The 72,089-nt window shown below is 36.1% G+C and overlaps 3 protein-coding genes across 3 annotated transcripts in view; 1 reads left to right on the top strand and 2 right to left on the bottom strand.

The window, feature by feature from the left end:
- LOC149815924 (putative L-type lectin-domain containing receptor kinase S.5) overlaps positions 1-72 on the bottom strand; it is a 3,187-nt gene extending 3,115 nt beyond the window's left edge. The window contains exon 1 of the mRNA XM_089989789.1: positions 1-72. This exon is cut by the window's left edge and continues 1,287 nt beyond it. The gene's annotated coding sequence lies outside the window, so the exon portion shown is untranslated.
- Positions 73-24,921: 24,849 nt separating this feature from the next.
- Positions 24,922-65,246, top strand: LOC149815923 (uncharacterized). Its single transcript, XM_089990651.1, has 11 exons — positions 24,922-25,202; positions 25,322-25,367; positions 25,799-25,879; positions 33,695-33,811; positions 58,726-59,163; positions 59,901-60,289; positions 60,838-60,937; positions 61,079-61,138; positions 61,216-61,302; positions 64,318-64,446; positions 64,588-65,246. The coding sequence occupies exons 1-11, from the start codon at positions 25,144-25,146 to the stop codon at positions 64,891-64,893; spliced, it is 1,812 nt and encodes a 603-aa protein (XP_089846777.1). The 5' UTR covers positions 24,922-25,143; the 3' UTR covers positions 64,894-65,246.
- Positions 65,247-65,389: 143 nt separating this feature from the next.
- Positions 65,390-66,068, bottom strand: LOC149815922 (2-oxoglutarate-dependent dioxygenase DAO-like). The gene is made up of 2 exons (XM_089990650.1): positions 65,834-66,068; positions 65,390-65,628 (listed from the first exon to the last, which is right to left on the bottom strand). The coding sequence occupies exons 1-2, from the start codon at positions 66,066-66,068 to the stop codon at positions 65,390-65,392; spliced, it is 474 nt and encodes a 157-aa protein (XP_089846776.1).
- Between the last annotated feature and the right edge of the window lie 6,021 nt (positions 66,069-72,089).

Here is a 72,089-nt window from a genome sequence, read left to right as displayed (position 1 = left end):
ACGAGGGTCGCCCCCTTCCCTCCTTTCTCCTTTTATGGCTTTATATTAATTAACCACTTTTATTTTTGTTAATATATAATTAGTTTGATTATTCTTCTTTTCGTGGTTTAGTTGACAAAGTTGTCCCTTATTTAGTGTGGATGGACGTGGATGATGAGGTTGACTGTTGACTCGAAAATATGGAACGGAATTTTTATTTATTCCGCTTCTCCATCATCCAAGAAGCTTCATTTCAGGGATTTTTTCGTCATTTCCTGGTGATTTTTTTTGGGCACTTTGGTTTCTTTAGTCAGATAATCGGGTTACGGTCGAAGATGAGCAGATGCGTCTGGAACTATGAAATTACAAAATTGCCCATAGGCTTTGACGAGTACATTTTGGTTAGGGGAAAACGATTATTAGTGTCGTTATCCCTAATTACACCCAACAAGATTGATTAAATCCTCCCAGATAAATGATGTCAGCATGAGCAAAAACGCTCATTTTAAGCGTGACCTGATCTGCTTCCCATCCAAGAAGCTTCGTTTCAGGGATTTTTTCGTCATTTCCGGGTGATTCTTTTTAGCCGCCTGGGTTTCTTTAGTCAGATAATGGGGTTCCGGTCGAAGATGAGCAGCTGCGTCTGGAACTATGAAATTACAAAATTGCCCATAGGCTTTGACGAGTACATTTTGGTCAGGGGAGCAACGATTATTAGTTACCCAATAAGGTTGGTTAAATCCTCCAGATAAATGAGATATTCTGAGATATTAAATTGTGGACTGTAATGCAATATCCTGACTTCTTCCAAGCCAATTGGGTGCATCCATGTTCAAATGGTATTTTCTGCAAAATCTAGTTTTTATTAAGAAAATCTTGATAAATATCGGTACATATAAAAGTCCATACATATAAAATTAAGAAATATGTATAAATATAAAAGGTTAATATTGGGTGTTACTAAAGGCACCAAATTATTGAGTATAAATGGCTTTCTTTTCATTTTTTTTTTTTTGAAGATTGGACCATATCGATGTGATATACAAGGTTTGTTTAATAAAAAAATGAGTTTTAAATTATGTGATCACGATATAAGCAAATTTTTCAAGCACTTAAAAAATGAATGGCTCATAATGTCCTAAAATTTGATGACTAAAAAACATATCCTTGCAAACAAACTGTATTTTGAACACACATGTATGTGGTTAGACTGACTCCATAAAGCTTGAATCTAACTCAATAATTCAGTGTCTTCGATTTACAAGGAAATGCTTTTTGGAGTTCTAAAATGCTTTTTGGAGTTCAAAATTTAAATGATTTTCAATCACAGTGAGGAATATCAGCAATATTTTGAGAATAACATGTTTCTAAAAGTATGGAATATCCCAATAAAGTTACAATATTTTTGGAAGTACCATTTATCTTCAAGACATGTTTGTTTAGTATTTTTTTAAAACCTTTTTTCTTGAGAATTTGCTGAATACAACCAGAGACATTTCCCTTGACAAATTGAATCACAGCAAAATAGGATATAGGGCTATTTTCGTCATAGAACATGTGAACGGATCTCTCTCTCTCTTACCGCTATTTTCTGACTCCATGATAATGGCCTGTTTCCGTGGAAGTTCATTATATAACTTGAAGTAATTGGTTTTTTAATAGCGTGAGAAGCAAACAATTTGGTGCCTCTGTAATTTGTGGAAGCAGTCCCTTCCTCTTTGTCCTTTGGTAGCACGTAATCCGATGATGCTGTGGATAGACCTTCAATCTCACTCACTTCCCCGAAACGATGCCTTTGACTTCATATTTCTAAAGCAAATTCAGGAAAGAGAAGGAGAGATCTGATAGCTAAATAATGGCCAGCATAAGCTTAGTCAATGCTTGGGTTCAAGGATCGGTGGCGAGCTGCTTCTGGGCTCCTCTACTTGGTGGTGCCAGTTTGGACCAGACCATGAACCCGCCCAAACATGCCACGGTGCACGGCAAGATTCCGAATGATTTTTTTTAGGATGGTCAAAGACGTCTTTCTTGGTTGCAGAATTCAATTCCACGAACCATGGATTCAAATCTAGCATATAAGCAAACAGACTATCTCACTTCAAAATAAGATATAATAGTTCTAATACATCAATTTAAAATAAACATTTTCAAAGATTTAATAAAAATCTAAGTAGTCACTGAGATCTTAAAGAAAGTTTAGTTCTTGGCACGAGCATCACATCATGTCATAGCTTGCAACTACTTTTTGCCTGAATAATTTATATAATAACACTACAAGAAAATTGTTAATTAACGACAAAAAATTGTGACGAAAATAATCAGGCACAAATTTGTGATGAATTAACTAGAGAAAATGAGTTTGTCCCTAAAGTTGGAATTAAGAACAGACTTAGCAACGGAAAAATTCTTTCTCAAACTTCGTCTAATTAGCTTCGCGACGAATAAGCGACAAAATTTTTCTGTCGCGACTTAGTCGCTAACTAACGATGGATTTTAAGACAGAATTGTTTCGTCGCCAATTTCCTCCGTAAAATCCTAATGTGAGCCCCTGCCGTATATAAATGTGCATTGCAAGTACATAGTTGAGCTAATTGCACGATGCTTAGTTTTGAGCATCGCATATGGCTAAAAATGTAATGCAAAGGCAAAAGTAATGCAAATCGGGTAAATACATGTGGTGAGCAAGTGATGCAAGCACATCACATGTTATTTATTTTCTTGGATGCAACGCTTTCTTGTTCACACACTTTGTGGATATCTAGAATTGCTTTGCTGAAGTTCAAAAATCATGTTGAGCATGATTTGAATGTATGAAAATAGAAGTACTCTTATTTTTGTAGTTCGAAGTACATGCTAGTTATGGTAGTAGTTAGTGAGATATTGGAGTGCGTTTGCTGCAGGTACATGTTTGACATTATTGTGATATGAATAATTGAATGTATTGCAATGTTTGATGTGACTGTATTCATGCTTGCATGAAGTTATTTTTGAATTAATTATGCCCTCCGTGTGAAATTGTATTTTGAAAATATGCTTAAATCGAATCTATCGTGTTTATGAATGTGATTGCATCTTTCTAAATATCTTTGTGATATATATGTATGTATATATATATATCAAATCATTATATCCACCAACAATACATGATAAATTTGATATTTTTTTCATTGATGCATTATTATGATTCTTTTTTAACTGGTGAAGATCATATCCATAACATTATAGGATAAAATAGCTACAAACCGTGAATGAATGTACCGTAGGATAGTTGATAATGAGGTATCGCTTGAATATATGGATGGTGTTGACAGTTTTATTGAATTTGCAACGGCAAGTGTCAGTACAGTGGATCTCATCGGTCGGATCAGGTGTCCCTGCACGATGTGTAAGAACAATCAATTTGTAGAACCTCATAGTGTTAGGCATCACCTATACAGGAAGGGTTTTGTGAGTGGTTATCAGAATTAGACGCTTCATGGTAAAGAATTTTGGAACAATTTTGACGTACGGGTGGATGTGGTGCACGATAATCCATATATAGATTTGATATTTGATGTCGCAGGACCAGAACTGGGTTCTGCTATGGGTTTTAGTGATGTATCAACTGGGGTAGAGGAAGAAGCACCAAATGATGCAGTTAGTAGATTTTATGACTTAGAGATGCTGATGAGCCACTGTTGAATGGTTATGAGATTCACACTATCTTGTCTGCAGTTCTTCAACTACTAAATTTGAAGTTAGAGTATAATTTGAGTCAATCATGTTTTGACCATTTGTACTCTATTGTGAAGAGTATGTGCCCAAAGATGAAAAATTGTCATAAAATTTCTACCGTGTGAAAGTTATGGACAACGTTCTAGGTATGGGGTATCAAAAGATAGATGTTCATTCAAATCACTGCATATTGTATTTCAAAGATCAAGAAAATAGCAGATCGTGTCCATCATGTGAGCATCCTCTATTCAAGCCAAAGACAATGAGCAATGATAGCACGAGGTCAAAAGAAGTGTCATACAAGTCACTCTGCTACTTCTCTCTCACCCCTAGATTATAACGACTATATATGTCTTTAAGGACAGCTAAACACATGAGATGGCATGCAAATAAAGTTTAACATGATGAAGACAAGATCATGCATCCTATTGACGCGAAAGCTTGGAAGAACTTTGATTGTACTCATCAAACCTTCGCAATGAAAGTGAGAAATGTTAGGCTAGGTTTATGTACATATGAATTTAATCCATTTGGGGGTAGATCAACTTCATACTCATGTTGGCCAATATTTGTAACCACATACAACCTTCCTCCAAGCTTGTGTATGAAGCGTCAAATCTTTTCTTGTCTTTATTGATCCCTGGTTCGACCTCTTCGGGTCAAAATCTTGATGTATATTTAAGGTCATTGATTCATGAGCAGAAAATATTGTGGGATGACGGTGTTCTCACGTACGATGCCCACAAAAAATAAAACTTCAATATGAAGGTTGTTGTTCTATGGACAATTAGTGACTTCTCTGCGTATGATATTTTATCTAGTTGGAGCACATATGAGAGGTTGGCATGTTCGTATTGCATGAAGGATACAAAATCTTTTAGATTGACGCATGGAACGAAGCCGTAATGATTTGATTGTCATCATCGATTTTTATCCAACAACCATATCGTAGATAAAGATGATAACGAAGGTGACCAAATCAAGCCTAAATATTTGGTTTATCAAGTCCATGAAGATAGCAGGCGCATTAGTGAGTTTGAAAGGCATTACTATGAACTAATAATAGTCATACATTGTTCTGAAGGCAGTCTTTGGCATGTCTTCCTCCTTGATTCTAAGTTGATTATACCTAGATCTAAGCTTGATCTTGGATAACACTTTCACTTTTGGAGTTGATCGAATAGATTTTCGATCCTAAGTAATGGATTGTTATTTTTTATGGTTGTCTGGTTGAGCATCTTATACTCGATGCACAACCTTAACAATCCATCTTTCTTCTTTACGAATAGCACGAGTGCTCCTCACGATGATACACTGAGTCAGATGAATCCTTGCTCCATCAACTCTTCCAGTTGATCGTTCAACTTATAGAGCTTTGTCGACATCATTTGGTATGGTGCCTTAGAAATTGGTGTTGTTTCTGGTAAGGATTTGATCTTAAAGTCGACCTCACGTAGCGAAGAAAATCCTAGCAACTCTTTGGAGAATACATCGAGAAATTCTCACACTACCTTAAGGTTGTCAAGAGGAGTAGAAGTCATCTCCTTTGTCCAGAGATTTACCAAGAAGGCTATACAACTTTTCCTAAGGTACTTTTGTACTTTTAATGTTGATATTACTCATTTCTATAGAACATGTCTAGATAACATGTATTTCACCTTGGGTAACCTGGGTCGAGACATTATGACTCTACCCTCGTTGTATAAAATTTTAGCATGGTTCTAGGCTAACCAACTCATGCCCAAGATGACATTGTACTGCATCATGTCAAGTAGGGTAGTGATAGTAGGCAAATGCTACCATGCTATCTCTATATCTAGATTATTTACACATTTTATACATTTAGTGCGAGAACCCAATGGGTTATACACTTCGATCATTTTATCCACAGGTTCTACTGAGGTATGGAGTTGTTTCATGAAATCATCAAAGATAAAAGTGTGTGTGGCCCCACTATCAAACATGATGAAAGCAACAAGTCTATTAACAAGTATGGAACCATCAATAGGACACCAGTTGTGAGTTGTTTGGCTGATACAACATAAACATGACCCACCGCAAGTTTTTGCTCTATTTGGTGGTGGTGGCTACTAGAATGGAGGATGTTGTTGCGGTTGTTGGGAAGGTTCTATTGATCTTGTATTTCTCCATCATTCATCTGAGGCCTTCTTGTTACAATCCCTCACATAGTGGCTCAATTTTTTTGCAGTATAAACAACCACCCATATCGCGGGAACATGGTTTTCTGGGGTGATACAAGCTATATTTTTGGCAGCTAAAGTTGGATTGCTGAATGGGTTGGACAACTCCTTGTTTTTATGGTGGCCTCATGGTTGATAAGGTATTCTTTCCTTAGAACTTCCTCTTACGAAAAGGTGGTCGTGACTCCTGCCCACTAGGGAACGTCATGTTATTGTTCTCGTCACTTGTTATTGGTTTCTTTCTTGCGATCACTTTAGATCACTGTCACTTTATATTTATTTTTAAAGTTGCCGCTATAGAAGCGTGAAACATTTGCGGCATGCTTGTTATTACGTGAGACTGCAACCCTTCCTGTAACCCATGGATGTACTTGTCGGCTCTCTCCTAGTCGGTCTCGAATAACATGGAGCAATATCGCTCGAGGTTCTAGAACTTGATAGTATGTACTACCTTGTTCCAATTTTAGGAACTCCATCTTCTTTCAATTTTTAGAATGTACGAAGAAGCAATTATCTAAGAAGGCTCTTCAAAAATTACCCCAAGGGATGACCTCATTTTTTAGAAACTGAATTAAATTTGTGGTGTCCCACCACTTTCGTGTGTTATCTTTCAGTCGGTAGGTGTTAAAACTGGTTGTTCGTTCCTCCGACACTGCTAGCACTTGGAATGCACGTTCAGTTTCTTTGATCTAGCTTGGTGAGTTTTGTGTTAGCTTTGCCGACAAAAATCGACGGGTCTAACTTGAGGAATTTCTAGTAAGTAATTTCTTTGGTGTTCTCGTTATGAGGCGGGATAGGTTCCTGCCTTGACTCATGAATGATTGTGACCATATTATTGAGGATTTCTAAAAAGAACCATTGAGTGTGGGACTCCTCACTCGCCATGATTTTTCTCATCATAGGAGCCATCTATATATTCACACATAATTAACATGATTTAGTTCTTTTGATTGTATATAAGGAAGTAAAAAGAGTTTACTTTATATATATATATATATATATATATTGTAAATCAAGCAAACAGACAACCGTATTTATAAAGGTCATGCACCACTGGCGAAAGCCTCACACATGAGTCCACTAACTCAAAACATGACCAGTTTTAAGAACTGGGTTTCTTTTTTGAACTAAACAACCTTAGATAGGACTATTTATTCTCACTTTGCCATGGCTTGGGCATAAAAGGATGTGTCAGAGATGACATATTTGGAGTGTGCTCTGGCGATGTTTGTGTATACTCAGGGGAAGCTTTTTCATACTGAGGCATGATGAAATTTTTACCTGCACTAGACATCTATAATACTGTCCTAATGCTCTTTTTGACGACGATGTTGTTTCAATCAAGCAATCGCCACCCCCACAACGATAAGGAATCTTTGAATATTTATTTTTGAAATCCATGAATCTACATATGGACAATACATTAATATGCACAAGCAACAAAACACAAAGAAAAAGGGAAAAAAGCTTCCAAACCACAAAACCCATGTTAGGATTCAACATAGTACAATAAAGATAAGTCCTACGTGTTCTATGGACTGTGTATTATAGCATTAAAGCATTAAAACACGTTGTATGGACTGATCCATTCAGTGGATAACCACAGAACCCTTGGTACTATATGATAACAGGACTTGGGAACCAATTATAAGATCTAAACCGGGTCCACATCCATAACCAGGCTCACTCTACAAGAATATGATCCAATATTGAGTCAACCATGACCCAACACCATAACAAGGTCAGATTCCCCTTCCTCTCAGGTCCACATCCAATATTGAAGCATCTCTTACTCTCATACCAGCATTTGTTGTATAAGGAAAATTAAGAAAAATGGTTCTATAACAGTTGGGTTACATCAAAAATTAAAGATATGTACGAAGGAGTAGTAACCAATGTCCGCACTTGTGGAGGGGTGACAACCAATTTTCCTATAACGGTTGGGTTATATCAAGGATCTGCATTAAGCCCTTCCCTATTTGCTATAGTGATGGATGAGCTTACGAGATCAATTCAAGAAAATGTGTCATGGTGTATGTTGTTTGCTGATGATATTGTTTTTATTGATGAGACTAAACCTGGGGTTAATGCTAAGTTAGAATTATGGAGACAGACATTGAAAGCAAGAGGTTTTAAGTTGAGTAAGAGTACGACAAAATATATGAAATGTCGGTTTAGTAAGCAATGAAGTAGTGATGGGAGTGTAGTGAAGCTTGGTAAGCAAGAAATATCGGTGGATGATTGTTTCAAATATTTGGGATCTATCATTCAAAAGTATGGAGAAATTGATGGAGATGAAAATCATAGGATAAAGGTTGGGTGGATGAAATGGAAAAGTGCAACTGGAGTGTTGTGCGATCGTAGAATGCCATTGCGGTTGAAGGAAAAGTTTTATAGGACGACAATTAGGCCCGCTTTACTATATGGTACGGAATGTTGGGCTGCCAAGAGACATCATATTCAAAAAATGAGTGTAGCTGAGATGCGTATGCTTAGATCGATGTGTAAAAATACAATAAAAGATAAGATTCAGAATGAGGAGATACGTAAGAAGGTGGGCATTGCATCCATTGAAAATAAGATGAGAGAAAATCGTTTACGGTGGTTTGGACATATTCGGCGAAGGCCTAATGATGCTCCAGTTAGAAGGATGGAGAAATGGAAAAATATATTAGTTAAAAGAGGTCCGGGTAGGCCTAAGAAGACTTGGATGAAGATGATAGGAAAGGATATGAATGCTTTGAACCTGGTTGAGGACATGGCATTAGATAGGATTCATGTGGAAGACCCGGGAATGATTTTCTTTTTTGGTTCATATCGCATACCCCAATTGTTTTGGGACGAAGGAGTTGTTGTTGTTGGTTCCAACGTATCAAAAGCCAAAAACAATGCTAGGATTTCCTTATTTCTTTTGCTTGACATTAGTTGAGGGAATACCAAGTATGACAAGAATCACGTACATGGTGACGGGAATTGAATCTTTTTTTCTGGTCAATGTGTTGATGAGACAGCATTGTCAGTGACAAAACCGTACCTTAGAATGCGTAGTTGCAGATAATGAGGAAGAAGAGCTGCAAGAGAAGAAGATGACTGAAATTCAATCTTTTTTTTCTGGTGAATGTGTTGGTGAGAGAGCTTGGTCAGTGACAAAACTGTACATTAGAATGCATAGTTTCAGATGATGAGGAAGAAGAGCTGCAAGCGAAGAAGATGACTAAGAGGAGTCGACTATATACAGGGAGTAATACTACCAAAAATCAACCCTAATGTGCAATCAAAGACCAGAAAAAAATGAAGGCAAATTCATTGCAATGTCTACCACATCAACCATCACAACGATTGCTAACAGACAGAGAGAAGATAACATTTTAATCACCAAACAAACCGCAAAACATAAAAACTCTCTATTCAATACCCCAGACAGAGAATAAAAAAATGATAGTTGGTTTCAGTCCCAGCAATTAATGGCGCCAATGATGGTAAAACCCATCGCAATATGATTATCGCAACAACAATATGGAAATTCAATCAAAGGAACAAAGAAAGGGAAAATCACAGAATTTAGCTGTTATTGGAACAGCTAAAAAAAGGGAAAACACACCCAGCTAAAAAAGGGGAAAACACGCCCAAGAATCAAATCTGACAAGCCCAAAAAAAGGAAAACACGCTAAAAAAAGGGAAAACACACCCAAAAAAAAGAGAGTTTTCATGCTTTCTGTAGACATTCATGAATATCACCCAATGGAAACAGGAAAAAAAACTAAGATGGGTTTTTGATGATTCTAGCTCACCGAGCCGAACAGAACAGCATGACAGAGCAGGCATCAAAGATGGAGGTCGTCAGCAATGGTGGACGGAGCGCAACCCGACGAACGTGGTGAAGGGAGCAAGGAGGGTTTTGAGAAGGGAGAGGGAGAGGAGAGAGAGACGGGTTGAGTGAAAGGGGCAGTGTAACGCCTCGAGATTTTCAACTGAAAATTAAAAACTTGTTTTTATTAAAATTATCAGCTAAAACATTTTGAAATATGGTTAAGGTTAAGTTACACTAAAAAATAATTATACTGAATTCAAAAGGGATAACCTTAAACAACTAAAATAATTTTTATTATTTAAAATATTATAAAATTAATACATTATTATCTCATCGACATTACTGCAACATCCCATATTCGCTTCACATTTATATCGTATTTCTTTAGTGGCAATTATTTGCCCATAAAAAAGGGTCAGACTTATGACAGTCCAGTAAGTATATATCAATTCCAAGTAACTCGAGATATTAAAAATATATTCAACTACCATAATTTATATGTATCTATGCAACTCAGATGTCAGAATATATTAACAATTTCACATAAATTTATTCCACACAAAAGTACATACTTTACCATAATCACGCCTAAGTAAGTATAAAGTATCGTTCACCTAATAAATTCACATATTCATTTGTAGGCATGAAGTGTCATTTAATTAATGCAACAATCTATTTATTTTAATCATACTATGATTATAGCTCATCTAAATTTACCATATAGTAATGTTTAGGGGTGGCAATCGGGTCTGGTTGGCAGGTCGTGTCGACAGGTTGGCGGGTCAGCATACCTCAACACGAACATGATTCGTTTATTAAACGGATCGACTGTGGCAAACATGAACCCGACCCATTTATTAAACGGGTAACCCGACACGACACAGTTAACCCGTTTAAAAAACGGGTCGGGTAAACAGGTTGGCGGGTTAGCGGACGGGTTGGTGGGTCAGGTTCGGGTAAACGGGTTGACCCGCCCGCCTAACCCGTTTATTAAACGGGTTGGCGTACCCCTAACATGAACCTGACCCGTTTAATAAATGGGTTAGGCGGGTCGACCCGTTTACGACATGAACCCATTTAAGCCAAACCTGATCCCATCTAAGAAGCGGGTTGGCGGGTCGGGTTGGCTGGTCGTGTCAGAAATTGTCACCCCTAGTAATGCTACCACAATATACGAAAAGCCAAATTCATTGTTTCCTCAAATGAGTTATCACAACAATCTCATGTAATTCACACAATCTAGCAAAACCATTTTATTTAACTTGTTCATCCTTATATGGTTTTACCACATCTCGAAATAAGTTTCCCGTCAAGTTACCTGGTTTTGAACATGTACACCCTCACAGAGGCCGGACTAGCCACATCCCATGGTCGTGAACATATACATCCTCAAAGAGACCAGACTTATAGCATCACCTAATCTTGGACTTATCCTCACAGAGATCATCTTCTAGATAACTATTGTTCCTTGATGGGTCACCTGATCTTGAAAAATTTATCCAGTGAATTATGGTGACGTACATGCATAAACATAGTGAATCGCTCATAGGGTCAAAGATCACTATTTAAGCACAAGCATATACAAATTCAATTCACAAAAGATTATCGGCCACCTCTTTAGGCACTAACACATATCAATTCAGACGACCAATCACAAGGTCATAAGTTGGGGCTTGAATATTCAATTGATAATATATTTAAAATAATTATTGCATACTTTATTTCTATTGTGGTGTAATTTAATCATTTCATGTATGCATCAATCCATATGCATTACATCAGTTATCATTGCATTTCATATGTTTGTAAATTGAACCTCAAAGCATGTGTATATAAAATCAATAATTACATGCACGTGTATTCAATACATCAATTAAATCACACAATTCAAAACATACGTATTCCATAATATGAATCATCTAAACCTCGAGCATATGTAATTCTTATGCATTTTAAGTTATGCATGCGTAATTCATATATGTGTTATCAAAAAGCTTATAAATATACGTAAAAGCTCGTACATACTGGTAAAAACCTGTAGTACATGTCAAAAACTCATAATATATGTTAAAAGTTTGTAATATAGGATGAAAGCTCATAGTACAGGTTGAAAGGTGATAATACTAATTGAAAGCTCATAATATAGGTTGAAAGCTTGTCATACAATTTGAAAGCTCTAATACAGGTTAAAAACCGATAATATATGTTGAAAGCTCGTAATATATATTTAAAAACTTATAATATTAGTTGAAAGCCCATAATGCAGGTTGAAAGCTAGTAATACGTGTTTAAAAAACTCATAATATAGGTTAAAAGTGTATAATGCAAGTTTGAAAGCATATAATACAAGTCATAAACTTATAATGTGTTAAAAGCTTGTAATACAATTTAAAAACCCATAATACGGGTTAAAAGCATATAATACATGTTCAAAGTCTGTAATATAATTATAAAAGCTCATAATATAAGTTGAAAGCCTATAATACATGTTAAAAGCTCATAATACAGGTTTAAAAACTCATAATATAGGTTATAAGTCCATAATACAAGTTTAAAAGCTCATTATATAAGTAAGAAACTCATAATATATGTTGTAAGCTTGTAATACAGTTTAAAAACTCATAATAAAGTCCATAATATATGTTGAAAGCCCATAATACAAGTAAAAAAACTCATAATACAAGTTTGAAAGCTCATAATACAAGTCATGCAAATAAGCAATCATTTTATGCATTACAAAGTATATGCGATAATACACATAAACCAAGGTATGCGAATAACTTATTTATTTTATGCATAACGAAAGAACATAAGTGCATGCCCAATATATTTCTCCATAAATGAATGATAGCATATTTTCTTGAAAAATGAGAACATACGCGGTATTTTTTTAATGAAATCCATATATATGTTTTTATAAATATATATATACATGCATTTTTTTGATATATATTCCCATAAATATATATATATATATATGTTTTTATTTTTTATGTATTTTACATGCAAAAATATATATTATTTTATATTACATATTGAACACATACAAGGTTATCAAAATATAAACAAATCATATGTAAGTACAAGTGCAACAAGAATATAAATTTAAAACTATGAGCATTTGTTAGAAGAACCTACCCCGTAGAATGTATCGACAAGAGATGAAAAAATCTTAAAATATCTCGAAAGAATTTTCCTCCAAATGCACATTTTTGGTGATCCTTACATATGTGTAAGTGCGTTGATGGAGGTGAAGACGATTTATGTGAACCAAGGTAGAGCCAAATGGGTTAACTAGGGTGATGAATCTGGCTAAGCTAGAGGAAACCGAATCAAGTTAGGCTAGAGGGAGTGACCACCAAAATGGTGGTGTAGTTAGGAGAAAAATAAAAAAGGGAAGAAGACTTGAATGAGGTTAAGGAGGAGTGAAGGCCCTCTATTTATAGGAGAGGAGAGGAGCTTTGGCAACAACAGGCAAAGTATTAAATTGTTTTAACACCTGTTAATTCTTTGCATAAATATGGGTAGAAATCATACAAATGGAGAAGATTTAGATCTGGGTTTGGGGTGAGACCTAGGTCTGATCCAATATAGAGATCCAACCAAACTTAGTTTTGATTTGGTTGGATTCCAACTCTTAGTTGGGATCTAGTTTTTACAAACTCGGTCCTTATATTTTAGTTAATTTTTAATTAAATTCAAAACAATAAATTTATTTATAAAAATAATATTTTGTATAAGTCATAAATGTTTATATATATTTGACTAGGCTTGGTCAACCAAGGTATGGACAACTATGGCCCGCAGGTAGCTACGAACCCCTAAAACTAAAAAAATTACCAATATACTCTTAAACATGTCAGGCATGTTTTGAGCTCGTACGAACTCCGATTTTGATGAAATCACTTTTGATTTTTTACTTATTTCAGAGATCATACATATATATACATATATATATATATATACACACACTTCGATATTATCTTGAGTGTTGAAATGAGTGTAGCTGAGATGCAGATGCTTAGATGGATGTGTGGAAACACTATAAAAGATAAGATTCAGAACGAGGAGATACGTAAGAAGGTAGGTGTTGCACCCATTGAAAATAAGATGCGAGAGAATCGTTTACGGTGGTTTGGACATATTCAGCGAAGGCCTAATGATGCTCCCGTTAGAAGGTTGGAGAAATGGGAAAATATATTAGTTAAAAGAGGTCGGGGTAGGCCTAGGAAGACTTGGATGGAGATGATAGGAAAGGATATGAATGCTTTGAACCTCACCGAGGACATGGCATTGGATAGAAATGATTGGAGGAAAAGGATTCATGTGGAAGACCCAAAATGAATTTCTTTTTTGGTTCATATCGCTGACCCCAATTGTTTTGGGATGAAGGCGTAGTAGTTGTTGTTGTTGTTGTTAGAAAATATAATTTTCTTATGAACAGACTATTTCAACACTCAAGATAATATCGAAGCAAGTACACGAGATTGAGTTCCGAACAACAAAAACGGTGAATAAAATGGTGCAGATTCCAATCTATGCAGAGCAAGAAATCACGATTGAGATGCAGTGAATTCAGCTCCAAAAATTGGAACAGGGATCAAACAAAAGGTCTGATAGCCAGCGACGCACTGGACTGACGTGTTTGCACGTGCTGATGCTAAATCTGGTCCATCATTGGCTGTCCAGCACTCAATGTTCAAGGCTATTGGATGAGTCCAAATAACGCAAAAAAAAAAGGAGAGACAACAGTAATGCTATGTTGCAGTTGGATTTATGCACGCACTATGATGTTCAAACAGAAAATTACAGTGTAGGAACATAGAGCATTCACAACCACACACAATATCTATTCTTCACAAAAAAAATAATAAGCTGAAATACAACCACGGATAACAAACTCAACAGGTTAGTAAGTTTAATTTATGCTCATTTAGTAAAACTATAATCAGCTCTGATTTAATAACAAAAGTTCAACTAAATTTGTGTGACCAGCAACAATGTTCTCGACACATAAATCGGTAACAACTTGCACAATAAAAGACAAAGCGCCTAATGCAGTAATCACTCGAGAACATGTCAAGTATGAAGGATGCCATGCTAGATAAATCTAGGAACTGTTTGACGCCAAGCTTCACTCCAAAGCACATTTAAAATGCGAACAAAAGTCCTTTAACACCACTTCCCACAATAGAAATTGAAATTAAAGTACTATGACTAACCAACTTAAGTTTTTTACGGATTTTTAAAACATAAACAAGCAACCAATTGTTAATGTTTCAACAAACCAAGAAATGAATAAAATCACAACTAGTTTTTCTTACTTCAAACAGTCCTAAACTAAGCACAAAAAAAGGGGTATTAGATGGCTTAACTCCCACGCCCAGCAAAACAAAGGACTATTTAGAGTAGAGTAGTTATTTTGTTTTAGCTATGGACTATTTAGAGTAGAATAGTTATTTTTATTTTTGGGTATTTAGTCAACACATAACCAGATTTAGGGTTTTGAGTTGAAATAGATCCAAACTGGATCAGTTTGAATAAGCACATAAGTAGGATTGGGTGGGGCACACTAGGGCACCCAACCCCCTCATCCTCTCTTTCTGCCCCTATAGACGTTGACACCTTTTTCTCTTGGTTTAAGGAAAAAAAAACCTTTCTACCTCTTTCCCTTAGTCGAACCCCTATTCCCATTTTCTTGGGATTTGTGTCACCACCAACAACCTCTCTCTTTGCATTAGGATTGGCATTAATAACAGGGACGGATGCCAATGATAAGTTTTCATTCTTCATCTTTTTCTTTTTTATTGCTTTCTAGTGGTCAACCCCCTATACTCATTGTCTTGGGTTTGTGCACGATATCCTAGCCCAAATCATGCGGCCATGGGTGTTTCACACTCATCTACTTCTTCCCCTTCATCTTAGTGTGTTTCTTCTTCTATCTTCTTGTTTGCTCCATAGCCAACCTCCACCATTGAAGAGTCACCACATTGGAAAGTATGCAACAACAAGAAGGGAACGTTGGATAGCGTGTCAGTCACATCGAGGATGCCCAACAATGAGGAATTCTGCCAACCAGCCCAGCCCCCTTATCGATTGGGGTTTTTAGTCAGTTTTTGTAAAATTGCCTTATTCGATTTCCTCTTTGTGTTGATTTGTGCATGGGGGAGCCTTCTGACACCACCTCATGATGTGTGTTGTGTTGTAGCACTTTCCATCAATGAGAGAGCACCCCATCAAAACCATATTGGTTGCTTTCTTCTTGGTGTTATACGTGCACACCAAGTGTTTGATGAATTCTCAAAGAGGCAATCCATGAAGAGTTTTGCGAAACCCCTTTATTTTTCGGGTTTCACCTCACCTATTTATCGGATCTACAAGGGCAGAATCCCCAAATTGAACTTGTTAAATGCTTAATTAGGTCGTTTGGTCGCAATCTAGTGTGTTTTAGCATTATGTTAAATAATATGTGTAGCGTAGTATCATGTTTAGTGAATTAAGTTTTGAGATGCCTAATTAGATCATTATGCCTTGATTTAATTATTTAATGTATTGAGCATGTAATTAGCATGATTAAATTAGTTTATTTAATTCTGTAATACATGTTCATAATTCTAAAAATTCAGTTTATGTCTTGAAAATTATGTTGCACACTAAGTATTCAGTAAAATACCTAAGAAAGCACAATTTCTAAATTTTGAAGTAGTTGTAAATGAAATTGAAAACCAGTTTTTAAATATGAATCATGTGTACTTAAAACTTAGTTTTATAGAGGTTTTGTACATGGTTATAATTATGTGTGAAATGAATCATAAAAATGCATATGAGTGAGCGTGAATATGTGTAGTTAACTATGTGAACAAGTATATCGCAAATGTGGTTTTTGCATATGCTTATGCATTATTTATGTTTACAATTAAAAGTACATAGAGACACATGTCAATTCAGTTTAGATTTGTATGAATGCTTAAATATGCATACCTTGCAAATATATGAATTATCATACAATTATCACAAATAAAATGATACTTAATGCTAAGTATCGCAAAACGACCATTGAGACAATGCACATTAAAAAAGAAAACAAATGCAATTTTTATAAAAACCAGGTAAACTACCCTTGGTGCGTATATGTGATGCAAAATCAACATGCAAACCTTGAAATATAGTTCAGAGATCATGCAGAGCATGATTTAAATGTATAAGAATATAAGCATTTTTTTGTTGTGGTTCAGGAGATCATGTTTGACATGATTTTAAATAGCAGAATATGTAATGCTTTTGTAGGTACATGTGTGTATATGCCTTATCGAATTGAATGTTGCGTGATTGATATGAATGCATGACTGAATTGAATGTTTATGCAATATGTGCATGTGAAGCATGCCATATATGTAATGAATGTATCATGAATATGAATTTGAATTGAATGAATCAAGCAGATGAGCATGAATAGATCATGACATGTATTGTGCATCAAAGCATATTTGAATGTGTCATATATCATGCATGAGGGCATGAATTAGATATGACATGAATTAAACATAAGGGCATAAGAGGGTTATCATGTGAGAAAATGACACTTGAATGTGACCTATGACTTTAATAAAAAGATAACCCTAGGACAACGGGTTCAAATGAGGCATCAGTGAAACTGAGCTCTCGGAGATAGTTGAGTCCATCCCAAACTCAAAGAGATGGTTGAGTTCATCTTGATCTTATGTCTTTCTTGGAGAGGAAAAGACGATACAAAACCCGTGGGGTATTATGATGTTGAAGGACTACGTGTGCCTCATTCAGGCCCCATAGAGGTTATAAAGACAAGCCTACCCGGGGATTCACAGGATAGGGTCAAAAACTCTGCAGAGTAAGAGAAGATGTTATCTTTGTTTTTAGCTTGGGTGGCGTACGTGGGCATAGTCCAGTACAAGGACTCTGTGTTCATATCCCAATTGCTGCATTGCAAGATTTACCGCTTGGGATAGACCTAGTTAAGCCATAGGAAAGAAAAATAAAATATATAGCATAATAAATACTTTTATAGTTGTTTTTAGGCAATTATACCCTCTATTTTATCACATGAGCTTAAAATAATCAAGAAAAATACTGTATTAAATTCATAGAATCACTATTATCATGTGCATAAACTTATAGAAGTAGACATGTATGATTTCTAATGTTACATATGTTGTTGCATATGAGAGTACAAGTGAATGAAAAAGACATGTATAAGGTCATGTAATTGACCTAAAGATTCAAGCCATGGACTTGATGGAATGCATGTGAGGTGCATGTTTGTGTGAGACACACGAGAAAGGTCGAGAGAAAAGACCTAGTTCTCATATGAGATAAATGCAAAAGTACATATATGTTCTTAAGAACATATCAAATGATTACATAAATATAAGAATGTATATCATAGTCATGAGATGAACATGTATATGCTTGTTTGAGAAAAGAATGTGAATGTCTTCATTTTTCACTGACTTGTATGCCTCATTTACTTGAAAAATATGCACGTATAAAGTATGATGAAATGATCAAATAGAATTTTGATCTATTTGTCATATGTAACTTTGTAAATACATATGTGGTAATTGTAAGAGACACTATGTTCTTACTTGTTTGAAAAACATGTGTGTGTATTTCACACTAGACATGGTCAATGAAATTATATTTGAATTGTTTGACTATTATTCATTTATGCGAATGTATGTCATGGATGTGAGTAAATAAATGAATGTCATGAATATGAATGAATAAATGAATGTTATGAATGCAAATAAATGAATGAATGCAATGTAAATAAATGTTGATGTGGATTTTCTTGAATCTCATTTTATAAATAATGGGAATCACACTTTGGTTGTACCATTACAAAATTGATTTATATTCTTCAAGTTTAGTTTTGGGTTTCTTATGAGCACATTGTTAATGCCCTGCCACATTCCATATATTATCCTTAAAGATTATAGTGGACATGTTACTATACACTCAGAGAGACTTTCTTACTCATTACGATCCATAGGGATCCAAACTTTATTTCTTTTCAGACTTGTAAACATTAACTTTTGTTTTGGATCATTACTATTTCAATGACTTGTAAATATTTTGGGAATCAAATTTTCTTGTGGATGTTGTCCTTTCTTTTATGTAAAAATTAAATTGTGACTGCAAATCACAACTTTTACGTAACTCCTCAAATATCTTAACTCTTAAATCAATTTCATCTTTTATATTTTAATATATAATTTTTTTAGAGTATTAAACTCAATCGGGTTGTGTGTATAGATGATTTCATATTGCATCTGATACTGAGAGACTAATATATGTATGCGCTTGTACTTAGGCAGGTCGTTTAGTATTTGAAACTGACCCTAGATATACTCGTTGACACATTACTGTTGGAAGTCATATAAAACATTATAATAAACAAAAAAATTTAAATTTTCTCAAAATTTTGAGTTTTGGAAAAAGTTTTAAACGATTGAATTTTTTAGGGACGTTACATGCTAAAAGGGCTCTCTATGTTTTCCTATTTTCTTTGTGAGCTTTTCTTCCTCTCCTTCTCCTCTCCCTCATAGTAAAGTTATTCAGGCTAGCTTTGCCATGGAGGCTAACCTAGCCGGTGCAAAGGATGGTTAGTATAGCACGAGAAGGTGCGAGCTTGGTTGTATTCCAAAAACAAAGTTGTGCACAACCCTACTGCACTCGGGTTTATTCTGGATGAGGGTAATTGTCACTTTTAAGAAAGCATCTTGCACGTCCAAGCATTGTTCCTACTAATAACAGTTTCCATCCAGTAGAAGAATGTGGAAACTTTCAACAATTTGGAATCTCATTTGCATAACTAACCAAGCATGTGATTTGAAATCTCATGCAAACAAGAGAATGAATCTCATTTGCACAAATAACCAAACATGTGATTTGAAATCTTGAGCAAATAAGAAATTGAATGTGATTTGAAATCATGACTTTTAACTCGAACACATTTGATTTCATCTCATTAACCAAACATGCCCTTCTTATCAGCCACTGGGGTTTCTTGGAGGGTGATGTTGAACTTGTGCCTTTTTGAGGGTGGCACTTACTATAAGCATCCCAGGTCATAATAGACTTGGTGGCTACGGCAATTTGCTCCGATGAAGGGAGACATCCCGCTAGCTCTGGATGCCTTGGTTTTGAGCGCCTGATTGTCATAGTATTTTCTCGGATTCACTCTGGGCTTTCTACAATAACATTTATTTGATTGCATACACTGTTAAAGATCAAGAGTTTATTTTTAGGCAAACTATGATTGGAGTAAAGAAAACTGAGTGAGGTACTGATGATGTCCACTAACTCTGCCCTACTTAGAAAAGCAAAAATTAGACAGAGTTTTGAGTTGGTTTACTCCAATAAATACTAAACGTATTCTTTGCACAAACATGGTGGGGCCAAAATATTGCTGTTCTTTGGGGACATGATTTCAGGCTTTGTCTACTAGTCATGATTACTGGTGGAACCGAGACCCCATGTCTCGCACGTCTTTATTGACAGACATCTCCACCAAGTCCATGATCAGCTGGAGGGTACATTATGCAAAGCCGACTCGTTCCGGTCCATGAAATTTTGAACATTAATTATATTACTGACCCCTACAGTACAGAGCCTTAACCAGGTCTGGCCAGTCTGACTGCACCCTATATATCACTAGTCTTTGGTGTCACCTCAAAGTCAGGTTCATGGATGAAACGATTATACTCGCAGTGAAAAATTTGACAAATGCACACTGAAACAGTAAGCCAAGTGAAAATTGCTTCTCTCTCGTCTCTAATGTGCACCTGGAACCAACACAGTAACATGAAAAATGCTGATGTATTGAACCTTATCAAAGACGAAGAAGACAGCCATGAACATGATTAATATACTGTTGAAAGGGAAGAGATTGACAAGAGGATAAGTTGGCAATGGAGACAATAAACAAAGTGGAAAAAAAAAAGTAGTGTTTCCATTTCAGATGGACCCGTGAACTCTGACGAGCAGCTAGGCTTTGTGGCCACTGAGATTTTCTGACACCAACATCGTTCTTTTTTCTTCCTCTTTCGGATCGTCTTCGTCTTCGAGATGGCGTTTTCTTTCTTTCTTTATTCACACACACAGAGAGAGAGAGAGAGAGAGAGAGAGAGAGAGAGTAAATAATTTAGTGAAGGAGAGAGAGAGAGAGTAAATAATTTAGTGAAGGATCCTTGTCGTCATTACGATGGGGGTTGGTGCTCTCTACCACTTGCATTATTTCCTTGCTTTTATCAAATGTGGCAGGTAAAGAAATGCAACAGTATCCGGGCTTGGTCTTTCGGGTATTTGCCGATATGCCCTTTCATTTAATTGGGTTTTCACTTTGTGGTATGAATTTTGCTTTGGACTTTAGAGAGAGTGGTTTTTTTTTTTTTTCTTTTTTTGAAAGAACTTCAGAGAGAGTGGTTATATATAGATTGCCACAGAGATTTTTACATAGCTTAAGGCCGAAAATGGGGGGTGTACACAGGGTGCAGGCCCACCATTTTGTGTTTTCCGGGATATGGTACGTCACATGGACACTACAAAATGGAAACAAGGAGCACGATTCTTGTATAATTTTACATTAAGTGTATAGTATATAAAGGGACACGACACCGACAGCAGAGTGTTCTTATTAAACAGGCTGATAATTGCTTGCCTGTTCCGACTCGCATGTAGAGAAGCAACGACTCAGATACAACAAATTTTATCAAAACTTATATATATATATATATATATATATGATTAACTTAACATATATAAACTAATTATATTTAATATTAGATGGATTCAATCTTATGAAAATAACTAAAATATCTTTAAAAGAATGATATTTTTTAAAATACATAGTTTTTTTTTAGCATTATGTCTTTTGAACTTGCGATAAGTCCAAAAATATAATTTTTAAAGGTATTTTAGTTATTTTAATAAGATTAAATTCATATAATGTTAAATACAACTAGTTTGATGCTATATACACACGCATATAAATAAAAGGGTCAGGCAACCCAATGGGGTAAGTCAACCCGGCCCACCATGCACCCAGGATGGTTCAAGATTTTAAGCTCTGGCTTGTAAGCTACGTACGGGGTCAAGACCTGGCCTATGATATAAATATACCAAGCTCAAATCAGGCCATGGGCTGCTGGGCCGACCTGATGAGCCTGAGGCCCTGAGCTACCTAATTAAAATCATTAAAATCCTTAGTAATGTGAAAAGGAAACTATGCTGCATTTTTCATGGGAGGGATAAGATTTGGAGATCATGCTTATATTATTTTGGACAATTAATGTGGACTTATTAATTTAAATGTTATGTCATGAACAAAATATTTTGCTATGAGTTTTTTATTAGAATACTTTGAACATTCTCTAATATGGAATTAATTTCATGATTTTTTTTTATCTTATAGGAACTTTTTTGTTAACTTAATTCTAAAATAACTTACAAACAAGTTTAGGCCAGGTCGAACTGACCCGCCGAACATAGGTCACATTTAACCAATGAGCCTGGTCATGGGTTGCTTTTCGGTCCCAAGTTCATTAAGAACAATGCCAAACACCCAGCCCGTTAATAAAAGAGCTTGGTCGTTTCTAGATCGGGTCACACCCCAAACCCGATGAGCCAAGCTCCAAACCCAACCCATGAAATATTCAATGGTTGGACAAGAAGAATCGTCTAATCTTCACACCAGTGTTGTGAGAGGCGTACGCCTCAGTACCTGAAGCGTACGCCTAAGAGGCGAGGCGCACACTCAAGGTACTGAGGCATTGCTGTGATGCGCCCCTCATCAACCTCCGACCAGTTGTGACCACCGACCACCGGAGTTGCTGCAGCTGCTGCTCAGTCTTCTCCGACCACCGGACGACCGGCATATCCCTCGCTTCTGTACCAGCTGGGCGCGTGGTCTTTCTCTTACTGCCTCCCCTCCCACCGCTTCACTTCCATACCAGTTGTGAGAGGCGTACGCCTCAGTACCTAAGGCGTACGCCTCATAGGCGAAGCGCAGGCTCAACGCCTCGCTTCGCCTCATCGCATTTAACAACCTTGCTTCACACACACACACAGAGAGATGGTTGGGTAACATGGTATGCTACTATGCTATAGGTGCTAGCAACGTGTCCGTGTCATTTTTGTATGCGACTAAGGATGCTCATGTGGCTTAACCAAGACTTGCCATCTGGTTAGACAACCACCATAATTTAGGGGTTTCACAATTTCATGATCCACATGACCCACTTGCCATACGGAAATTATGATCGTCCATGCATGCCAAAAGGATCCTCCAAAGAAAAATTGTGCCCGTATATAGTTACTTTTATGGTAATTCACGATAAGCTGTCTAACTTACCAGTTATTTATAAAAATGGACTAAAGTTCTTAGATATTACATCTAGCGCCTGCTTTTATAATTTATTTTACAAAGATTGGTGCTAAAATCATTTAGCTGAGCTTTATCTAGTAGAACACAGATGTTTAAAATGCCTTTCATTATTGATTCTTTAGATATTAGAAGATACTGTGAGTTGTTTTATTAAACAATGACAAAAATATCATTTTATTTCAGCAGGTGCTGCAAATGCATTCATATAAAGCAGGTGGTTTAATGTAAACATTAAGCTGCTTATCGTGAATAACTGAAATGTTAGGTGGGATTTTTATAAATTACTTGAACAAAAATTTGTTTGGGAAGTTTCTTTTTTGAAGAAATTAGAAGCACTGTAGCGTGAACGATCAATAGTTACACCATGATTGTGACTAAGGGTGTCAACGGGTCGGACCTTCATTCAGATCTTTGTGGGTCCAGACTTGGATTTCACTGTAACGTGTTCGTACCAGGTCTAAACCCAGTCCAAGTGGTTCGACCATAAGAAAAACCATACCCGTGTTCATAAGGATTACATAAACCTGATCCGGTTCACACCGGATAAAATAATATCTTTTTATATTTTCTACATTGAAAAATTGCATATCTTAATTGGGATTCTAACAGGACGCAAGTTTTTGTATAAGATTGCATAAGCCGTACCCGTTGGGTATGCTAATCAGACTTCATGAGTCTGCACGATTAATGGGGCCCCTTCTTTGTTATTAAACTTTGATCCTATCAGATCCGATACAGGTTGAAATCGGATCATAACCAACCCGTCGACCTCCCAAATTTGGTGAAGAAGAGACATGACATAGATTTTTCCATATTTAAAAAAACGTGTGGGTTTCATCATAGATGCATATATCATTGGTTGGTAAGGTTGGTCAAGATGATACCTAAAATCTAAATGCCTGCCAATGATGAGGAGATTTACTTAACTTACATTTAAGAAATGCCAAACACATTTTTTTCCTTTTCTTCTTCTTCTTTTTTTGTTTCTTTAAGAATGCAGATGTCATGGTTGCCCAAAAATTTCCACCTTTAGGGGTGTGGATCAGTAACCTATGTCCATCCTAAAGATAAACACATATCCAAGTCCAATAAAGATTTGAAACTCATCAATTTATTCAAAATGTCAAGTTTAGGTCAACTATTGTAGGGGTATTGGTAATTCAATCATACTGAGGCTTGGGGTATATTTCAAAACCAATCCAGTTCAGAGGAAGAAACTCCAGTAAAATTTTGAGCAACACAATGAGAAGAATGGATCAGACCTGGACAACACTAGGCAACTTCAATGTGGTGAGAAGTGCAGAGGATCCAACAAGACCACTTTTTAGCACAAAAGGAACTATAATTTTAGTAGTTTTAATATATATATAATAGTTGGTGTCGAACACTCATAGGGTGTCCAGAATACCCCAGTGTCATGTCCCCTTTATTTACAATTCTTAATGGAGACATAACACAAAAAACAGTGTGTCCCGCATCCCTCTCTTTAAGAAATTGCACCAAACCTGCATGTCCACTATCCTTTTAGCTGCCACAAAGGACGCTCCAATTTATTGCGGTGTGGTGTCCTCTTCCTGATGCTACTTTTTAAATAAGAAATTACCACAATTCCAGCATGCTCATTGCCCTTTTGGCCGTGTCCCTGTGACAGAGATCATAACTTTTGGATTTTGGAAGATCGATCGATAGGATCAGAAGAAAGAGGGAAGTGGGAAACTGGCAAATGGCAATTTCAAATTAAGAGAAGAATGAAAATGAGAGTAATGTAATGGTAATATGCAGTCAGATGACGTGCCCCTCCCGCTCCAGACACAGGACATATTCAATCTGGTCGTCCTAACCAAATGGCCCGCCACATTTAGTAGTTACCTCTCTCTCTCTCTCTCTCTCTCTCCACCTGCTCCATTTTCCTCACCGACTACTCTCATATTGCGCACTCTTCACAGAGCGCACTCGCAGCAAGCGTTGGTATTTCAGCCGCACCCTCTCTTCTCCAGAGCACCCGCCGAGAGCCGATGCAGGAGTCTTCCTTCAGCACGAGCAGCCCTCTGGTCGGACACAGGCGTTGCCGGAGGTAACGCTTTTTCCTCCTTCCTGTTGCGAACTTTGGACACTTTTTCTCCTCCCCATCTCTTGCAGCCCCTCATTTAATTGTGTGTAGTTGTTAATTTTGTTCTTCATCTCGTTTTTCAGTGCTCCCGACGACGATCTGCGCCGGAGATCCCCGCGATCGATGCTCGTAAGATACTCCTCAATCCCCTGTTTCTGTTCCTGTTGCTGGAGTTTTTTTATCCTGTGTGATTCCTTTGATTAATGATCGGGATGGTGGTTCTTCTTTTAGGTGTTTCTTTTTATCTGGAAGGGGTGCGTTCGTATGCATTTTTGGTCTAGTCTGGTGTTGGTCATGTCATTTTCCTGACTTAGAGTTGTTTGGTTGTGTGATTTGACATTTATGGGAAGCGACAATGTATATTCTGTAGTTTCGCTAGAACCATCTTCTCTTCTTGGGGATTTCTTAATTCTTGTAATTTTGCATTTTTCCTAGTTGGGGAAAATGATTGATTTGTTCTTTTGTGCTTGTTGGGTTTCTTCTTCTCCCCTTCTATTTTTCTAAGTTTACTCATTGTTGCAAGTATTTCTTAATTCTTATTAGCCCAATATGACTTGCAGAGTTGGGAACTTGACGAAGATAGAATGGGTACCGATGAAAAACAACTCAGCAATAAAGCGAGAAATTCGTTAAACCAAGAGGTGATTCATATTTTTTCCTTCCCCCCCCCTCCTTATTTTGCTTCGTTAGTTACGCTTAGTCTAGCTCTTCTTCGTTCATATGGTTGAGGGAAAAGACATATGAAAGCTGGCTCATTTAGTGATCTTTTTTACTCGGCGGTGTGATCAAAGAAGAAGTTATCTCATGATATGGCAAAATACTTACTTTTTCACATGGCTGGTATCCGTGCATCAATATGCATTATCAAGCTAAGACTATGTTATCATTCACTTGTTGCAAGCGTCTCTTAGCTCTCAATGGATTAAATATTCACGTTGTTGGCCTACGATACATGCTTACGTTACCAGGAAGAGACGGGGCCAAATAGTAGTGGGGGTGTCTTTGTTTGGACCTCTAAATGTGTTTAGATAAAAAACACATAATTTGCTACGTTTTGCAAATTGAATCTGTTTGGTCATACGTGTGTGAGTTAGCGTGTTTTCTTTGAATATGAAGTGTAGGTGAGGTAAAATTAGGTTTTATGTAATTCTATACAAATTTGCCCTTTATCCACAACCTGTTTATCCCAAATTGTGCATCCAAACTCCTTAAAGCATTTCATGACAGAACTTGATTCTTCAGCACAATCTGAACATCCATATGATGTTGTTTGAACTCTTCTGCAAATGATCAAGCCTCAAGTCCTTTCTTGCTTCCTTCAACTTTGCAATTGACCTCAAACTAACTTGTGTGCAACTGAAGTAGCGTCTTACAAGAATGAGAATGAATGAAACATCTAGAGGAGGAGAGAGCAACCTATGTGAATGTATCTATTCAAAGTGTTGGTGTGATTTTTCTTCATAAATGAGTCTAGTGCAATGCTGCATTTCTTTCCATTTTCTCAATGTTCTTCCTTTTGCTGTTTGAAATTTCCCTTGAGAGAAGCAATTATTTGTAGATGTTCCTAGAAAATTGCCATGCTAATCTTTAAATGTCAAGATATTTCTGATTACAATTTCCCATATACTGATATTGGTGGCTGCAGGTTCAACTACCGATACAAGGCAAAAGAAACAAAATAAAAAAGAAACCCTTGTATAAAGAAAAAAGGACAATTTTTTTGCTTGAGCATAGACCTAACATACCATCCAACAGACAGCGCGTGGCCGTCAGGTCACGTGAGATCCAACGTTCGTGCACTAAAAATTTGCTAAAACACTCTTTAGTGCTGTTCATGACAGCTGCTGAAGGCCTTAGGGTCCGGCAGTCATGACTGCTGCTAAAGAGTCCTTTTATGGATGTGTAGGGCGCATTTGGGCATCCATATTTTTTTTGCCCGTTTTTGTGTATGCAGCTGCATATACATACCAGACATCAGACACTAACTGCTTTCACAAGTTAGGTAGGCACACAGCCTTGTTCCAAAATATTGAAATATGTGAGCTATATTGATCTTATGGTTGTTAAAGGGTAAAGGGCACCATATTGTTCTTGCTCTGTATGACTATTATGTATGTTTCATGACCCTATGGCAGTGTTCAAAGGAAAATCATGATTTCATGGGACAGAATTATCCTTTTGGAATTGTAATCCTTAAAAGGGATGGACAAAAAGCCTTTCACTTCAAGGAAGTAGAATTAGTAGCAAAGCGATGCACACCCACACCCACACCCACACCCACACCCACACATGTATGCATTCATATGTATATATGTTTGCGTTTGTTTAAATGGAAGCAGTTTCATTCAAGATCTTCACACCAAAACATCTCATCACTATGTTGACCATATGATTGTTGTCTAGGATGATTCATCTGCATTTTGTAGTGTTAAGTTTCTTATGTATAATATGAATGTCCTAGACCATGTTGAAGTACTTCGTGGGCTTGATTACAGTATATTCTCCAGTTAAATCAAGCTGGTTTTCTTCTTGTTTTATGGTCAAAAAAGACTAGGGATGTAAACAGTTTGGATTCGGGCCAGATCTAGGCATTACCAAGTCTGACTTATTCGGGTTCGGAGTTGAATTCGGATTCAGATTCGGATTCGGATGGAAAAGATAAAACCAAACCCAGATCCGACTAGTTTAAAACCCAGTATTTACACTTAATTGGATCGGGTTTTTAGTCGGATTTGGGTTTTAGTCGGATTCGGGTTCGGATTTGAATGCAAAACTTAATACCAAATCCGGATCTGATTATTAATCGGATCCAAATTTTGCTACCAAACCGCTTAATGGACCTTGATTCGAGTTGGGTATCGGGTTGCACCCGAACCATTTGTTAAAACATATGTAATAATACCATAATACCCGATAGGGGTATTATGGTCATTTCACAAAGTACCCCATAGGGGTACTTATTTTGTTTCTCGTATTTCACTATTTTTTATTTTTCTTTTTAATTTTATTTTTGTATTTTTTGGATACCGAAAAGGGGCCCCACAATGGAGTCGTTGGGGCCCCCAACGGTCACATATGTGACCGTTGGGGGCTCCCAACGACTCTATTGGGAGCCCCTTTGGTCTCCTCTTCTTATAAATAGGGGGAACCCCCCATGTATGTGGTATTGCTCTTGAGAGCTCCTCTTCAATAATAGTGATATTATTTTTCATGTGTGTAGCCTTTTTATAAGGCCCTTTGTATATCCCTTAGTGGATTTTCTCTCTTGTGCTTGTTGCACTTGTCCGTGTGGGACATAGTGAATGCTTTAGCATTCTTGGTTACTTCCGCTTATTTCATTACATGGTATCAGAGCCATAAGATCTTCTAAAGGTAAAATCTTGTCTCTCTCTACTTCCTTTCTTTCTCACATCTTCCTTGTGTAGCAATGGAAGTCAAGATCGATCTATCATTCAAACTCAATGGAAAAAATTACATGATGTGGGCATCCGCAATGGAGAATAATCTCAAAGGCAAGAAGCTTTGGGGTTATGTAATGGGAACCGTTCCGGAACCCCAACTTAAGCTCACAAAGATGGAAGGAGATCAAGAGAAAGCACTTGAAGGCGATGCTCGTCTCAAGGCCATTGAAGATTATAATCATCAAATGGAAGATTGGGAGAGCAACCATGCAAAAATCCTAGCATGGTTTATGAATAATGTCGAACTTAAGGTATGTGCAAATATTGCAAAATTCCGCCGGGCAAATGAAGCTTGGTTTTTTATGAAGGGTATGTTTACCCAAAAGGATCTTGCAAGAGCTTATTTCTTGCAAGAAAAAGTAAGAACCACAAAACAAGGTGATATGAGCATACAAGATTACTATAGTGCTCTAAATCCTTTGTGGGATGAATTGACTCTTTTAGAGCCTAAATGGGTATCTATGGAGGATGTGGTTCTAAGACAAAAACAAATGGAACAAGATAGATTGTTTCAATTTTTATTTGGGCTTCGTCCCGAATTTGAACAAGTGAGATCCTCACTTCTCCATAGATCCACGTTTCCTCCCTTAGAAGAAGCTATTGCCGAGATTACTCAAGAAGAGACTAGGCATAGCATGGGAAAAAGCATAGAGGAAGTGCTTGCTGTATCTAAACCCGGCAATCATGTTAAAACATACAAACCACCTCATTTTGGTAAGCAAGGGAGTGGTGGAAGAAAAATGATTATATGTCACCATTGTTATGAGCCGGGACATATTAAACCCGTTTGCCCAAAGCTAAATGGGGCATTCAAGCCAAAGGTGGCTTCCGTTGAAGAATCCACCACCAAAGAAGATGACGGCAAGAACGGGGATCTCAAAGACACTCTTGGACAAATCTCCTTGGCTCTTCAACAAATTTTAAAGGTCACTTCTTCCACCTCCGGTGCCGCCATTGCCTCATCATCACCTCCCGGTACGTACTCTTGGATTTTAGATTCCGGAGCTTCTTTTCACATGACCCCTCATGAAAATGCATTAACCAATGTGCACACCAATTCAAAAATGTCTTGTGTCTCTACGGCCGATGGAACTTTTCTCAAAATAAATGGTGTTGGAACTCTTGATTCTAAAAATGTTCAAAATTTCCTTGTTCCAAAAGTTAGAATAGTTCCAAAATTAAATCTTAACCTCTTTTCCGTTTCTCAAATAGCCGACCATGGATGTGAAATATCTTTCTCATCCCAAGGGTGCTTTGTGCAGGATCTCCGGTCCGGGAAGCGGATTGGGCAAGGCCATAGGAAGGGAGACCTTTATTTTATGGATAATTTAATACTTCCAAATACCTCATTTTGTACTTATGTCCAAGACAAAAATATTGAAACTTGGCATAAAAGGCTTGGACATCCAAGTTACTCTAAAATGTATCTTTTTCCTTTTGGACACAAGTTTTGTAAAGAAAAAGATATCAATTGCAAAGATTGCATTTTTGGCAAAATGAAGTTTACTCCTTTTCCTATTAGATCCTTTGTGACAACAAGACCTTTTGAATTGGTGCATTCCGATGTTTGGGGGCCATCTCCGGTTCTATCTAAAGGTGGTTATTCATATTATGTTACTTTTATTGATGATTATACTAGATATGTATGGATTTATTTTCTTAACTTTAAATCGGAAGTTTTTAACTTCTTTAAAGAATTCCATGCAAAAATTCAAAATCAATTTCAAAGTCAAATATCCATTCTTAGATCCGATTCGGGTGGAGAGTACTTATCAAATGATTTTCAAGCATATCTAAAACAACATGGCATTTGTCATCAAAAATCTTGCCCAAGAACTCCTCAACAAAACGGTCTAGCGGAAAGAAAACATAGGCATATTTTGGAAACCACTAGATCCTTACTCATTTCTAAAAATATTCCTAAAATTTTTTGGGCCGAAGCCGTGTTAACCTCCACCTATTTAATCAATAGGATGCCATCTTCAAAATTGAATAATATCTCTCCTTATGAAAAACTTTTTAATATGACACCCGACTACAATCGTCTTCGGATTTTTGGGTGTAAATGCTTTGTTCTTTTACATAAAAGAGATAAATTGTCACCTAAAGCAATAGAATGTGTATTTTTAGGATATGGTGAAAATCAAAAAGGCTATAGATGCTTTGATCATAAAAACAATAAGTTATTTGTCTCCAAAGATGTAACCTTTTTAGAAGATGAAAATGGATTTGACATATTGGAAAAATCAAATGAAATTGATTATATGTTTATCAATGATCTTTTAGAAGATTCAAATGATGACTCTTTGAGTCATCCGGAAATTTTAGAAAATACTCATGATTCTCATGATGATGATGTATCACCAACTAATGGTGATAATCTCCAAGTATACACTCGGCGTGAGGAAGCCCAACCTATTAGTGCTTTAGAAAAATTCTTGCGGCTTAATGAACCCCTAGAAGAAATCTCCCTTAGGCGTTCTTCTAGAGAATCAATTCCACCTAATAGGTTTGTCTCATATGAAACTCTTTCACCTAAATATAGAGCTTGTCTAATAGCCTTGCATTCTTACTATGAACCCTCCCATTATAATCAAGCAAAAAGTATACCTCATTGGGTTGAAGCAATGAAAGTTGAACTAGATGCTTTAAATAAAGCTAAAACTTGGGAAATAGTTCACCTTCCTCCAAATAAGAAAGCTATAGGATGTCGATGGGTTTACAAAGTCAAAACAAAAAGTGATGGTTCCCTAGAGCGCTATAAAGCTAGATTAGTTGCTAAGGGATACTCACAAGAATATGGCATCGATTATGAGGAGACTTTTGCTCCCGTGGCTCGCATGACAAGCGTTAGAACTTTAATTGCGGTAGCATCATCCAAGAAATGGCCTATATTCCAATTAGATGTTAAAAATGCCTTTCTTAATGGTCAGTTGAATGAAGAAGTATATATGGACCCTCCGCCGGGAATCAGTGTTAACCAAGGTCAAACCCTTCGGTTATTAAAAGCCTTATATGGTCTTAAACAAGCCCCTAAGGCTTGGTATGATAGATTTAGTGCTATCATGTTACAATTGGGATTTCGCTCATGTTATACTGACACTGCTCTTTTTGTTAAAAATGCAGGTAATAGTATCATCATTCTTCTGCTTTATGTTGATGATATGATCATCACTGGCAATGATGAAAGCGGTATTCTTAAAGTTAAAAATATGTTAAAACATAATTTTGATATGTCTGATCTGGGTTTTCTCAGGTACTTTCTTGGTATAGAAGTTGCATACTCTCTTCGAGGGTATATACTGTCACAGATGAAGCTTGCTGCCGACATATGTTCCAAATCTGGGATTTCAGATGATAAAAAGGTGGAGACTCCCGAGGTTATCAATGCTAAACTACGACTGGAGGATGGAGTTCTGCTGGACGATCCTACGCCCTACAGGCAACTCATAGGCTCCCTCACCTATCTGACTATCACCAGGCCCGATATTGCTCATGGTGTGCACTCTGCAAGCCAATTTCAGCATGCTCCTACATCTGTGCATATGAGTGCTGTGCTCCGGATCATTCGATATATTAAAAATACTTTGACTAAAGGGCTATTCCTATCCTCAATCTCTTCCTTAGATTTACTAGCTTATACTGATGCTGACTGGGGGAGGAAACCCAAATGATCGAATCTCAACTACTGGCTTTTGTGTGTTCCTAGGAGATTCGCTAATTGCTTGGAGGTGCAAGAAACAGCAGAAAGTCTCATTGTCTTCTACTGAAGCAGAATACAGGGCTATGGCAACCAGTACAATGGAGCTGGTGTGGCTTCGAAGTCTTCTTCAAGATATGGGAGTCGAAATTACCGGGGCTTCGAAGCTTTGTTGCGACAACAAAAGTGCTATCTACATTGCCAGTAACCACACTTTCCATGAGAGGACGAAACATATTGAAATGGACTGTCATTATGTACGTGATGAATATCTTCGTGGGACAGTAACACTGCCATATGTCACTTCAGAATATCAACTTGCCGACTTCTTCACCAAAGCCTTGCCTGCTCCTCGCTTCTTGTTCCTCCTTGGCAAACTTTCGGTCATTCCCCCGTAAAGTTTGAGGGGGGGTGTTAAAACATATGTAATAATACCATAATACCCGATAGGGGTATTATGGTCATTTCACAAAGTACCCCATAGGGGTACTTATTTTGTTTCTCGTATTTCACTATTTTTTATTTTTCTTTTTAATTTTATTTTTGTATTTTTTGGATACCGAAAAGGGGCCCCACAATGGAGTCGTTGGGGCCCCCAACGGTCACATATGTGACCGTTGGGGGCTCCCAACGACTCTATTGGGAGCCCCTTTGGTCTCCTCTTCTTATAAATAGGGGGAACCCCCCATGTATGTGGTATTGCTCTTGAGAGCTCCTCTTCAATAATAGTGATATTATTTTTCATGTGTGTAGCCTTTTTATAAGGCCCTTTGTATATCCCTTAGTGGATTTTCTCTCTTGTGCTTGTTGCACTTGTCCGTGTGGGACATAGTGAATGCTTTAGCATTCTTGGTTACTTCCGCTTATTTCATTACACCATTTACATCCCTAGAAAAGACTGGAGGACATGCATTAATGGTTCCACCAAGGACATGATGAGTTGGAAATGCCTTTTCTGTTTCTTATTTGTGATATGATGTTCCTCACATTGTTGACATCATTTCATTCGGAAAATAAGAAAAAAAGTACTTATCATATAAACGCTGCTAAAAGATTAATGCAATGGATGCTCCTCTTTTATCCATGCTACTGTTGTATTTCTTCCTTCCAATTACTCTTGTCTGCAGTTTGAGAATTATTTTTGGTTACACAGGTAATTCACACCTGATATTTTTTGTGCCATCAGTACTTTCATTCTATTATTTGCTAATGTAACAAAGAGATCACATTCTTTATTGTCCTCTATTATTTATTCCATTTTTTTCTCTTTGCTTTCCCTTTTGTATTTTATGCAGATTATAATGTTAGAGAGAAGACTGCAGGATCAGTTCTACCTGCGTGGGACCCTGGAAAATGCACTTGGTTATAGATATACCCCCTTCTCTGCTAAAGACATTTCTCCAATACCAAAGGTCATCTTTTTATTTATAGTTTCAATGTCACTAGAGGCTTATAATTGATAATAAAAGATGTGTGAAGGTGGCATCTGTTAGAGAGTGAGGTTTGAGGTGGTTGGATATGGATCTTGATCCAGATCCATATCACTCACATCACTGTTCGCGACATTACTTTTTACGTCTCCTAGTTCCCTATTGTATTTTATAATATATTGTGTTCCTAAAATACCCTTTATTAGTCTTGTATTTTGTGTTAATAAAGGTGTTTTAGTAATGATGTATTTTAGTGTAAAGTGAATATAAATAGTCACAATGAGACCCGATTTTCCCATATTGGGAATCGTGAGAGTTTAGCCCAAACCTTTCTCTTGTCTTCTTTCTTTCTTTAGGAACCTTAGAAATCCTAAATCTAACATGGTATCAGAGCCATGATCCGGAGTAGAGCTAGAAAATCTTGGTGACCTTCAAGATTCGATCTTTCTTTTTCCATGTAATAGTTGAGTCTTCTATTTTTTTCTCTATTCCTCCATTTTCTCTCAAATCTGCGTTTCTTTTCTTGGTTAATAAGAGTATTTTAGTAAAGATGTATTTTAGTGTAAAGTGAATGTAAATAGTCACAATGAGACACGATTTTCCCATATTGGGAATCACGAGAGTTCAGCCCAACCTTTCTTTGGTCTTCTTTCTCTCTGCAGGAACCTCAGAAAACCTAAATCTAACATAGTATCAAAGCCATGATCTGGAGTGGGGCTAGAAAATCTTGGTGTCCTTCAAGATTCGATTTTCTTTCTTCAGGTAATAGCTGAGTCTTCTATTATTTTCTCTCTTCCTCTCTTTTCTTTCTTTTTCTCTCAAATTTGTGTCTCTTCTCTTGTTTCTTAATTCTTAAATCATATCTGCGTATTTCTTGATTCCCTAATCTCTCTTTATCTTCGTTTTCTCGTTATTTCTTCTCCTTTAAATCAGATTTGCATATTTTTTGACACTTTCTTTTCTCCCTAAGATCTTGGAATTGAAATCTCATTTATAAATTTTGGCTCGTTTGTGTTTTAGGTCGCATGTTTTTGGCTGAACCAGATTTATCAGATCTGAAAAATATATCAAAACTGAAAAAACAGATTAACGTCACCTAAGGCTAGCAATTCGTGTTTTGCATCATTCAACAAAAAAAGGGATTCTAAGTTGACCTTGACGCGTGATTTCATTAAGATATTGTATTTGCAGCGACATATCTGATTTACTGTTCACGTTCCTTTCTGAAAAAAAAGGGACATGACTGGTATTGCTGTTACTGGCGCTAATTTTCTGCATCTTGGTTATGAATTATCTCATTTTCTTCAATTATTTTCTGCCTTATTTTATTCCTTTTGCATTGATTCTTTATTCACCTGTCATGGATTCCCGTTCCTCTTCTAGATCCATCTCTGCTAACTTTCTTGGCTAATAAATTTCTGAAAAAACTGAATAACTCCAACTACTTTACCTGGAAAAGGCATTATTCTTTTTATTAGGAGTCAGGATCTTGCTGGTCACTTCGATGGATCAGTTGTTGCTCCATCTAAGTTTCTTATGCAGGAAGATAAAGATGACAAAGGGGCTGTAACTGCAATGATGATCGTTAGGAATCCAAATTTTATCAATTGGATGAAGAAGGATCAAGCCTTATTGGACCCTATCTTAGGAGGTATTGGTGGGAATTCTAGATAATTGCATTACGATAACATTATGGAATACATTATTGTAAGAAGATGAGTTCTTTAATCATTACCGAACAAAGCTTCAAATAGTTTCAATCAAAATACCAAAGATCAACACTCACAAGAACCACAAGTGTTCATACAACAATACCCGAAAAAGGGTATGCAAAAAAGAAGGAAAAAATATATGTATTAAGAGGGTAAAACACCCTTGAAATCCCTTACATTACGAGGAGGCTTTGCCCCATATTTATAATACAATGAAATAAAGAGGAGAAGGAGTCGTTGGGCTCCCAACAACTCTAAACAGAGTCGTTGGGAGTCCAACGATACTCTTGCCTTTTTGACTAGTCAATATTTTGACTTAGTCAAAAGGCCAAAAACAGTCCAAAAAATAAAGAAAAAGTAAAAAGAAAATAGAAAACTAACTAGACTAATTCTAAGTTTCTAACTAGGCTAATCCTATCCTAACTAGATTTTACATATAATTTAACACTCCCCTTCAAACTTACAGTTGGATAACCGAAAGTTTGTCCAAGAGAACGTGAAACCGAGGAGCAGCGAGAGGTTTGGTAAAGAAATCTGCCAGATGATATTATGAAGAAACATAGGGAAGATTAATGGTGCTGTGTAGAAATTCCTCTCGTACGTAGTGACAATCCATCTCGATATGCTTGGTTCGTTCATGGAATGTCCGGTTGCTGATAATGTAGATTGAACTTTTGTTGTCACAGCATAGTCGTGACGCTCCTGTACTCTCAACACCCATGTCATAAAGCAGTCGCCTTAGCTAGACTACTTCCATAGTGGTTGTTGCCATGGCTCTGTACTTAGCTTCAGTTGATGACAGTGAGACCTTTTGTTGTTTTTTGCATCTCCACAAAATTAATGATTCACCTAAAAATACATAGAAATCAGTGGTTGAGTGTCTATCATTGGGGTCACTTCCCTAATCTGCATTAGTATAAACAGTTAAATCTAAAAAAACAGATAAAAAAAGTTCTTAAAAAATAAAAGTTTTAATATATCTAATAATGCGTAAAACAACTCCCATATGGACAGTGGTAGGAGCATGCTAAAATTGACTTGCTATGTGAACGGTATGCGCGATGTCAGGTCTTGTAATGGAGAGATAAGACAGTGCCCCAACAAGTTGTCTATAAGGTATTAGATTTTCAAGCGGTTCTCCATCATTAATCTTCATTTTGACATTTACTACTTTGAGAGTGTCAACCTATCGTTCATATGAGATATCAGACCTATGAACAATATCTAAAGCAAATTTAGATTGAGTTGATAAATAGCCTTTAGGGGAATAATCAACTTCTATTCCAAGATTTTTTTTTTAGAAAACCCAAGTCACTCATTTCAAAGTGTGTTTTGAGAAACTTTTTAATATTGTCAACTCCCTGTTTATCACTTTCAGTGATGATCATGTCGTCTACATAGAGGAGAAGAATAATGATACTTGCATCAGAATTCTTAACAAACAAAGCAGTGTCAGTAAGACAAGATTGAAAACCAAAATTAAGCATAACTTGACTAAACTTATCATACCAAGCCTTTGGAGCTTGCTTAAGTCCATACAAAGCCTTATTTAAGCGAAAGTTTTTTCCTTAAGGAATGTTGATGCCAGGTGATGGGTCCATGTATACTTTTTTTGGCTAAGCTTCCATTTAGAAATGCATTTTTGACATCCATTTCGTATATATGCCATTTTTTTACAGAGGTAAGGGCTATTAAGATCTTTACTGTAGTCATTCTAGCAACTGGGGCAAAAGTTTCTTCATAGTCTATTCCATATTCTTGAGAATAGCCTTTGGCAACTAATCGAGCTTTAAACCGCTCAAGAGTGCCATCACTCTTGATTTTAACTTTGTATACTCATCGACACCCTATAGGCTTTTTGCCTGGTGAAATATCTTGAATGATCCAGGTATTTGCTTTTTCTAAGGCTTTTAGTTCTGTTGTCATAGCTTTGGCCCATTTAGGCTGATCTTTTGCTTCTGCATAGTTGGAGGGCTCTTTGTAGGAGTGAATTAAGGCAATGTAGGCTTGATATTTTGGTGTAAAAGACTCATATGACAAATTTTTTTGAGAACTTTTGACACTCTAAATGATTTTCTAGTTGATATCTGTTCCTGTTCTTTAGTATATTTTTCTAAGGCACATGGTTTCTCTAAACTTCCTTGCCTCGAATATTTAATACAACTTTGATCATTACTCAATGATTTTGTACTTATCATATCATTTTGCTCCCCTTGACTTTCATCAATATCACCTTCACCAATCTTTGGGACTAAGTCCAACAAAAAGGAATACTCATCTATTTTCGTAGTTTTTTTTTTTAAAAAAGCTTGCTTTTTCTAGGAAAAACACATTTCTTGATACATATAATTTTTCAGATTTAAGGTCAAAACATCTATAGTCTTTTTGGCGACTTGCATATCCTAAAAAGGCACAAAGAATTATACGAGGAGAGAATTTATCATTTTTATCTATAAAAATAAAACATTTACACCAAAAAACCCTCAATCTAGAGTAATCTAGCTTTTGTTTAAAAAGTTTTTCCACAAGAGAGATGTTGTTTAGCGAAGAAGATGACATTCTGTTAACGAGATAAACCACTCTTAAAGTGGCTTCGCCCCAAAAAGTTTTTGGTACTTGATGTGTAATAAGTAAAGTTCTTGTTGTTTCTATAATATGTCTATATTTTCTTTCGGCTAAACCATTTTGTTGATGAGTATAGGGACATGATCTTTGGTGTATAATACCGTGTATGTTCAAATAATCTTCAAATTCTTTTGATAAAAACTCTCTCCCTGAATCAATGTGAAAATTGAGATATCATTTTTAAATTGGGTTTTGACCATATTATGAAATATTTGAAAATGTGAAAAAACTTCAGATTTATGTTTAAGAAAATAAATCCAAGTATGTCTCGTAAAATCATCTACGAAGATTACATAATATATAAAACCTCCTTTTGATATAACAAGTGTGGGTCCCCATACATCCGAATATATTAACTCAAATGGTCGTGAAGAGACAAAAGTTCTTTCTTGAAAAGTTATTCTTTTCATTTTTCCAAGAATACATTTTTCACATGTAAAGGTTTCAAAATTACAAAAAAAATTTATCTTTGGAAAAAAAAATAGAGCTTGGATATACTAGGGTGTTCAAGTATCTTGTGCCGTAGATCTAAGTCAACCTTTTGAACATTACAACACAGTGTCTTCTTGGGTATTTCCAGAAAACCCATGTAGTACAAGCCTCCTTCTCTATGGCCTTCCCCAATCAGCTTCCCTGACTGGTGATCCTGCACTTGACATCCACGAGAGTATAAGGAAACATTACATCCATGGTCAAATAATTGTGAGAGATAAAAGATTTAGGTTGAACTTAGGGATATATCTAACTGTTAAAATGTATCATTCAACATTTGTTATATTATATATATTTTACATATATAAAGGATAATACATATTCATATATCGTATATATGCATATGTATTATCCTAATTATATATATAAAATATATATTTCTCTATTTATAGGCATAGGGGTAGTTTAGACATTTCACAGTTTGTAATTTAATTTAATTTTTTATTTTTCTCCTTTTTTTGGGTTTGCGCCACCTAGGGAGGCTCCCCAAAGAGTCGTTGGGGAGCCCCCAACGGTCACAAATGTGACCGTTGGGGGCTCCCAACGACTCCTTTGGGAGCCCCCTTTGTGGCTCCTCTCTTGTGTTATAAATAGGGGTCTCCCCCTTGTATTTGATTACTCCTTGTAGGAGCTTATGCTCTATTGTATAGGGTTTTTACTCTCTTTCTTCAATAATATTCAACTTATGACTTTATGTCATATTTGCCCCTTTTATGGGTTTATGTATTAGCACATGATGTGCTTGTGTTGTTCCCTTGAGTGGGTATATCCACACTTAATGTGCATGTGTATGTGTTCATTATCGAACCTAAAGTATTCAGTCACTTTCTAACATGGTATCAGAGCGTGGTCACGATGAGGTTGTCCTTTGATGCAACGAAAAGCGTGTTGATCAAGAAATGGTGAAGTATTCATTGTCCTTCTCTTTTTTCTTAAGTTTTCGGTATGTATCTCTTTTCTTAACATATTATGCATTATGAAATTATTTTTTGCATATGAAGTGTTTATAATAGTTGAATCACCTCTTTTCATATTTTGCATGTTCAAATTTTTTTAAAAATATCTCCTTTTAAATTTAGTAAACTTGTTTTGCTATTCAAATATATAAATTCTTGTTTATATGTTTATCGATTACTCATCACATATAAATAGTAATTTATATTCTTTCTTAAAATTCTCTTCAATTATGTGGGATTTATGATGATTACATAAGTATTTCATAAATTAACTTTTAAAGATTATATAAGATCTCTTGATTAATGATCTTTGTTTAAAAAATCTTTTCTCTCGTATAAAGTCTAATTGGTTTTGAGTTTTTCTCTTGTTTATGGATTTTAGTGCATTTTTTTGAAAAATCTTGATATAATTCTTGTATAAGAATCTTTCACATCTAAATCTTTGTTATGAATCCTAAGTAGTTCTTGTCAATGATGTTTCAATGGTTTTGGTTTAGTTAAAGGATTTTGAAAAATTATTTGTGATAAATATGTTGTATGAACCATTGTGTTCATTAGGAAAGATCTTTTAAAATCTTCTCACTATATAGAATGCATAGTGTATCTATTGAATCCTTTGGTATAAAAGACTTCATTAATTTTTGAGTTTTCTTCTAATGATACAACTTTATAAACATGTTTGTTTGTATTTTTCATATAAAGTTTCAAAACCTCTTGATTGTATCTCTAAGGATGCCTACGTTGGCCATAATATGGTCTTCTTTGTCTTAAATTGCATTTATCAAGCATATAATTATATAATTAAAGCTTATGAGTCTCAAGCATTTGCTTTTATTTATGAAATACATGCATTATTGCATGTTTATTATTTATACACTTTTCGCGTATTTTGTTCAAATGTTGTGAGAGTGCTTTCGTGCACTTCTTTTATAAAGTATTTGTGCTTGTATGCGTATTGTCTCTTCGTAGACATTTTCACATGATACTCTCTTTTCAATAAAGAGATGTTTTTATTGCCTCCTTTAGGGCTTGTGTTTACTTTTTATGAACTTGTATGATTGTTTCTTTTATCATTATGAATGCTTCCGTAATATCTTGGTACATGTTGTCCTAAATTTATACATTTAAGATTATTGCCATTTTACATCTTGGTATACATATAATTGCAAATTATAAAGGCTTGATTTGTTTCTTGGATGATTCCAATTCCTTTCTCACACATGACATAGCTTAAGTATTTCATGTTGTGTTTATTGAGTCTTTTGATAATGATCATGATGTTGCTTAATATTTCATAAATTGTGTTAGTTGCATAATAAGTTTTTTTTGTATAAATGACTTCTTTTGAAGATTAAGCATAATTCGGATTTATGCAAAATTGTTGTTATAAAGCATATTATTGTGATTAATTATATTGGACCTTTGATTCAATTTTTAATCGGTCCTCTTTTCTTTGAAAAATGATTCCTAAAGTGTTTATTGCCTTTTTGTGGCATTTATATTTGCCCATCACATGTTATTTAATGCATCATTTGTTTGGCCTTATTATTGTTTTATTAGAGATGTTTGTTGAGGTGAGTTATGGGCACCTCGTGTTATATCATTCTAGATTGTCCACTTACCATATTATAGATGGTGGTTGAGGTGAGTTATGGGCACCTTGGGACTCTAGAATGATTTGGTATATGAGTGTGTCACTTGTTTAATGTTGGCCATTGATCTTATGGATGCTCTTATTTATATATAAATGTGATGGATATATGATGTTTAGAACCTTAAATGTTTTAAGGTATATTAAAATCAAGGTTTTGGGGTTATTGCCCAACCTTTTATGAATCATATGAGTGCATTTGCACATTTATGTTTTGTGCTTTTGTGCACAAGTGTTCTTGGTGTGTGTATATTCACACATTCTATTTCAAAATGATATTGTTATGGGTATTCTTTTTTGAAGAATATTGTTTCAAGGTTTTATTTATATGTTAGTCATTACAAGTTTTATTGCCTCAAAAGTCTTCTCCTTTTATGCCCCTTATCTAAGTGTCATCATATGTATACAAGAATTTTATTACACCTTCGTGTGTTGGTAGCCCTTTGTTGGCTTTTGCTCTCTTGGTCTAGTAGCTGAACACACTTGTCTTGAGTGTTATTTTATGTAGACAAGGCACGTTGATTCACACCATGGTGTGTGATTTTAGTCCATGTTGGCGTTTGTGTCCTTGTTCTAGTCGCTGAGATGTATGCCCATGGTTGGCTTATTTCACTCATTTCAAGTGCCATTTTATGTAGACAAGAGATGTATTGTGTTTTAGCCCATGATTGGCTTGTTACTCTTGTTCGAGTAGCTGAACATACTTGGTTTTAAGTGTATTTTTACGTAGACAAGAGATGATTTTGGTCCATGTTGGCATGTATTCTCTTATTCTTGTCGTAGATACACTCATTTCAAGTATTATTATATGTAGACAAGAGGTTCTTTTGCACACCTTTGTGTGTGTCTTTGACCTCTAATGACATTATATTTATATTCTTGATCTAGTAGCTTATACACTTGATTTATGGGTTTTGGAGGACTAATGAGGTAGTGGTTTGTAATGGATGAACTATTGTTGAAATTTGCAAAATTTCATTTATGACTTGTGTTTTAAGATATTCAAGTGAATCATATTTTTGATATGCATATTTGAAAATCAAGTTGATTTTTTGGCATTTAATCTATATATTAAGTGCTTATGGTTCTTTGGCCACTTTTTGTATGCAAAATGTGTTTTTTGCCAATTGAGTGAGATTTTCCTAAATGGGTAAGATTCTCTATTCAAATAACACTATTCGTTTTGCCTCGTAAATGGATTTAAAACCTTGTGAAATCTTGTGTTTATTTTGACTAAAGTATGCTTGGAGACTTCGTTTCTCTTGTTTGACACTTCATTACATGTTTGAAGCATGATTCATTAATGATTCCGTTAAGTATTAATTCATTTCATGATAATATATGCATATGCTCTTTATGGCCTTTTAGGATCTCATTCAATAAAGCATATGTAACTTATGCCTCTTCGTAGGCTTACTGTGGTGTCCCTTAGGGGACCATTGTGTTTTTCCTCATTATGGGGTTATGTTTGTCCAATGTTGGACCTTATGAATGCATTATGCATTCTTGCAATTCATTTCCGCATAATTTGCTTCCGCTCACTCTTTAACATAATATTTGATTTTTGAAACTTTGGTCTTCTAAATTTTCTTTTCATGCTAAAGTAATTATCCTATTATGCATAATTTTTGCACTTTGTTAGGAATGTTCAATTTTGAGTAAAGTACAAAGATATTTTTTACTTGTTCTTTGTTGTTCCTCAGGATCTTGAAGATAAGAGGAAAAGAAGTACCTTGGATAGATCATGGAAGGTGCTCATCGTTAAAGACATTGGAGGAAGACACTTGCAATGGCATTCGTACTGATGGCTCTTGAAGCCTTGAGATTCTTCCTCTTGCTTTCTTCAATCTTTTCGTTCCCCCACGCAAAGCTTGAGGGGGGGTGTTAAAATGTATCATTCAACATTTGTTATATTATATATATTTTACATATATAAAGGATAATACATATTCATATATGGTATATATGCATATGTATTATCCTAATTATATACATAAAATATATATTTCTCTATTTATAGGCATAGGGGTAGTTTAGACATTTCACAGTTTTACGCATATTCCATTCGGAATATGTTTGCAATTTAATTTTATTTTTTATTTTTTATTTTTCTCCTTTTTTTGGGTTTGCGCCACCTAGGGAGGCTCCCCAAAGAGTCGTTCGGGAGCCCCCAACGGTCACAAATGTGACCGTTGGGGGCTCCCAACGACTCCTTTGGGAGCCCCCTTTGTGGCTCCTCTCTTGTGTTATAAATAGGGGTCTCTCCCTTGTATTTGATTACTCCTTGGAGGAGCTTATGCTCCATTGTATAGGGTTTTTACCCTCTTTCTTCAATAATATTCAACTTATGACTTTATGTCATATTTACCCCTTTTATGGGTTTATGTATTAGCACATGATGTGCTTGTGTTGTTCCCTTGAGTGGGTATATTCACACTTAATGTGCATGTGTATGGGTTAATTATCGAACCTAAAGTATTCAAAGTCACTTTCTAACACTAACTTGTGAAATACAAAATCTTTTTGAGTTTTGAAGACCTTTTTCAATTTTTTCTACTCCTTTGATTTCAAGGGATGTAGCATCACCAGTAAAAAAAACATTTGATCCATTTGAGCTATAACATTCAGATAACATATCAATGTTTGGTGTTATGTGAAATAAAGCACCTGAATTAAGGAGCCAAAGAGATTTGCCAGGATCGAAGATGCCTATGTAAGATACGGCGACTCCAGTGGATGAAGATGCTCCTTTGAGGAGAGGTTGCAGTGCTTCCACCAATTGTGTTAAAGACATGCTTCCGATGAATGGTTCATTTGATTCTTGAGAAGGTCCAACAGAGGTAACCTTCTTTTCATGTGGTTTATTCAATTTCGAACAATAGGTTTTTACATGTTCAGGTTCTCGACAATAATAACAAATCACTTTCTTTTTTTCAAACTCATTTTCATTTCTCTCATCATTTGTCCTCCCATAATTTGGAGGTTTGTATGTGCGAACATGGTTTCTCGGTCTAGATACGGCTAAAACCGAGTCATCATCACTATTGATGATTCTATTCTTGAGCCTATTCTCCTTCATGATCAACTCCTCTATTGTATCTTCTATTGAGAGAACCTCCCCTCGATGAAGAAGAATGGACTTGGTAGATTCAAATTCCGATCTTAGTACATTAATAAATTGAAAAAAGTGCTCTACATTAATTTGATTTTGGCAGAGTTCAATGTCTTGTGAACAATGCCACTTTGGTTTAAGAAGAGCTAACTCTTCCCATAATTCAGACAAACTATTGTAGTATTCTCTAATAGTTTTGTCCCCTTGAACCATATTCCGAACTTGGTTTTGTAAATTGCATATATGGGCAATATCTTTAAGAGAATACATTCTCTTAAGATAGTCCCAAGGATCATTGGTATGTTCAAATTTTGCAAGGCTTGAACATTTATTGATGTCAACGCTACTTATGAGCCAAGACATAATATTGACGTGACCTATTCTCCATTCTTTTCACTTTTTCTCATAAGTGGTAATGGCTTTGGTTTTTTCAACCTCCGTAAGAGGTATCTCCTTCAACCTTTGTGAGAATTAGCTTAGGTTTCAAGTCGGTCCCATCCACTAATTCCCACAACCCCTTTCCCCATATAAGGTGCTTCATAATTGAAGCCCATGTAACATAGTTTGAATCGTTAAGTTTAATGAGTTCAATGGTGATATTATCATTGTCATCCATTTTACAAGGTTTGAAATAGCAAAGAAAGAAGAGAAGAAGAGTAGAGGAAGAGAGGAGAAAGAATGTACTCCACCACGAATAGTGAGTACGAGTGCTCCTCCAAGCACAACTTCATATATACTTGAAAAGAAAGACACTTTTCTTCTCAACCTTGAATGACACGATTCCCGATGCACCGATAAGAGTTGCTAGAGCACAACCGAGCTTTGATACCATGTAAGAAGACGAGTTCTTTAATTATCACCGGACGAAGCTTCAAATAGCTTCAACCAAAATACTAAAGATCAACACTCACAAGAACCACAAGGGTTCATACAACAATACCCGAAAAAGGGTACGTAAAAGAGAAGGAAAAAATATATGTATTAAGAGGGTAAAACACCCTTGAAATCCCTTACATTATGGGGGGGGGGGGGGCCTTTGCCCCATATTTATAATACAATGAAATGAAGAGGAGAGGGAGTTAGAGTCGTTGGGAGCCCAACGACTCTCTTGCCTATTTGACTAGTCAATGTGTTGACTTAGTCAAAAGGCCAAAAACAGTAAAAAAAATAAAGTAAAAAGAAAAAAGAAAATAGAAAATAGAAAATAGAAAATAGAAAATAGAAAACTAACTAGACTAATTCTAACTAAGCTAATCCTATCCTAACTAGATTTTACATATAATTTAACAATTACAACAAACCTACTCACATAATTGAGAGGCCAAGATCATTTATTTGAAAAGAGAATTTTATATGTTGAAGGAAGCATCCATGTCTATTATGAAATATTTCAACAAGATCAAGTCCATTGTAGAACAAATAGCGTTAATTGGATGTCAAGTGTTAGAGAAGGACAAAATTCAATAAGCTCTAGTTGGCTTGAGACTCGAATTCCATGTGTTGTCCATTACTTTACAGTATACTAGGACTGTTTCTACTTTTGATGACCTGAAAGCCAAACTCCTCAGTTATTAGATGGCATTGAAGGGGATGTCAGATACAGAAAATACTAAAGCAAATTTCATGATGTGTTGTTTACGGGATTCTTTTTAGGTCGTGGATGTAGAGGAGGATGTGGTAGAGGCAAAGGTTACAATTAGGGAGGCCGAAGAATTCTTCCTACTCCCAGCATCCCTCCAGGAGGAAGAGGTGCATTCAATAATAACATTCCTAGTTTCAAGCAAAATTGTTGGCTACCCTTTCTAGACTTAGTTTCAAGCAAAATGATCAGAGTGTTTGGTACATGATTTAAGAGCTGTCAGTCATGTCACAAGTGACAGGTAAAATTTTCAAACTGATTCCTTATTCTGGTAAAAATAACATTATTACTGGAGATGGTAGATGCCACCCCATTACACACTCCAGAGATATTGTCCTTCCTTTGTCTAAATCACATTTTGTCCAGTTGTTTGATGTATTGTGTTCATCTAATATAAAAAAAGAATATAGTCTCTGTTTCTAAGCTTGTTGATGATACCAATTCGTATCTTGAATTTACTCCATTTTCTGATTTTGTCAAGGATCTTTAAAGAAGAAAGACGTTCGCTGAGGCAGAAAGACGTGACAACATGTACGTCTTCGAAGAAGATTCCTTGACTGCTTGAGCTACATTGGATAGTCATTCGAAGCCTGAGTCCTCTGCGTGTGTTTTCAATATTTCAAAGTTTGTGATGGAATTTTTATTGAAAGACTAGTTTCAAATAAATTGTTACCCAAATCTGTTTTGGGTGAAGAGTCTTGTGATAGTCTATGTCCTAGTTATCAAGTTTGTAAGAGTCATGTTTTACCATTTAATTCATATAGTAAGAGAGCTTCGAGACCTTTTGATATTATTCAATTTGATGTTTGGGAACCATCTCCACTTCCTCTTTTGGTGGCAAATATTATGTATCATTTATTGATGACTATTCTTGTTACTCTTGGATTTTTTTTTAAAGCATAAGTTTGATGTTTTTTGTGTGTTTAAAACCTTTTGGGCCTATGTTCATACTCAATTTTCATCAAATATTCTAAATCTTCACTATGATGGTGGTGGTGAATACTTGTCAAAGGAATTTGTTGAATTTTTACAGAATAATGGAATTGATTGAAGAGTTTGATGCCCGCGAACACCTCAACAAAATGATGTTGCTGAAAGAAAGCATCACCGTATTATAGCGAGTGTGATGTCCATGATCATGAGAGTAAAGTTCCCATAAAATTATGGATTGAAGCATTTTATACGGCTGTATATGTCATAAACAAATTGCCCATGAAACTTTTGCAAAACAATTCTCTCTATTTTATGCTACACGGGAATTATAATGAGTTAAGGGCATTTGGACGTGTGTGTTATGTTCATGTGGACAACTAGCTGAGAAATAAAATTCAGGATAAAGCTCATGTTTGTCGTTTTGTTGGATATGCTAATGATTATAAAGGTTACAGATGCTATGTTTCTAAGTCAGGTAGAATTAGGGCATTGTTAGAGATGGCTTGCTCTATAGAAATAGGGCACCACATGAAGATGTGCTAATGATCACGACTTATTCAGATGCCGATTGGGCAGAAGATCCTAATGAGAGAAGATCCGTTTCTAAATACTGTGTTTTCCTTGGAAGAAATTTGGTCTCATAGAGTAGTAAGAAACAAAAGGTTGTTGCGTGGTCCGGTACAGAGGCTCAATATTCTTTCATTGCTGCAGTTACAACTTAGATGACATGGATTAGATACATGCTGTATGATTTAGGAGAACGTATTCCCAAGTCACTATTGTTGTATGATAATCAAGGAGCTATCAAGATTTCAGTAAATCCCATTCAACATTAAAAAACAAAACATATTAAAATTGATCATCCTTTTATTCCTTAGAAAGTGGAGGATCATGAGATCAAGCTATGTCCGAACTAAAGACCAAGTAGCTGACTTCACAAAAAATATATTTTGGTATTTAAGAAGCAAGTTGTCCATGGTTGTTAACTATGTATAACTTGAGGGAGGCTATTAGAGCGTGAGGTTTGAGGTGGTCAGATTTGGATCTTGATGCAAATCCATATCACTCACGTCATTGTTTACGATGTTACTGTAAACGATGCTACTGTTCACGTCAATGTTCATGTAATATCGTGTGTGTTTTTTACTATGTTAAATTTTGAGATTTCAGAAAATTTGGCTAAGCGTTTTAGTAAAGTTGATAGAATCCTCGATTTTAGGTGGCGTCAGCTGAGTCTGGGCGTGGCCCAGGACCCATTGACAAGACCTAAACGAGCCAATTAAGATTTGGTAAAACTTTTAATTTTGTATCTTTAAAATCAAGCAAAATTCAGGTTAAATTCAGGCAAAATTCAGGTAATATATCATTAGATGCCTCTCGAAATTATGAAAACATTGATATTTTGTTTTTCTAAATTCGGGCTACGGTTTGCTCAAAAATCGCATTTTTTAAAAAATGACCTGCCACGATGTGATCGGTTTTGGATTGGATCGGATCTGTTTGACCCAAGTTAATATGGATCTGGACCCAGTCCAAGACCTATATTAATTAGGATATGGTCCAGTTTGAGATCCATATGGATATTGGGGGTATGGATTTGGATCTGGAATCCGATTCCAACCAAATTAAAGTTTTAAATTCAATATAAAGGTTAAATTGAGTTAAAACCATGTTAAGAAGACTCCCAAAAGAGTGAGATACCCTCTGAAACTTTTTGGAAATTTATTATTTAATAAATAATAAATAAATAAATATTAAAAATTAATTAATTCCCAAAATGTATTTTTGGTATGGCAGAGTTCTACATTTGTAGAATTCTACCTAATATGTAGGGATTCTATAAGATCCCAAATGGGGTTAAAGTAAAATAGTAAAACAAAATAAAATACGAAATGGATAAAAAGTAGTTAAAAAGGAAAGAGGAGGTTAGAGATAGAGTTCTACATTAGAAGAACTTGAGAAGGGATGTCACCCTCTCTCTAGAAGACCCCAATTTTTTTTTTATAAAAGAGTCTAACTCGCCCCTCTCTAGATTTCGCTTTCTAGAGAGAAAGAGGGAAGAAGGGGAAAAAAATTATAAAAGGGTCTAACTCGCCCTTCTCTCTAGATTTCGTTTTCTAGAGAGAGAGAGAGAGAGAGAGAGAGAGAGAGAGAGAGAGAAGGGAAAAGAAATAAAGAAAAAAAAGAGAAGAGAGGAAAAGGAAAGGAAAGAAGAAGAAGAAGAAGAAGAAGAAGAAGAAGAAGAAGAAGAAGAAGAAGAAGGATCTCTTTCTGTTCCGATCGTCCGACAAACACTTTTTCAGTCTTTTTCTCTCTCCGATCGAAGGTACGGGTTTCTCTCTTGATTCGAACTGGGAGAAATAGTCTAAATCCAGTTAATGTGAGATTTTAGTGGGAAAAAGGAGAAAATCTGAATGAGAATATATATATATATATATATATATATATATATATATATATATATATATATATATATATATATATATATATATATATATATATATATCAGCCACTTGTTTCCTTTTTGGCATGTACTCGATTTTTTGATTTCGTGCTTATAGTTGAATCTGTCTTGCTAGTTAATTTTCTGTATATTCCTTAGTTTTGTTTATTTTAAGAGTTCAAAAAAAAGAAAATCTGATCTGCCACTGTACATGTGGACTGTGCGTGTGGACAGATCTGTCCCACTGTGCGTGTGGACAGATTTGGACAGATTTGCAGACTTTCATAGGTGCACAGATTTGGTCCAGATCTGCAGATTTTTGTGTGTACGCAAATCTGACCAGACCTATCGTAGAGTTATTTTTCGCTAACATACTGTTTATTTTTCTTTTCAATAGTCGCTGAAATGACTGTCTTGTAAATCTGCCATTATGTACATGTGTGGAATCATTGGCTGTTAAAGGAAAAGAAGATCTGATTTTTTGTTATGATGTATAATAGATTTATTTTAGTCTTCCAGCAGTATCAATGTTTCATAGTAAAGTTATTTTAAGGTTGTCATACTGCTTAATATCAAAATGGGATTTGATGCCATTAGGTTGGTTCAAACTGTTTTCAATGTCGCCTTATGAACTGCTATGATGTTTTATTTTTGAAACCTCGAAACTGCATATATGCATAATCATGTATCGAAAAAAATATATATGCATGTTATGTTTCATAGGTTCACGGTTGTATATGTGCAAGCGATCCTTAATCAATGAATATTTACTGTTTAGTATGCTTTTTGGAAGTTCAATATGGATCAGATTTGTTTTGCCCATGCATATAGGCAAATTTGGTCCAGATCTACAGTATTTACAGATGTAGATCTGGACAAGCTTATAGGCTATCACTTTATTTTTTTTCTTTGGACTGATCTGCGCTATGATACATCCGCAGTTTTGGTTCAGATCTGCTGTATGCATATTCAGATCTGAACCAATCTGCCTATTCGGACTAGGTGGACAGATCTGGTTCAGGTGTGTATCAATGTGTGTTTAGCCGACTGTCTAGCATGTTGATTTCGCTTTTGACTATTGGTATGGCCGTGCACCAGCCTTATGTTGCTTTTTCTCGGCATACTGTTTTCCTTTCGAGTGTTGGCATAAACATGCAACAACCATGTAATTTTTGGCATGCTATTTTTTTGCGTTATCATGCATCAGCAGAGTATATTTTCAGCATGTTATTCTTCTGCATATATGTGCATTAAACATGTGATTTATCCGGTTTTCGTTGGGCTATTATAGGGCAGACCAATGCTGCACATTTAGGTGTAGCATTGTCCACTATCCACTGCCATTGACTGCATATTTATTTATGAGAAACATGCTGCCAATAGCATGACTGCATATTTATTTATTTCGAGCATGCCCGAATTGGCAGAAGTGTTTATTGGTTATGTATACTCATGCAAATGAATATTATGTTGGTATAGATATGCATACCATGAACACAAAATTCTGAAGTTATTTTGATGTTGCATTAACATGATCATGTGCATGTTTAGATGTTATGCATGAGATGAATCATGAAAGCAAAATGCATGTTGCAAGTAAGTGTTCATATGCATATGCAATTTGTTTTATATGTACATTCTTGATGGTGTGTGAATGAATGCGTATTGTGGACATGTTTCAATAGTTGTGTGTGTGCATGTTCTGTGAGAATTTTGCTTAAGATGCATCGATGGTCGGATGCGAACCACTGTAGGCCATGTGGGCAAGGAACATATATGGCTCCAATATTAGTGTTATGCATTGCAAAATGCACTTTTGAAATTATTGGCTTTCTAAATTAATTGCACTGTTAAATTTGTGGCAGGCCAGTTTCCATGATGTGTTTTGCATGTTGATTTGCAAAACTATTTTTTTGGTAAAGAATTTGACTTTTGCTAAAAAGATAAAAGCGATAAACAATGTAATTAATGTTTTTTCTTCTTGGATGTCCCTTCCACAGTATGAGAATCTTGGATGGCGGTTATGGGAAAACCGTAAAGATACTAAAACTGCGTGTGTGATTGTGCTCTTAAACCCGATATGGTGGTTCACCTCCTGGCTACGGTTTTAGGGAGTTTTCAACTATGCCCGGGAGTGGTGTTATAGATACAACTGTTGTTATTGGTATATCAAGAAAGTGGCATCAGTGAATGATGATTGCCTTGGTGTCCCGACATTAGATGTTGATTTCTAATTGTAGAAAGAAGCACCGAACCCTAGGTAGAGAGAGAGGGAGAGAGAGAGAAGAGAGAAGAGAGAAGAGAGAAGAGAGAGAGAGAGAGAGAGAGAGAGAGAGAGAGAGAGAGAGAGAGAGACTGCTGCACAGAATAAAACACATTGACTTACTTTATTAGGGTTTCTCTCTATATTAAATAGAGAGAGGCTAAAAGGAATAATTACATCTAAGCCCATTATGAAAACAAAATTTCAAATAGCCTCCAATATAAAAAGACTTAACTTAAAACCACTTATTCTCAACACTCCCCCTCAAGCTGGAGCATAGATATCAACAATGCTTAGCTTGTCACAACATTTTGAGAAATTTGGTCTAGCAAGAGGTTTTGTAAACATATCTGCAACTTGGTCTTCAGAGACTTTAGATATTTGGTAGTGATATGACCAGCTTGAACCATATCTCTTACATAGTGGCAATCAACCTCAATGTGCTTTGTTCTCTCATGAAATACTGGATTGTTCGCTATATATGCTGCCGCTTTGTTATCGCACATCATGATCATGGGAGAGGAAAACTTCACCTGAAGATCATTAAGAATAGTATGAACCCACATCAATTCAACAATTGTTTGGGCCATAGCCCGATATTCTGATTCTGCACTTGACCTAGAAACCACATTTTGTTTCTTACTTCTCCAAGAAATCAAGTTGTCTCCCAGAAACACACAGAATCCTGTGGTAGATTTTCTGTCCACTACAGATCCTGCATAGTCAGCATCATAATAGGCCACTATCTCCAGAGTTCCACTTTTCCTGAACAATAACCCCTTTCCAGGAGAAGATTTTAGATATCTGAGAATCATAATAGCTGCATTCCAGTGTACCTCAGTTGGTTTGTCCATAAACTGGCTAACTTTGCTTACTGCTAAAGCAATATTTGGCCTGGTCACAGTTACATACAGTAGCTTCCCTACTAGGGAGCGATAGCTCTTACTATCAACCGGTTTTGACCCTTCTTCAACCAACTGAACCTTTTGGTCCATGAAAATATTTGCTGGTTTAGCTCCCAACATTCCCGTTTCCTTTAACAAGTCAAGAACATACTTCCGTTGAGACAAAACCATCCCTTCACGGCTCCTGGCAACTTCTATACCCAGAAAATACCTAAGTGAACCAAGGTCTTTTGTAACAAAGTGTTTTTGAAGATGAGCCTTTGTGGCTTCAATAGCTTTCGCATCATCTCTTGTAAGAATGATTTCATCCACATATACCACCATAACAACTATGCCAGCGCTAGTTTTCTTTATAAATAGTGTATGATCTGCTGCTGACCTATTAAAGCCAAAGCATGACATCACTTCAAACAACTTTTGAAACCATGCGCGAGGACTCTGTTTCAAGCCATAAATCGCCTTTCTCAATCTACACACCTTCTGACACTCCCCCTCAACCTCGAAACCAGGTGGTTGGTGCATGTTAACGGTCTCAGATAGATCCCCATATAGAAAGACATTTTTCACATCTAACTGGCACAAGCTCCAACCATGCTGAACAGCTACTGAGAGAACAAGACGAATGGTACCCATCCGTGCAACAGGAGAAAAAGTTTCAAAGAAATCAATACCATATGTCTGAGTATACCCTTTCGCTACTAATCTGGCCTTGTACCTTTCAATAGAACCATCAGATTTGTACTTTATTGTATATACCCATTTACATCCAACAATGTCAGCATCTGCTGGGGAATCAACTAGATCCCATGTATGCTGAGATACTAAAGCATCCATTTCTTCTTGCATAGCCAGCTTCCAGCGATTATCAAGCTCTGCCTATTGATAGTTAAGAGGAATAGTTTCAGCAGATAAGGCTGAAATAAAAGACTTCATCTGATTTCCAATTCTGGCATTGGAGATAAAATGAGATATGGGATATAAGGTATATTGTCGTGTCCCCTTTCGTAGAGCAATAGGCCTGTTATCATCATCATGAAGATCACTATTGTTAGTAGAACTTACCTCAGGAGAAGAAGAAGATGAAGGCTCTTGCGGAGGTGGAGCTCTACGCACATATACCAATGGAGGATTATTAAATCTGGAAGAGGATGAAGTTTGGTTCGGTAATGAGGGCACATATTCCAAAGGAAAAGGAGGTATAGGTAATGGAAAAGACTCAGCTGGATCAATCTGCAGTGGGGAACCGGTACTGGAGTAATATGGAGTGGATTCCAAGAAAGATACATCCGCACTGACATACTCTCGGCGAGAAATAGGATCATAACATCGACATCCCTTTTGATTTTTGGGATAACCTATAAATATGCATTTTGTAGCTTGAGCAACTAATTTATCACGGTCAGGGCCAAGTTTGTGTACAAAACAAACACATCCAAATATTTTTGGTGAGAAAAAAAAGAGTGGGGCATTAGTTTTTCGGATATGTAATGGAATTTGATCACCCACAGAAGACGAAGGCATGCGGTTGATCAGATAACAAGCAGTGGTAATCGCATCACCCCAGTATAACGCAGGAACATTGGATTGAATCATAATGGTCCTGGCAACATCAAGCAGGTGCTGATGTTTTCGCTCAGCCACCCCATTTTGTTGAGATGAATAGGCACATGAAGTTTGGGGTTGGATGCCATTATCTTGGTAAAATTGTAACAGACCTTTTGATTTAAACTCGAGAGCATTATCAGTGCGAACAATCTTGACAATAGATTCAAATTGAGTTTTTATTTCAAGAATTAAGGATTTGATAATACTTGGAACTTCAGATCGTTTCTTTATTAAAAACACTCATGACAACTTAGAGAAATCATCAACAATAACAAGATAGTAACGACACTGAGTCCTAGTAGGAATCTTACTAGGACCCCATACATCTGCATGAAAAAGTTCAAAGACTTTATTACTAGACTGACTCTGACTCAAAGGGAACGAACTTCGATGATGCTTTCTCAACTGACATGCTTCACACTGAAATGATGTGGTGGAAGGAATTTGAGGAAAGACCGAACGAAGCTTTGACAATGAAGGATGACCAAGACGACGATGCCACTGAACAGGACTGAAAGAGTGTTCCACTGCAGCATGAACATTACACATTGGATGATGTAGGTAGTAAACTGCATTTTCTTCATAGCCTCCACCAATCTTCTTCCCCGTCAGCAAATCCTGAAAATGACAACCCATCGGATCAAATATTACTCTACAATTTTGTTCTCTTATAAGGCAACTAACAGAGAGTAAACTTTGAGGAAAGTTTGGAGCATAAAGAACATTTTTCAACTGTAATGAGGAGGATATAGAAATATTTCCCTAACCAACAACCGGGGAGGAACTCCCATCGGCTAATGAGACTCCTCGATGAGCATTAATATCCTTTATATCTGAAAAAACAAGTGAATTTCCACACAAATATCTGGATGCACCAGAGTCAATAATCCACTTATTGTCAGTCGGATGAAGATGATTTCCAGTTGAATAGGCAACACCAGCTACAAGAGGGGTGGAACTCAAAGGACGAAGAGCTATCAACTCATCATATTCAGCACGACTGAGGGTGATACTACTGTCACTTGCAGAGATATTATCTTGTACACTTGTTGCCTCGATAGTAGTAACATTTGCTTTAGGAGCATATGACTTTGATGAAGAAGAGGTTGGCCGACCATGCTTATCCCAGCAACGATCTTCTAAATGTCCAGATTTTCTACAGAATGTACATTGAAGTTTTCATCTGCCTCCCATACCACGTCCACGACCTCGTCCTTTGATATTCTGAATATTTTCACGCCCATAACCAGATGAGACAACAAGAGCAGATGACTGAGTCACAGGCTGAGATTGTGGAAGAGAGATCGCAAGTCTACTCAGACGATTATATGCATCAACAAGAGTAGGAACATCTGATCCAGTCAACATTTGAACTTTTGCAACAGAAAATTCTGAAGAGAGACCTGTAAGAAAGCGAGCAACCATGGTTTGTTCTTGATGATCCTTCTGCTTCGAGCAACAAAGAGGCCTGTGAGCATTAAGTCTTTCAAACGCAGCTTTGACAGAGGCATAGTACTGGGCTAAGGTCTGATTTCCCTGCTGCAAATTATATATCTCTTGTTCGACTTGCAGGATACGATTCACATTCGTTTCTTGTGAGTATGTATCACGAAGATTGTCCCACATCAGTTTGGCTGTATTATAGTAGATCAATCCATCTGCAATATGAGGTTCAACACTATTCATGATCCATGACATAACTATGTCATTATCTTCATCCCAAGTAACATATTTTCCCAATTTTTCAGTGGGTTCATCTTCCAACAAAATATGTTTTCGACGATGTCCAGATACCGACATCATAAACGTTCTGGACCACCTGGCATAATTGGTTTCATTCAACCTTACATAAGAGCCGTACGAAAAAGGATTGGCAAATGCTTTATATTCTCCAATATGTTCCAATTTGGAATCACATTTCGAATTTTCAGCCATACTGAAGATATATTTCTGTTTCAGCAAAGATAAAAATCTGGACAGACTTCAATCAACACAGGAAATAGTGTGTGTTACACTCACACATCAACCGATACGACAACCAACAGCTGTTCACACAAAAAAAACGACAGTAGGGAACACAGGCAAGAAGAATATTTTCCCAGCACAGCAGGGAATCAAGCCTGCAGTTTCCACGACAGTAGTGGACAACAACCCACACACATGAATACTAGTTTTTTTTTTAATTATTTTTTTTCAGCACAACAAGGAATCACGACCAACATAAATCTGCATACGCAGAAACTGAATCATAACAGCATAACTATGCATACGCAGAAACTGAATCATAACAGAGGCTGCTCCCACAACAACAATCTTTTGCTTCACGAAGTCACTTAGTGGCTTGCCCTGTGCTCTCACAACTCCCAGCAAACCAGCTAATGCAACACCAACAGTCAGTCATATCTCAATCACGAGCAACAACACAACCAATGTAATTTCTGTTTATCCCAAATAACAGGAAGTCACGAAAACAGAAGATACCAAAACCCACGACAAGGAGAGTGGCCCAAAACATTAGGATATCACGACAATAAAAAAAACTTGGCAACAAAACAATGCAGGAAATTACGACATCACGTCAGAGATAAAACTCGGCAAGAATCACGATAGGGAATCACGGCAAGGAATCGCAGGGAATCACGGCAAGGAATCACAACAGGGAATCACGACATCATAGCAGGAAATCAGGGCAGGGATAAAACTCGGCAACAGGGAATCACGAAAAAAAAGTTGAGGAGCTACCAGACCCAGCAGCACGCATCCTGCTTCCTTAGATCTGATGACAGATCTCCAGATCTGTCATCAGATCTTACACAGAAAACTAACCAGCTGATCGTATTAGCAAAAGCTTTTCGTTCACGCTCCCACGATAGTTTGATCATGATCGATCACGTTCCCACGATCGATGACTCTGATACCATGTAGAAAGAAGCACCGAACCCTAGGTAGAGAGAGAGAGAGAAGAGAGAGAGAGAGAGAGGGAGAGACGGCTGCACAGAATAAAATACATTGACTTACTTTGTTAGGGCTTCTCTCTATATTAAATAGAGAGAGGCTAAAAGGAATAATTACATCTAAGCCTATTATGAAAACAAAATTTCAAATAGCCTCTAATATAAAAAGACTTAACTTAAAACCACCTATTCTCAACACTAATGTTCTGATGGATGGTGTTGATTCCTGATATCAGTCGAGAAACAAGTGTGAAACCCAGTAATAAAATACAAATTGTGTATTAAGCTACAACTGAGAACCTATGTTGGACTTCGGGAATTGTGGTGCCCGTTTTGAGTATCCGCGTGTTTAATGAAAAATGAAACTAAACTTGTGTGCATTTAATAGAGACATGCATGCAAAGGAGAATTCTGATAATAACTTAATAAATTGTTCGCGCATGTGCATTAAATCATGCATGTTTACTGTTCTGCATTAGTTCATGCATTCTTACTTGTTCTGTTTCATATGAGATATTGTTATTGCATGATAATTGCTTTTAAATCCTTAAATGGTAATTGAATTATGAAAATGTTATAGTTATGTTTATCTGAAAACTTGCATGAATCTGATTTATGCTTTTTCTTGCCTATTTGGATTTTTAGAGGAATTCGTACAAAGAATCTTTGATTCTTACATAGTATTTCGTATGTTTTTCACAGGACCTGGAGCTCAGTGATGAGGATGGTTGCATCAGGGAGTTTACGAGATCGTGTGACTTTTGTTATTCTTGGACAGTGTGGCTCTAAGATTTTATATTTTAATTTAATTATGTTCTTAAACTTTGATATTTGATTAATAAAATTAGTTATTTTTTATTGGTTGGTTCAACGTAGAGATCTCTTGTGGTTTGGAATGTTGTTAAGTATGTGAGGCCCCAAATCCTTGGGTTTTAGTTTTCGCATTTGTTTAAAAAAAATCACTTTTTAACGGGAATGAATTGGGGTCGTTACAATTCATGTCTCCTAGTTCCCTATTGTATTTTATTATATATTGTGTTCCTAAAATACTCTTTATTAGTCTTCTTGTATTTTGTGTTAATAAGGGTGTTTTAGTAAAGATGTATTTTAGTGTAAAGTGAATGTAAATATTCACAACGAGGCACGATTTTCTTATATTGGAAATCGTGAGTTCAGCCCAAACCTTTCTTTCTTCTTTTTCTCTGCAGGAACCTCTGAAAACCTAAATCTAACAGCATCCATATCTCAACCTGATCAGATCTACTAACCTGTCATATATTTTAAAGTATTAGTAGTTTATGTGTCTTGGTAGATAAGAAAAAAAAATCCTTTTAGAATGCATTTGTTAATATAATGGAAATGTTTATCTGATAAGACAAGGACAAAGGAAAATTCGTAGATACAAGCATTGAACATCAGTTCATCTTCATTGTTATTATGCTAAATTGACATTTCCATAAAGCCTTACTGGACTAGTATTCCTTTCATGAAGTTTGTAATTCATTTTGATGGTCTTTTCTTTGTCAATATTCACTGTACAATGACTATTCTGTCCAAATTCTTCATCAGAATTTGAAGGTCCTATCTTTGGCATAATACAATGCAGGTAGCTGCTGAACTGATCAAGGATATTGCAGTGCTTGAGGTTGAAGTTCTTCATTTGGAACGCTATCTGCTTTCATTATATCGAATGGCCTTTGATCGCTGTTCAGATAATCTTTCCTTACCAGACATGGACAAAGGCTCTACTTTACCTTTGACATGTCAGGCAAGATTCTCACATCAAGATGGTGATGTTGTGCCACAACAGGAAAATTTTGAGGTTCAGTTGGGTGCAGCATCTGTTTCTCAAGGTTTTCATAATTATTCAATGAATAATTGTCATAGTCTTGAAAGTCCTTCAAGGAAGAGAGATTGCAGTATGCAGCAGAGTAAAGCTTCTTTTCCACGTTCTGTTTCTGGTTCTGATAAATGGAATTCACCATCAAGAGAAAACCATAGAAGCTTGGACGGCTGTTATTTTGTGCCTGGATCATTAATGAAGGTGAGTTTTCAGGTTTTTCTCTTCTTCGTAGATAAGTGGAAATGGAATTACATACACTAAGTTACTATTTTTTTTTCTGCTCTGAAATTTATAATTATGAAGGTTCCTGTTCAGATGAAATGGTTGTATATGCAAACAGTAAGATTGTGTTATCATATAATCTTATTAAATGCTGAAATAAATGTGGACAAAGCTCTGTTCTGTATGGAAGCTGTCCCACCTGAAATGATTCTCAGGCAGCAAAATGAATTGAAGTTTCAAATATATTGACTATTTTTTTCCTTTTTTTCTACTATTCAGTTCTTTCATGTGTTTTCCAGATTCAGCATCATTAGTCCTGGTCTCGCTGTTTCTCTTGCTCTTCTATCTACTTGGAATGTGCTCTGGTTCTTCTGCAAGATAAGAAATTGTCTTTAATACATTAGGGAGGAATTTTGTTATGCCCAGCCTGTAGTTCGTCTCTTTAAGTCTTGTCTTGAGAACCAGCTGAGGTTAACAACATTATATTTCACTTTTGCTCCATCCAATATGATGTCAGATTGCTCTGTTTTTTACTCAAAAGCAAAGTGTTGCTTGTGATGTTCATCATGCACATGCTAGAAAGTTTGTAGTAGTTATTTAATCTATATGATGCTCTAAAACCTTAGTTAAGCTCATGAATGTGCTACAAAAATTTGCAGTATATGTTTCTTAGTAACATAATATTGAGCTTTTCATGCTGGGACTTTTGTTTGCAGGACATGCAGAATCGTTCTTCACGCCTTACTAGTCTGGCAGATCATCTTGGGACATCCGTTGCTGATCATGTTCCTGAGACTCCTAACAGAATATCTGAAGATGTAGTTAGATGCATGGCTGCAATCTATTGCAAACTTGCTGAGCCTCCTCTAAAGAATCCATTGTCATTTTCGCCAACTTCATCATTGTCCTCTGCAAGCACATTCTCACCACGGGGTAACGCTGATAGTTGGAGTCCTAGGTGCAACAATGAAACTATCACTAATCCTTATCAGCTCTATGGGTTACAAGAAAGCCATGGACCATATAGTGCAATGGTAGAAGTGCCATGGATACGTGTAGATGGTGACAGGTTAAGTTATGCAGCACAAATACTACAAAAATTTAGGTAGAGGTGGCCTTTCCCCATTTGAAGCTTAGCAATTCATTGACTTAGTTTTTTATGTTACAATTGTTTTTTTTTTGCTGCAATATATTTCCTTGTTTTTCTGCTGAAAGCAAGCATGAGATACTTGTCTGAAAATAGGTTGTTTGTCACGTGGGACAGTCCCACTGTCTATGATATGTATCTATGTTTGAAGTTTTGGTTTGCATTGTGAGGTCTTGGGAAGACCCACTAAATGATGTTTTTGCATCCCAACGCGTCCACTTTGATCGAACTATCTTAAAGTTTCAGAAGTTCTTCAGAGGATAACCTAGATTTTCGGAAGCATATATCATCCTTATCAAATAGTATGGAGCATATCATCGTTATATGGTTTAGTTCAAATTTAGATAATTTTTAACATTTATAAATTTTCAGAACATAGTTTATGAACCATTATTGATCCATGAAATTTTTGCATGTATTCAAATGCTGTTGTCTTTATGCAATAACTACATTTTATGCATTTCTAGTTAGTAATGAATAATACCCTTCCCCCCTCTTATTTTCAGATCACTTGTGCGGCGTCTTGAGAAGGTAGACCCAAGAAAGATGAAGCATGAGGAGAAGCTTGCATTTTGGATAAATATACACAATGCCTTGGTGATGCATGTATGTTGTCTAGTGTCCTAGTTCTGTTATTCTTCTTTAGATGTCTACGGTAATTGATCATGTCCTGAGTATTCATATCACAACACTTGAATCTTTTTGTTCAAAAGAAAGATCTTGATCATACTTCATTGTAATATACAGGCATATTTAGCATATGGAATTCCTCAAAATCATTTGAAACGAGAATCTTTGACTATAAAGGTAACTATGTGTGCCACTTTCTTGTAGAATGCATCTGTTGGCTATTGTTTCTCTCTTCTTTAACATGCTTGTTTCAGGCAGCGTATAATGTGGGAGGTCAAAGCATAAATGCATGTCTGATACAAAGCTCCATTTTGGGATGCCATCGCCAACGATCAGCTCCTGTAAGCTTTATATTCGTACTTATAGTTTATGTTTTTGTGATACTTGTACCCCTAAATCTTCAGCGTTTCACTGCAAGATGCAATTACCTATAAAAAACATTTCTTTATTTCAGTGGTAGCTTTATCATAACATCCAAGGCTATGATTGAATGTAGTCTCTTCCACTTGTGTTTAGAAGTGGACATGCATGAATAAATTTTTTTTCTACTTTAGATAGATAGAAAACAACAAGGGCATAATACTGCAGTGTTAACCTTGAAAGCTACATCCCAAGGATACCTTACTTCGAATCATAGTCACAAATCTCGTTCTCCGGATATTCTTGGGGAGGGAATATCTCGGGATATTTTCAAAAAAAGTGTTTTTCTTAGAAAAAAAATCGGGAAAATCTCAGCAAATTATATATATATATATATATATATATATATATATTGAAAGAGAAAATTTTTTATTTTGAATTGGAGAGAGTGCATACAGTTTTGAGTGAGTATTATATTACTATTGCTCATTCATGTATGGGATTAGTCCCATATCGAAGAGAATGGGTGAGAGAAGCCTCACAGTCACTTTATAAAAGGAGGGCCTTCCTCTGTTTTTGTTACGGTCCTAGATCCTATAAACTCACCTGGATCTGAGCTCCAGGATCCATATGCCACCTCAATAGGGAAAGATGGCTTCACAGGCCAAGGTGGGGCCCAGGAGGGTGATGTGGCAGCTGTTGTGTCCTCTTAACATGTGAAAAAGTCAAGAGACATGTGTCCATACCTATGTAGTGCTAGACAATGCCTAGTCGGTAGACCCTTAAAAAGACTAGTGGACGACTAGGCGGGACTAGTGGGTACCCCAATTAAAATATAAAAAAAGTACACAAAATATACATAAAAATATGTTTAAATTTTTTTACTAATAAGATGTTTTCATTACACAAGTAAAAAATTACACATGCTTTCACAAAATATATTAATATACATAACCAAAATATACATATATAATTACACACACACACACACACACACACACACACACACATATATATATATATATATATATATATATATATATTCAATTATTCATAACATATTCAGTATAATCAACAAAATATGCTTTCAACCTTTCACATAAGCACAATAACACATACATATATAAATAACATATTACATAATTCATAATATTAAACATGCTTTCAGGATTTTATAGAAAAATCATCAGAAAAAAAGTAACACATATATAAAAAACATAATCAATTAAAATTAACTATGCATGCTTTCAATATTTAACATAAAAAATCCCAAAAGCAAAGTAGCACACACATATAAATATAATAACTAAGCATGTTTTCATGATTTCATAGAACAAATCACAAAAACACCCACACTTATATATAATTATATATATAAAAAAACTAACAATATATATATATATATATAAGAATACTAAGTGGCTAAACTTCCCTCATGCCTAGGCAGAGGCAGCTTAATCGTTGACTAGGCACCTTAGTCGGTGCCTAGTCGGCAAATTTGGTACCTTTTAAGGTACCCACCTAGGAATTGCAAAGCCTAGGTGTTTTACTTACACCTAGACCGATTAGGCAGACTAGTCGGTGCCTAGTCGGGGCTTTTGACTACATAGGTCCACACCAGAAGGAAGGGAAGCCTAATACATGTTTGCACTAGAACTAAGGAGAGCCACCTGACGGGACCCACATGGGAGGTATCTAATTGGAGAAACAAGGTGGGACGTCTCCCTTTCTCTAGATGTCTCTCAAGATTAATTAGAAAGATTCTAATTAAGTTCCATTTCATAATTAATTAGGACTTTTAGTTAGAGCAGGTGTCCTGATAGAGGCAGGACTCCAGAATCTTTTCTCTAGTATAATTTTTGTTTCATAGTAGGATTCTTTATGGCTTGTAAATTATATGATTAAGTAGACACTCTATCTTAGGCCTCCTATCTCTGGAATTCCCCTTTGATGTATTAGAGGCAGGACTCCAGAATCTTTTCTCTAGTATAATTTTTGTTTCATAGTAGGATTCTTTATGGCTTGTAAATTATATGATTAAGTAGACACTCTATCTTAGGCCTCCTATCTCTGGAATTCCCCTTTGATGTATTGAAAATATATTGAAGTTTCTCAAGCTCTCTCTCTCTAGCCGTCCTTTATTCTGGATGATTCTCTCTCTCTCTCTCTCTTCCCTGAACCACCTTGGTTCATGTTAGGTCCAGACCTCAAGGGTTGGCCGTCCAATTTCTTGGAGGTTCTAACAATTTTGTATCAAAAGAGGTCTGCCCATCTCACGCTGGGTGGGCATTAAATGCCTCCCTTATTTTGAATGTGTGGGCATTAAAAGTCTCTTTTTTCCAGAAATGATGAGAGGTAAAATGGACAAGCATTGAAAGCTTATCTCTTTTTCAAAAAAATGTAGGAGAGGCAATCAATAACAGGTTCGCTTTTTCAATATTTTAGTTCGGTTTAACTCACGATATCATTGTGATATAATCGCGATAATATCACGAGATATTAAAAATAAGCGAGATTTTGAAAATCTTAGGATACTATCCGGAATATTATGCTTTGTGAATATTTCACCATAATATCGTGAGATTTTCAAAATCTGGGTGATATTTGTGACTATGCTTAGAATGTGTATCCCGTGTCAATACGTCAGGGCACTTGGACACACCCGAACACCTCATGGACACTTCACATGCGTCTTTCTTTTAAAATTTGCCATCAATTACATTACATTTCAATTTCAACTTAGTTTAGTATTTGATGCTTTTAATTATAGTGATTTAGAATTGATGTTCAAGAGTTTGCACTTGGGATAATATTCATGTTTATTGCTTTAGGTTGAGAATTTTATACTATAATATGTAGCATAATATTATCTTCAGGACTTGCTAATGTTAATTCTTCAAATTTGCAATTAAAGCTTTATGTTCTAATTTAATTGTTACTCATTTATCCAAAAAGTTGAGTTATTCTTCTTTCTGATGCTTCTTTTAAATTTGCAGTGGCTGAGGACACTACTGTCACCTGGAACGAAAACTAGGGTAGATAATGACAGACATGCATACGCCATTGAGCATCCTGAGCCACTTCTGCATTTTGCGCTTTGTGTGGGGGGATATTCTGATCCTGCGGTATGATCTTAATATGCACTGACCTTGATTAATACCTTGAGATTATCTCTGTCATTGTGAACCTAAATGCCTTCTTTTTGTTAATTCTTTTCTAGCACTTAAAATTGGAAGTGACATCAAATTCTGGCTAATGGAATGCAGATGCGTGTCTACACGGCCAAGTGGATATTTAAAGAGCTCGAGGTCGCAAAAGAAGATTTCATCCAGGCAAGCATAAGTATGCGGAGGGACACTAGGATCGTTCTTCCAAAGATTCTTGATAACTATGCCAGGGATGCTTCTTTAAGTTTATCAGGACTCTTGCATGTGATAGAAGGCTGTCTAACCCAAGAAAAACAGAAAGCAATGCAAAAATGTCTCGATGGCAGGCCTCCTAAAAGTGTTCAAATTTTGCCATACAATTCTGTATTCCGGTACATAATTCATAGAGAACTAGCAAATGTATGATAATTCGAGGCTTTGACGGGATCATTCCTCTATCATACTACGCTGAAACATGATATAATTATTCCCCACCACCTTCATCTAATAGATGGGCGATGCTGAAATGGGTGGCATCTGTGGAGACCACCCACCGCCAACTTCCTCCATGTTGAGCATGATCCATCTGTGAGATTGTTGGTGTTGGTGGGACTGATCATTGAACTATCCTATTCAGTCCCCTACATGGTCACACTGCTAAATTGTTTGTGTTAAAAAACCAGTCTGTTTCAACAGGCTCGTTTCTTTTTCTTTTCTCTTTCTGCTTCATGTAAATACGCACACTTATGTACATTATAATAATTAGCGTTGTTGTTTTACTGAAAGTACCCGAGTGATTCAATTTTCCCCATTTTGTTGGTGCATATTCCATTAATTATTTTTACTTTGCATACTGCATGTGGATGAATCCTTCTTATTGAACTCCATTGTCAACATCTATTGACAATCAAGGGACCGACTTTTATGTAGAGTACATGGCTAGGACATCATCTCTTGATCTGGTGGAAAGCGGGAGCTTTCGGTATTCTTCATTGGTGAAAGGCTTGTAAAGCTGAGGATGGGCTGAATCCACCAACCCAGTCTGCGCTACGATTCCCTGTCTTGGAACCAAGCAAGAACAGAGCGATGGATACTCGAGTTGATGCTTCCTTGCAATTCCCTTAGGTGCTTCACATTGCAGAACCTGCCTTTGCTCCATGTCTGCACACACAAACACACACGCCCACCAGTGTGTTGCCTTGTATAGCTATATATTGGTACCTGGCTGGAACGAGTCAATCCGCTAAGAAGGTGATTGCTGTTTCATAAAAACCTTTTAAAGTCGCTGAATGAGACTTCATGTTCACGTCTTCCATCTCAAAGAGGACCGTCTTAATTTTCTAAAGTGCTTTCATATGGGGAAAACCGAAATCTAGAAACTCAGCTTGAAAGAGAAAGACCTTCACCTTAGCTATGTCTCCAAGGTTGACTAAAAGTGCACCAGGTACTGGATCGACTACCATGAATTCGGCGTTGTTCTTCATCACTTCAAGGCCACCCACAGTGTCATCTTCTTGAAGTACAGTGAGGAAGCCAGAGTCTGTGTGTATGCACACGCCGGTAGTGCCTACAGTGTCCTCTGTCTTCAAATAGATTTCCATCTAATCCCAAGCTTAACGAAATCTTGCTGGCGATGTGCGTGGCCAGCTTGACCATTGCGGTGGAGTAGGAGTTGATTACTTCCCTGCAATCACACAGGAAGGTAGTAGCCCTTGTAAGCGTGTCTAGGCTTCACCATCACAATGATGATGATGCCAAAAAATGAAGTGCTTCAGCATATGCCCCTCTATGGATTGAGGGCTCTGTTTGATTCATCAGAGAGTTTTTGACACTGATGACAAGTTATTCAATTATAAGCCAAGCTGAACACCTGTTATTTGTATTTGGCTTGCTGAGCATGAGCCAAACCATGAGCAGCTCCTATTGTTTTCCGGCCACTATACCCAACTATGGAACCACTAAAGCTAAGGTTGACCGATATATAACAAGACATGATTTGGTCCTTGTTGCAAATTTTTTAATAATCCACCCTAAATCACGTAATAAATGAGACTTCACAGTAGGTTCAGATGGATTTAGCCAGACATAGACTGGACAGACCATTTGCGCATGCGTCTTGGGAGTTAGCCATACATACATAGACTTGCATTTTTGAGATTTAGTTATGGAAAGAAAGATGATTCCTTAACTCATTCATGGTTAGAATGTGATTTATACATAAGATTGTGTGATTTTCGAGATTCATTCATGGAAAGAGATGTGATTTTCGAAACTCAATCATGGTTAAGAATGTGATTCATACATAAGTTAGTATTTTCAAAACTCACTTATAGTTAGAGAGTTAATGTTTATGTGATTTATAAAATAACTATTCACTTTCAAAACACAACCATAAATAGAACTCGGCTTATTCAAATTCTATAATGTCTTGACATTTCTTTCAAAATTTATGATATCATTTAACCCTTAAAACCTAAATATGGTATGTAGTGATAAAACTTTAAAAATAAATCAAAAGAAAAATATGGTTGCAAAGCCATACTTGAAAACAGTTTTGAATATATATATATATAGCAAGAAGCTTAGCTCTTGCCAGCCAGACCGGCTTGAACTGTACCCACGGTTCAGACCAGGTCTGTGTCAAGCTAAGACATGTTAGATCTGAACTAGGGCATGGTTCAAACCTGGCCATGTACTGATTGGCCATACCGCCCTAAACCGACTCACTCAGTTCAGGCACAGTCTGCGCCTAGCTAGGTCAGACCGATCGATCTGAGTGACTCGATTCAACCCAAGTCTGAACCCAAACCAAACAGACTGGTCTGTCCTAGACCAGGTCTGTGTTGGCTGGTGCAGACCAACTGATCAGCTTATGACCTGCAGAAAAAAAGAAAAAAAGACAAAAAGAAAACAATTAGAAAACTACTTGAAACATCAAGCACAATCACATCCATCAAATCTGATTTTCTGTGCACCTTAACATAGTATAATCCACACACATCAAATATGAAATTTTAATGCATGTTAGAACTATTTTAAATCTATTTTTTTGTATTTAAGCACTATTTCAGGTCTGCAATTTTTGTGTATCTAATTACCATTTACATTTTGAAAATTTTGTGCATATGATTACACTATCAGTTCTAAAATTTAATCATACACATGCATTCCATGCATTCCATAACATCTGGAATTTTTGTGCATATGAGCACACTATCAAATCTGAAATTTAATCATGCACATACATTCTATAATATCTGAACATTTTGTACATATGAGCACATTATCAAATCTAAAATTTAATCATATACGTGCATTCTATAACATCTTAAATTTTTGTACATATGAGCACACTACCAAATATGAAATTTAATTATACACATGGATTCCACAACATCTGAAATGTCTATGCATATGAGCACACTCTCAAATATAAAATTTATGTGCAAACATGTATATTATCAAATCTAAAATTTATGTGCATACAATCACACTCTCAAATCTAAAATTTTTGGGGTTATATCCACATCAAATCAAAAATTAAATACCATGTTAATTTCATATTTGCGTGAATTATAAATTCATACACAGATAATTTTAGATTTTTATGGAACATTTCAATGCTCATATGATTTCAAATTTGCATAATAACATGGTTTTAACTCACGTATAAATTCAGTTTTACATAAAAACACATTTTTAATGCATGTATAAATTTAGATTTGTATAGAAATATATTTCTAATGTATGTATAAATTCAGATTTGCATATAAACACATTTCTAATGCATGTATAAATTCAGATTTGTATAGAAATATATTTCTAATATATGATTAAATTCAAATTTACAAAAAAAAACATAAATCTAACACATAAATAAATTCAGATTTACATAAAAATATAAATTTAACACATGAATAACTTCAAATTTATATAAAACATGGGTTGAACATGCATATACAATTCGGATTTAGGAAAAACCTAAAATCTAACACATGAATAAACTCAAATATACATAGAACACCATTATAATATGCATTAAAAATTTAGATTTATATAATACCTAATTCTAACGTGCATATAGAATCCAAATTTGGGTAAATCTCTAATGTCAATACATGAATAAATTCTATTTTTCATAGATTATCATTCTAACATGCATTTAAAATTTAAATTTAACAAAAACCTAATTCTACTGTGCATGTAAAAATCAATTTAAAAAGAACCCCAATTTTTATACATGATTCAATTCCAATTTCCATGAATCATCATTCTAATATGTATTTAAAATCTAGATTTAACAAAAATCTAATTCTAACATTCATATAGAATTTAAAATTTTAAAACAAGAAGTCAATGGACCTTGAGCGCATTACAACGTAAACTTTTCTTTGTCGAATTCCGCACAACTATTGAAATCAAATGGTTTTAAAATACAATTTCAATGATTGAGAATTTGTTCATGAGATTTTTATAACTCATTATATTTGTTGAAACCAAAAAGAAGTTTACTAAAACAGTTTTAGTTACTTAAGGTTTAATTAAAAGAGAATTTTTGAAATACACTTTATATCAAATTTACCAACATGTCCTCAGGAGCGAAACGTGAGCTAAAGAGCTTCATCTTGATCTCATCACGCCATTGTGTCATCACAGGTTGTATCACCTATACATTACCTGCCCATGATATGGGTCAGTTTCACAAAAAATTGGTAGGTGCACATACAGGACGATATAGAACATAATTAAGCAGAATAATTTAATATGTCCACTAGACAGACAATTAAATAGCACTTTAATTTCAACAGAGTCATGGAACAAACTATCATGAGCACAATGCTAAAATTATTACAAGCATTTCACTGGCACGAGTAGGCTAACTATTACAAACAAAGAACTGCATAAGCAATTTAACTAGCAAAATACCATGCTACATCAACCACACGCACAAATTCATAAGTATTGAAACCAGTTTGCATGCTATAACCTTCATACGTGCATAACTCAACAAATTGTGTGATCAGATTTAAATTATATCTCGATATTAACTGGCCAAGTGGGTACGCACAAGGCACGACTCTAGAAACAACTTAGACTGATCCAAAGGTTTATTATACTATGTATTTTATGATAACCCGGATAGCTGACTGAGTCCGCACTTAAGGGGACGATCAGTGACCAAGAGAGAAATCCCCAAAGCAGCAAAAACAATAGATGCATCCTGAACATGGAGGGTTACCACCTAGGATAATTATGGTAGTCCTCTTCCCCTAACTCTGATGATTGGGGAAGCTGAGTCTTTTGCTCGTAACAGCCAACTGCTTCATCTTATGGGTATAGGTGATGATTAGGTTAGTACGACAAGCTATGGCACGATGACGTGATGGTATCAATATGAGACACTTTCCTTGACGTTTCACTCCTAAGGACATCTTTTGTAATTTGGTAAAAGGGTTCTTTGAAATTCTACTTTTCATATAAACTTTAAAACCTCATTTTGAATGTATTTGGTTTCAATACGAAGTTATGTATCCGTTATGCAAAGAAAATGCGCCCAAGGTCCGTTGAATTATTATTTTAAAACACCATTTTCACTGAATTACTATTTAAAACTCTGATAAAGGAATGATTACAAGTCTTTCAATTTTTTTTCAAAAAGTTACAAGTCCAGGATTTTGGGGGTGTTACATCGAGTGCAAAATGTTGTCTTCGGCATGTCTTCTTTCTTAATTCTCATCTAGTGATAACTTGTTCGTAAGTCTATCTTCGAGAATACTTTGGCCGTCTTAAGCAAGGTTTTAAAATTCGTGACTCGGAACTCGACTCGTGACTCGGCGGGTCAACTTGGTGACTTGGACCGAGTTTTGTTAACTTTTGATTTTAAAAGAAAAACAATATATAAATTGTCAGTCCATGGGAAAGATGTATTTTTCATTACAAGAGTGATTCAACACACCAACACCTTCATAGCCCTTGGGAGCTACATGATCCCAATGGCATTGGTATCCTGTGTGATTATGGATTGCAGTTACTTGGATCATGCAATATACAAAGAATGGCAGGTCGAGTTATTTTGGACAAACAAAGAACACATAATGGAGTTGGACAGATTTTCTGCACCATGCATCACCTTGAAAGAATTCAAACAGTTATTAGCAGCTCAAAAGAAGATAGAATAAAATTTTCAATGCCTAAGATTAGAGGTTAGGAAAAGTAAAATTGTTGCAAGCCTTAGATTCATGATGCCCAACTCTTAAATAAAAAAGATTCCAATTAGACAGGGCAGAAACAGAGACAGATGATGTTGGTAAAATGGCCCAGAAGCTGCACCAAATGCTAGAGACTGGAGAAAAGTATCACTGTATAAGATAAACTATCATTTACAAGAACATAAATTGGAAAGCTAGAAGTTGCCTTGGACCTCTAGTGGTCCACGAAAGGGTGGTGATGGGGCAATGTTAGTTATAGAGGCAGAGTTTTTTTTATGAAGTTGTATCATCATGTATGTAAAGTAATATGTGATATTCAGACAAGGAATCCTTAGGTCCTAACTCTCCAATCTACATGTGTCTTGAAAGAAATCCCTGCTTTTAGATGCATAGAATTCTTTGTTAATTGGGTTTATAGACTAGAATGCTTTATTGTTTGATTTATATACTATAACAGTTATTTGTTCAAAAAGATCTTTCCTGTCAGTCCATGGGAAATATGTATTATTCAATACAAAAGTGAATGTGTGTGTGAAATACCCAAAAAATTAAATTTCAAACATCCTAGAACTCTCCCGAGTCAGGCCGAGTCAAGCCGAATCTGGCCGAGTCTGGCACAGTCAGCAACCAAGTTTTCGCAGACCGAGTTAAGCTTGTCGGGTTGACTCGCTGGAGGGCCGAGTCAGCCGAGTTGACTCGACGAGTTTTAAAACACTGGTCTTAAGTTGATCGTACAAATCCTTAATTTTCAACAACAAATACTTATTATTAATGATCACTTTATTGAGCATCTTATAGTTTATGCACAATTGTAGAGTCCCATCATTCTTCTTAACGAAAAGAACATTAGCACTCCACAATGAAACTTTCGGCCAGATGAAACCTTGCTTCAAAAGCTCTTTCAACTGCCTCTTCAATTCAGCTAGCTCGATACACGCCATAAGGTATGATACTTTAGATACAGTTGTACCAAACACTAAAATATATTGAGAACTCTACGTCTCTCGGTGGTGGTAAACTAGGCAAATCCTTAAGAAAGACATCTACAAACTCTCGAACAACCTCTATGTCATAAATCAATGATTCCTCATGGTTCAATGCTATCATGGTGGCAAGGAACATCTGACCTTGGCGATGCACGAACTTTGAAGCTCTCAACGAAGAGATCACCCTCTCATCATTGGAGGGGTCGAACTGTACAAAACTCGACTAGGCGCTAACCAAGTCTCTCCAACAAGACCCTGTGCCCACGACACTCCAAACTGGCAAAGTGCTCACAAAGTCAATCCATTTCGAGAATGACATCAAAGTATATCATCTTGAGAAGGATGAGGTTCGTCAGGAACACCTGACTTTCGACTGACACTACAACTCTGGGGAGATAAGACACACATTATGTCTTCACTCCTAATC

This window comes from Nuphar pumila, chromosome 15, assembly GCF_984573655.1.
Source record: "Nuphar pumila chromosome 15, dmNupPumi1.hap1.1, whole genome shotgun sequence".
Taxonomy (NCBI): domain Eukaryota; kingdom Viridiplantae; phylum Streptophyta; class Magnoliopsida; order Nymphaeales; family Nymphaeaceae; genus Nuphar; species Nuphar pumila.
The sequence above is the reverse complement of the archived record's forward strand: the minus strand, read 5'-3'. Positions and strand labels throughout refer to the sequence as shown.

Excerpts from the sequence above, each read along its gene's own strand:
- LOC149815922 (XM_089990650.1), bottom strand. The coding sequence starts at position 66,068 with ATGGAAATCTATTTGAAGACAGAGGACACTGTAGGCACTACCGGCGTG. Across the intron at positions 65,629-65,833 it reads AGCTGAGTTTCTAGATTTCG|ACATGGAGCAAAGGCAGGTT; the intron begins GTTTTCCCCATA and ends TTGTGTGTGCAG.
- LOC149815923 (XM_089990651.1), top strand. The coding sequence starts at position 25,144 with ATGCAGGAGTCTTCCTTCAGCACGAGCAGCCCTCTGGTCGGACACAGG. Across the intron at positions 33,812-58,725 it reads ACATTTCTCCAATACCAAAG|GTAGCTGCTGAACTGATCAA; the intron begins GTCATCTTTTTA and ends AATACAATGCAG. Across the intron at positions 64,447-64,587 it reads GGGGATATTCTGATCCTGCG|ATGCGTGTCTACACGGCCAA; the intron begins GTATGATCTTAA and ends AATGGAATGCAG.